The sequence below is a fragment of the Ananas comosus genome, linkage group 18, assembly GCF_001540865.1.
Source record: "Ananas comosus cultivar F153 linkage group 18, ASM154086v1, whole genome shotgun sequence".
NCBI lineage: Eukaryota > Viridiplantae > Streptophyta > Magnoliopsida > Poales > Bromeliaceae > Ananas > Ananas comosus.
The window spans coordinates 3,026,428-3,098,516 of record NC_033638.1 but is presented as its reverse complement, the minus strand read 5'-3'; the positions used below and the strand labels follow the sequence as shown (position 1 = coordinate 3,098,516).

Sequence of the window (72,089 nt, the reverse complement as noted above, 5' to 3'; positions counted from 1 at the left end):
TGAGAGTGAGGGTGAGAATGAGAGAGATGAGAAGGCTCAGCCCCTCTATACCCCTCAACTTATGGCATTTTGCATAAAAGCCCCTCTACTTTACTTCTCTAAACCTGCCCTGCCTGGGCAATTTTCACGCGGAGGGACCAGTCCCTCAACGGGAGGACCGGTCCCGAGAGCAATTCCCCGTAACACGCGTACGGGAACCGGTCCTTACTCGAGAGACAGGTTGCATCGGGCGCCTGCCGCAACCCTCAGCTACGAGAACCGATCCCTCCTACCAGGGACCGGACCCCGACAGCAGTTTTGTGCAGACCTCCCCTCTGCCATAATTCCTGCTTACGGGAACCGGTCCCCGCCGCCAGGGACCGGTCCCCAAGGGCAGAATCTGCCAAGTGCAGATTTTGCATCATTTGCTCCCGCGGACTCGACTCCAAAGCACTTTTTGTGTTTTGGATATCTTTAGCTCCTCCGAAGCCTACCCACTCGACAATTAGTCGATCTTGGATGAAGTCCAACTCTCGAATTTCGAGAATTCACTTCCTTACATCCTCCCCTTCTTAAAAGGAGTTTCGTCCTCGAAACTCATTCAACTTAATTTAAACTCAGTTTCTATACCTTATTCCTCAAACAAGTGAAGATAATGCTTTCTCATCAGATCCTCGAGTTCCCAGGTGGCCTCGCGATCATCATAATTGTTCCACCGGATTTTCACGTAGGGAATCTCGCGATTTTGCAGCTTTCGCACTTCTCGGGCGATAACCATCACCGGAAACTCCTCGTAGCTCAAGTCTTCTTGGAGCTCTGGCGGCTCATATAGCATCGCGTGCTCGGGGTCATAAATGTACTTGCAAAGGTTGGAGACATGGAACACATTGTATACATCCGCGAGCTTCGGCGGCAAGGCAAGTCGATAGGCCACCGTGCTAACTCGCTCCAATATCTCATATGGTCCAATGTACCGGGAACTTAACTTTCTCCGCACTCCAAACCGCTTCACACCCCGCATTGGCGAAACTTTTAAGAATACACAGTCACCCACCGCAAATTCTATGTCTCAACGGCGCCTATCAGCATAGCTTTTCTGTCTCGACTGCGCCATGAGCAATCGCTTACGAGCAAGGCGGACTTTCTCCTCCGCTTCTCGCAACACGTCTGGGCCGAACTCTGCACGCTCACCCACATCGCTCCAGTGTATAGGAGACCGACACTTTTGCCCGTAGAGGGCCTCAAACGGTGCCATCTCTATACTTACATGATAACTGTTATTGTAGGCGAACTCGGCCATCGGCAAATGATCACACCAACTCCCCTTATAGTCGATGATACACGCCCGCAGCATATCCTCCAGAGTTTGAATGGTCCTTTTTATTTGCCCATCTGTCTGAGGATGGAATGTTGTACTAAATTGAGCCGTGTGACAAGGGCTTCCTGCAGGCTCTTCCAGAAGTGTGAGGCAAACCAGGGGTCGCGATCTGACACGACCGATTTCGGCACCACGTGTAACCTAACTATCTCGTCAAGGTATACCTGTGCCAACTTGTCACCTGCCCACGTGATGTGGATCGGCAAAAAGTGAGCCGACTTCGTCAATCGGTCCACAATTACCCAAATTGCATCATGGCCGTCAATTGAGCGAGGCAAACCTACCACGAAGTCCATCAATATATCCTCCAATTTCTAAACAGGGATTGGTAGGCTTTGTAGTTTTCTCGCTCGAAATTGACGCTCCGTCTTCACTTGTTGGCACACTAAACATTTCGCCACGAAGCATCCAACATCACCCTTCATTCCAGGCCACCAATAGTGCGTTTTCAATCCTTGATATATTTTGGTGCCGCCCGGGTGATCACAATAAGGCGACCAATGTGCCTCTTGCAAGATTAACCTTCGAATCTCCTTATTGTTCAGCACACACCATCGATTTCGGAATCGAAGTGCACCATCGGCGTCTATCGTGAAATCGCCGCCATGACCCTTCTCAGTGTCGCGCCGCACCTTTTGGAGTTCTGGGTCCGCGGGTTGCAGATTCTTGATCCTCTCCAACAAGGTCGGTTGGACAACGAGTGCCATCATCTGAGCCAGAATCTCGGAAGTAACCACCTCAAGGTTCATTCGCTCCATGTCCAGCCATAGGGGTGTTTGATTTGTAACCCACATAGCGAGGTTTTTTGCGGACTTTCTGCTCAGTGCATCCGCGACCACATTCGCTTTTCCCGGGTGGTAAAGGATATCCACATCGTAATCCTTTAGCAGTTCTAACCACCGTCGCTGTCACATGTTGAGCTCTTTCTGTGTAAACAGATATTTTAAGCTCTTGTGGTCGGTATAAATCTCACAATGGGCACCGTACAGGTAGTGCCTCCACAGCTTCAAGTCAAAGATTACCACCGCTAGCTCCAAGTCGTGAATGGGATAGTTCTTTTCATAGTTCTTCAGCTGACGGGACGCATAAGCAATTACTTTTCCACCCTGCATCAAAATACACCCCAATCCTAGATAGGAAGTGTCGCTATAGACCACGAAATCTTCGCCCTGCACTGGTAAAGCGAGTACTGGAGTCGAAGTTAGCCTTTCCTTTAACTCTTTAAAACTCCGGTCGCACTCCTCGCTCCAAACGAATTTAGTGCCTTTCTGAGTCAGACGGGTTAGTGAAATTACTATCTTTGAAAAGCCTTCCACTAACCGCCTATAGTAGCCAGCCAAACCCACGAAGATTCTAACTTCCGTGACGTTCGTTGGGCGTAGCCAATCCTTGATTGCCTCAACTTTCCTCGGGTCTACTGAAACTCCACCAGCAGAAATCACATGCCCTAGAAATGCGACCTCTTGGAGCCAGAAGTCACACTTCGTTAACTTAGCATATAACTTCTCCTCCTGAAGGACTTGAAGCACAATCCTCAAATGCTCGGCATGTTCCTCGTCACTGCGAGAATAGACCAATATGTCGTCTATGAAGACCACGACAAATCGGTCCAGGAACTCTCTGAAGACATAGTTCATCAAGTCCATGAACGCCGCTAGAGCTTTCGTGAGTCCAAATGGCATGACCGTGAATTCATAGTGCCCGTATCGCGTATAGAACGCAGTTTTCTGCACATCCACCGGCTTGATCTTTAACTGGTGATAGTCGGACTGCAAATCTATTTTCGAGTACACACGACCCCTGCAACTGGTCGAACAAATCATCGATTCGGGGGAGTGGGTACTTATTCTTGATCATGACTTTGTTCAACTCTCGATAATCTACGCAGAGTCGTAACGATCCGTCCTTCTTCCGCGCAAATAACACCGGGGCTCCCCACGGTGATACACTTGGTCGGATGAATTGCTTGTCGAGAAGGTCCTGTAACTGACTCCTGAACTCTTTCAGTTCTGCCGGCGCCATTCGGTATGGAGCGTTCGAGATCGACGCAGTGCCGGGAATCAAGTCTATGACGAACTAGATCTTCCGATCCGGCGGTATCCCCGGTAACTCCGCGGGAAACACATCCAGGAACTCCCGCACCACTGATAACACCTCCAGAGTCGGAGTTACTCGATCCACTTCTACAACAGTTGCCAAGAACGCTACGCAACCGCTGTTGACCAACTTTCTTGCTCTCGTCGCCGACACCGTCGCGGCGAAGCACAAGCTCTGACAAGCCCGATAAGTGAACTCCTTCTGTCCTAGCTCACGAAATGTAATCACTCTGCTCTTGCAGTCGATCGTTGCGTGATACTTCGAGAGCGAGTCTATGCCCAGTATGACATCGAACTCTTTAAGATTCTTGAGCTCTAGTATCCTAATGGGCATTATCCAGTCGCCTACTTGTACTAGACACGATGAGCATTCCGTGTAGGTATTAAATGTCGACCCAGGGCCCTCAACTCGCCACTTGTCACTTGCCTCTATGAGTATGTCATGCATGTGTGCGAATGATCTACTGATGAACGAATGTGTGGCACCAGTATCAAACATAGCCCTGGAGCGAACTCCGTTAATCAAAACCATACCTGCCACAAGGCGATGCTCCTCCGCCACCGCGGGCTCCTTGGCTTGAACCTGAGCGGCAAATACACGTCCGCTCGGGGCCGATCGCGCTATCTCGGGCTGGCGCAACATCATCGCACGTCCCGCCGACACGGCCGTCGGTGGAACTCTTCTATAGTGGGCCGGAATCGCCGGCGCCGATGCAGTGGATGGGGCAGGTGAGGCTCCTCCTCCCGGGCAATTCCGTATAAAGTGCCCCAGTTGCCCGCACTTGTAGCACTTGCCTTGGCGCTGCTCACAACGCGACACCGGGTGGTTTCCACCACATATGACGCACCGTCGCACTCCACTGCCCTTTGGCTGAGTCCGCGGATACTTCGGGAGCTTCTTGGAACGTGCTTGTCCCCCTAAACCGCCGCCTTGATGCTTCTTGCCTTTGTCCTTGGACTCGGCCAACATATAGTGCTTCTCCAGAACATGGGTGTCACCGTGCTCCGCCCAGAGTGCTCGGTCGAAGACCTCCGCGAAGGTCGTGAGTTTAAGTATCTGCACGGCCTTGTAGATCGCCGGCCGAAGTTCTCGTAAGAACCAGTCGGCCCTATCTCGATCATCTCGTATCATACTCCGCTACTGAGCGGTCTCCTTGCTCCATCTTGCGGAACTTCTCCTGGAGCTTCCGCTTCAATCTGTCGGGGAAATAATTGGCGAACATCGCCCTCTTGAACTCCTCCCACAGCATCGGCGGAAGGCCGGGAAGTCGATCACGTTTGACGTGCTTCCACCAGACCTTCGCCGCTTTCTCCAAGCAGTGGGTGGCGAGATACACACTATCTCTCTCCAAAGTACGCAAATCGAGTCGATCCAAGACTCGACCATCGCCGGCTCCACCTTCTCCCCCTCGAAGATGGGCGGGTTGAACTTCTTGAACTTGATAAGAGCCACCAACGCGCGCTCTCCTTCCACGTCTTCGTCCGTCACATCGGGTGTCGCCGATCCCGACGCCGCCTGAGGAATAATTGCCGGCGGTGGACGTGCCGTCACCGGGACCACCGCTATACCCTCACCCTCTGTCGCTTCGGGTATACGAGTCGAGGGTGCGGGCGGGCCACCGCCTTCAGTCACCGTTGCAGCCGCTGCCGCAACCTGCCGTTCCAAGAGCTCCTAGAGCGGCTCGAATCGGGTTTCCTGGCGCTGCACCACATTGGTCAATGCGGTCACTTGTGCCTGCAACCGATCCATCACACTCGGTTCAGCTTGCTCGGGCATCTCAGGAGGCGGTGCCGGAGTAGATCTCGTACTCGGGCGTCCCCTTGGTGCCATTTGCTCCCGAAACGCAATTACTTGGTTAATTATCTTAATCCGTTCGCTTCGTCGCAATTACGACACATAACGACCCAACAACAAAAATCGGGCGAAAGCACACAAGTGTCTTCATTCTAGACTCTTGCCGTCATGTCGTCGGCCGCCGGCATAACCACCTCAAGTCAAGAACTAATACCACTTGAACCCATCTCTAGTAACTACTAGAGATATGTCAACAACTTTGACCCAATCGAACTAATCCCACCACCGTTATAGGTTCACGTTCCACTCACGCACCTATAGCCTTAGGGTTTACCAACCTAGGATCTCCTAGGTCATCCTAGACTTTCTTTCTTTACTTGCTCTTATTGCTCTGATACCACAGTTGTCACGCCCCCGCCCCAAACCCCTACCAATTTGGTACGGTTCGGGCGCGGCGAACGGACGCCGAACGGGCAGCAACTCCCCTGCCCGCCCAAGGCTCACAATCTGATCATGTATAAGAATTTATCCAGAAAAATTAAATTCATACATACACGATCAACGGGGCACAAATAGTGCCAACAACGAAGAGCAAGTAATCAACAAGATACACAAGTGAAATAAAGAGAGAACTAAATAGTATCAAGGGCTTGCTACTATTGATAATGTAATAGCCGAACTCTATATATGTAATAGGCTGAAATTGGATTACAAGCTAATTGTGATCAAAGTGATCACAATAATGCTAAAATGGAAATTAAGTGTTTCTAAACTTAATTAGTAGCTTGAGAACAGCAATTGACATGTTTTGGAAGTGTGTGAGTGGACTCGAAATGAATTGGATGTGCCAAAGACCTCCAATTGCCATTGCTACTCTTATGCTGAAATTTTAGTTAACTTGGTCAAAAATGATCAAGTTAATGCAAATTTGAGAATTAAATGTTATCAAATTAATTTGGTAGCTTGGGAGTTCATTTGGCATGCTTTGGAAGTGCTCGAAGTGAATTGGAAGTGACAGAAACCTCCAATCACTGCTGCTATCAAGTAATGCTGAAATTTCTAGTTAATGTTGATCAAAATGATCAACATGATGCCAAATTGGAAATTAATTGCTTCCAAATTAATTTGACAACTTGTAGAGGTATATTAGTGTAATTTGGAAGTGCTTGAGTGGACTTGAAGTGAGTTGGATGGGCAAAATAAGCTTCAAAGTGCTGCTGCAGCTAGTTGTTTAGTGCAGGGACTGAATTGTAAGCTTCAGGGACTGAAATGTAAATCTGAAGATTGCAATGCACTTTTGCAATTTTCAGGGGTTAAACTGCAATTTCTCATCCTTATCACTTAACCCCAGCTGGCTGGAGTATGGAGACACGTATGAAAACTTCTCTCTTTCCTCCCTTCATCTCTCTTCTTCTACTCTCTCTCTAGGCTAAGGAAAGCTTGAGGAAATTGGGGTTGGCAGCCTTGAGGATTGCGGTTCAGGTGGAGGAGTTGATCCGAACTGAAGAAGGGTTGATGAGACTGATGCGTTGAGTGATTTCCTTGCTGGTCCGAGCTAAGAGGAACTTCCTAGCAGGGAATTCCTGCTGCTGAACAACTGGTACAGTATCTAACTAAGGTAAATTGGTTAGTGTTTATTCTTAGATAGGTTAGTTACTTTTGAGAGAACATTTATATGAGTTTCTTGCAACTGGCAGCTAAGAGCTTGGGCTTAATGGATGCTATAGAGCAGGGAGTTCAGTGGAGAGAGCTTGGAATTGGGGCAAGCAAATTGCTTTTCAGCTGAGATCATAGTAAGTGCTTTAAAGAAGCCTCTAAAGGATTTCTTATTGCTGAATTTCAGACTTGAGACTTGGGGCTTTGGGTTAGTTAATGCTGAAAGAAATTTAGAGGAGTCTCAAATTAGGGTAAGCTAATTCTATAGCTGAATTAAGTTGAATTACTTACCTTAGAGATGACTTCTAGAAGGCTTTCTTGCTGCTGAAATGGGCAGACCTGGATTTCAGGTTGATTGAAGTTGCTGAATTAGAAATCAGCAAAGGTGCTGACTTGGAAATCAGCATAAGGAATTTTGAAACTAAGGTAAATGGCTAACTTCTCATCTAGGATCATAGAATATGCATAAAAAAAGCCTCTAAATGGTTTAATTAAGGTGTGTGTATGCTGAAATTTCAGCATTAGTGCAAAATTTAATGTTGAGCTGAATTAAAGGCTTGTTAGAGCTGCCGAATTGAAAATTTAGCTGAAAAGGAGCTCTAGTGAGCTGTGAGCAACTTAGAAAACTTCTAATCCAGATATACATAGTACCTAGTACCATACCTGAATTGGGTAGGGATGAGTAATACTCCCGAGTTGAGAAGCATATGCAGAAATTCAAGAAACTGAATTTCAGCATTGAACTCTATTAACTATTGGAGTTGGAACTAGCTACGGAGTAATAGATCTAGTAAATTTCAGATTAGAAATGATTAGAGCAAAGTTGAATTTGATTTGCTCTAATTTCTAAATGAAATTGATGCTAATCCCTGCTTAGAATGAGGGATTAATTATGAGTTGTTTAACTTCTGAGACTTTAACATGCTGAAATTTTAAGTAGTATATGAAGCTGAAATTAATAGTCGAAGCTATGCAAGATATAAACATGCGAGTAAATAGGTCTATGTGTAGACTATTGTAAATAAAATCTGAAGTAACCTGGCTTTGATTTTGAATAAAATAGTATTAGTAGCTGCATGAAAAGCATTGAGACTATGTAAATATATATATATGTGGATAGTTGTGAGATATCGAAATTCGATGATATTTGCTAACTTTGGCCAAATGGGCCAAAGTGGGCGATTGAACGGTTTGGACAAGTTCCATTCGGCATTACAACAAGTTTGGAAGAGCAAAAATGAGTTCCAAAGGTGTTGGAATGGTTTTGACATCGATCGGGCGAAGTGGAGCCGAAACAGAGTGAAAACGGCATTCTGGAGCTGTTGTACCGGTACAAACCCATCGAAACCGAGGGAACTGAGCGCTCGGGTACGCTCGGGTTGCGCTCCTCGGCTCGGGTGCGCTCGGGTTCGGCTCCTCGGCTCGGGTGCGCTCGGGTTCAGCTGTCACCCAGACCTTGTACCGGTGCAAGAACCCGTGTACCGGTACAAGGAGCCCGAACAGTAGGGGCTGTTTTGGGAAAATAGAAAAAATGGAGGGGCTCTTTGGGTTTTGTTACCATAGAGGACTTAAACCCCCTCTCTCAGCTGCTCCCTTTCACTCACTTAACCTCTCTCTCTCTCCCTCTCAAAGCTCCCCCTCTCTCTCTAACCGCAAGAAGAAGGAGAAGAAGAAAGAAGGAGAGAAAGAAAGAGAAGAAGAAGGAGAAAGGAAAGAGAAGGTCAAGGAGAAGAAAAGGAAGCTCTTCTCCCTCTCTTCCTCAAGCTAGGGCGTGCTTTGGAGCAAACCCTAGAGGTAAGCCTTAACCCTAACATTGAATTTCTAGGGTTTGAGGGTTTTTGGTTGGTTTTGATGGTTCAAATAGAACCTAATGAACTTAGAGAATATGGATTTAGCTCACAATGAAGCTAGAAACCATTGCTTCCTATGGGTGCCAAACCTAGGGCTTGATTTTGGAATTTTTGAAGATATGAGGGATTGATCTATTTTGATGGGTCAAAAACCTAATTGCTATGCTCTTAAACGCGTAGGCGAAGACGGTTCGTCGATCCGACGAGTGAGCGCGAAGATATCGCCGTTTTGAGTGCTCTAGGGTTTGGGTTGGCCCGAGGATTTGAAGCGACAAAAAAGATCGCGAAAGAACACATTTCTTAGCTCTACAGTACTACCACGAGGTGGGTGGTGACCATCCCGAAGCAATCGGGCTACCTTCTATGTCTAAGTCTAATATTGATCAAATTGCATCTTGTGCATATACATATAGGGTTAGAAGATAATTGTTGTTGCTTATATTTGCATGCTAGTAGCCATATATCTTGTTGGTTGATCCATGATCTAGTATGCATGAAAACTATATGTTGAGAATCTAGATCCTATATGAGATGATTAATGCTTATGTTGCTAAAGAACTAGTATGATGTGACTAGTGTTGATGATGAGTCTAAATGACGAGTGGCATCTAGTTAGAAAACTATGATGAGTGGCATTTGATTGTTGATGACCTTGATATGAGAACATTAGTGTAGTTGAGACACTATGAAATTGGGTACAAGTAAACCTTGCTTCCATGATGAGATTACCCTTAGAGGGTAGGTTGCTGCTATTCGTGAGTTGATCATGCTCACATAGCCTGTCTGCGCTTGGAGGGGTCGCTCCCTACAAGCTGTGCACTCCGGAGGTTGGTCACTCGAGAGACAGTCAGTGTGCTGTCTGGACGGTCAGTGTGCTGTCCGCAGGCGGTCTCAAGGAGTAGTTCAGTGCGACTTTCCCTATGAGATTTACACGTGAGTTATGCTTGTGAACCACGAGTTCACCTTGAGATTTGGTTACCTATTGAGTCATACTCATTATTGTTGTTCATGGTAGTTAGCTTCATAGTTGCTTACTTACCCAGCTTTATTTATTGTTCATGCATCCATAATATCAGATTGAGGCATAGCTTGATATACCTGTTTCACATACCTGCTTCAGTTCAGTTTAGCTTTATATATATATATATATATATATATATATATATATGCCTGCTTAAGACCTAGTGGGTAGATCGGCGGAGTCGGCGGCTGAACCCACTGAGAACTATTCGTAGTTCTCACACCCTTGTTGCAGGTGCTAGTTCGAGTGTCCCGACCGAGCGGGAGGATCGCGGCAAGGGCTTAGCGCCCTAGCGTATTGGTTGATAGCTTACTTCCTACTTGCATTAGTTCACCCTGCTTTTACCTTCTGAGAGTAGATGATGTATAGGGTGAGGTTTTGGAGAGGATTTGATGTATTTACATTTTGGAAAAAATGAATGCAAGTTGTATCAAATGATTAAAGTTAATTGATATCAAGAGGTTGAATGTTTCAAGTATGTCTCTAATAGTTAAGTTTCTCTCTTTTGAATACTTGTATACTGTTTACTTATATCGCTTGCTCTTGTTGGTCTTTATAGCACTGTTTGTGCTCTCGATTATCGTTGTTTGATTGTGTATGAATTCAAGTTGTATTCCTGGGGACTTGTTGTACACAATCTGGTTGGTTAGCCTTGGACGGACAGGGAGACTCTGTCCGTTCGGCATCACGCCGCCGCCCTCGAAAGGGGCTAAATTGGTACCGTTTTCGGGTAGTGCGGTCGGGGGCGTGACAATAGTATATACATATACATGGATACTTGGAGTTGAAAGGCTAATTTGTAAAATATGAGAAATGACTCAAGTTTGATTTCTTTTATACTTGTTTGAATGAAAGTTAAACATGCTCGAAAGTTTAAATTGACTTTCCGACAGGTCGGCGACGCGCTAATTACGGTAGAGACCGTTCTAGTTCTATTTACACTGAGTCGCGAGAGCTAGTTGTCGACGCATTTCGAGACGTGGATTCTAGTTGTTGACACCACTACAGGTGGGTGGTGCTATCCGAAATCTTTGAATCACTCTTTATGTCTATATTGTTCATTGAGCATATTTATATTTGTAGTCATGCATTATAGGGTATTGGCATCGTACAAGTGATCATTGAATATCTGAATTCTTATCAATTGTGAGAACATATGAACATTAGAATGTGGACATAGAACCCTAATAATGCATGGACTATAACAATAGTGAACTTGGTGACATTCTAACTAGAGATTTGGTTAGCATCGAGAAATGAAATTGTGAAACTAGCATAAAGAGCTAGTTAGAGTTAAAGTGTGACATCGTCTATTGTTGAATCCTCTAAAGGAGGATCAGATCATACTCACATTCGTTTGGTTCAAGGTAGGTCGCTCCTCCTTGAACGATGAGCTCCGGAGTAGTCATCTTTACTGGACCAGGAGGTGCGTCTCCCCCAGTTGACAGTCCCGTCGGGTGCAGGTTGCGTATCCCCGATATTTGGGATAGTGTCAGTGAGTTATTGTTAACCAGAGGGTTAACCAAAAGATTGGGTAAATTCAGTAAAAGTATGCATGCATACTTACAATTTTCAGCTATTGCTTTCTTTCAGCTTTGTACAGGCATTGTAGTAGTTACATGTTATAGTTGGTTACTATCTATTTACTTCTTTTGCCTACATATGCCTGAATAGACCTAATGAGTGAGTCGGCGAGGTCGGCGGCCGAACCCACTAGGAACTTTCAGTAGTTCTCATACCACTAACCATACAGGTTCCAGTGCGAGCGGTGTGGCCGAGGATCGTGGCAAGAGCCCCGCAGCTTAGCTAGCTGACACCAGAGTATAGTAGTTTACCATTTTGTGTTCATGTGAGACATTTTGATGTACAGAGATATGTAAATGAATGTATTATAAAGTATGTAAATAACTAAATGTTTTAGTTATTCAGTTATGTAAAGTTCAGTTTAAAAATTTTAAATTACAGTAAATTTTCATATATAGCTAGCTTACTATCACTTGTGGTTGTTGCTTGCCCTCGTGCAAGCCATGTATATTGAAATGTTATTCTGAAAATTGTTTATTTCTTTATACATGTACTCGTTTTTATTGAGCCTTGGGCGGACAGAGGAGGTTCTGTCCGTTCGGCGTCTGTGTACGGGCCCGGATCGACCAAATTGGCGATAGCGGGACGTGACAATATATATATATATATATATATATATATATATATATATATATACTAGTTGAATGTACATGCAAATACACGTAACAATTATTATAATTTATTTCAAATCAATATAAATTTGTACATTATATATATCCAAAATTTTACAATAAAAATTATATTTATAAATTAATGTGTTATATTTTATTAGAAAATATTTATAATATCCTACCGTGTTCTTTTATTTATATAAATCGAACATTTTTATATACTTTTTGATTTTTGATGAATCAAATTTAAATATGTGTTTTAAACTAAAAGCACAAAATTTAATTCACATTTAATTTAAAATTTAAAATTTAATTTTGATCCACTGTAATAAAAAAATTAATTATTAATTCAAATTTGATATCTAAAAACTAAATTTAATTTATAATTTAAACTCAAATTTTAATTTTAATGTAAAATAGATTAATAGAAATGTTATTTTTTAACAAATTGATCATAACCGTTTGTTTTAATTTTAGATATTTTTTAACAAATTGATTACAATCGTTCATATGATTGAATTTATAGATGCATGCAAATGCTATTTTTTAATAGATTGATTATAACTGTTCTTATTTGAGATATTTTTTTAACAAATTGATTATAATCATTTATAGGGAATAAATTTTTATATGTAGTAGAAATTTAATAGATTGATTATAATCATTCGTTTTTATTTAATATATTTTTAATAAATTAATCATAATCATTCGTAGAAAATATTATTTTATATTTAATAGATTGATCATAACCGTTAATTTTTATTTGAGATATTTTTAACAAATTAATCATAATCATTCGTAGGGAATATTATTTTATTCTTTTTTGAATTCCGTCTGTCATTGTCGGAATTCCTATACGCTTATATATATATATATATATATATATATATATATATACTATTAATATATTATAAATAAATAATATTTACTATTAATTTTTTAGTTTTAGGATGAATATTGCTTCAGCTATCACCACTAAATCCTTGACATCTTGGGACTAAAAATTACATAATAATACTATTTTTTTAGTATGTATTACATGAATCATTTGTAATGAAACACGAGAAAACGATCTAACGGAGAACCCTCAAGACACGTTCCGCAGTACTCCTTGAATAAGGAGCTTCTAACTATTATGGTGTCCATAGATTAATTTAAGACCACTTAGAAAACAAAAAGGGAAAAAAAGTAAGTTAAAAAATGTAACACTGAACCACCGTTGTTATAACGAACCACATGACAGTGAAAAGAAGACGTCTAATGAGTTGAGCCAAGACACCATGTCTTTATAGTCCGATGACACGTTTTAAGTAGACCAGGAAGAAGAGTCCTAAACGTCTTGTCAACGTTAAGCATTCATTTTAAAGAAAATAGCTCACAAGATTAACCTATTAAATATAAATTAAAAAGTGAACAATAGTTACAAACCGGATAGGTAAACCAAGTCGTACAATGAAATATTTTAATTACATCTCGTACAGAAGAACGACGTATATAAATACACTTATATATGCAACGACTATAGGTGTGTTGATGGGAACATATATTTCAATAGACGAAAGGGGACGTATATCCACTGAAAGGTACATATCTCCTAGAATTCAATGAACCAAAGTACTCGGTTTTGACGAAACCCACGGGGCGCGGGAAAACCGGGACGAAGATGCAGAAAAAGACGAAAGTAGACGTCGGTGGAAGTCATCACGCCAACCGTTTGTCTTCTCAAAACTTCGAAGACGACTCCGTAATAACGATCTATAAATCAAACAAAAATAGTACTTTCAGATCTTCTACTTAACGAGTTATTAAAAAAAAACAACTAGATTATTTTAAATATAAAATCGATATGTCATCAACACTGTACATGTCATCAACACTGTGCACGAGACATCAACAATATAGTAGAATATTGAAGTGGGATCAGAAACCAAGAATCGATCTTGTTAAAAAAAGGAATAAATCCTCGAGTAATATAGATAATCGAAAAGTTGCTCAAAGATTAAGTTTACAATAAGACGAACGATAAATTAACAGTATAATGTACGTAACTAGAATTTCAACTAAGAGGTTGAGTACGTAAAAGTTTTAAACATACTATCCAAGTACCGTAGTCGAGCAGTTAATCGATTTCGTAACCTCCACGGTAACCATTTACTAAATCCCATGTGCTTTGCTATACAAGCGACGGAAGTCCATCTGGTGAGAAGATTCCGAAAAAGAAACTGTGTGTGTGTGCCTCTATATATACATATACATACATATATACATACATATAAATACATATAGAAATATATACATATATATATATATATAATAATTACAATATTATTAATACTAATATTATTATATAGAAGAAGAAGAAGAAGAAGATGAATTGAGGATCCACCTGGTGTAAATTGGGAACATCCTGACATACTAACTTCTTGCCTTTTCCACCAGGGATTATCATCACAACACCCCCCTTTTCGAACTTAATTTCCCTATCTATGAGGTTTTTCCTCATTCGGTAGTTTACACCTGATACCTGATACCGTTGTACCTGGTCGGTAGGGGACGGTAGGCGAAAGAGGGAAATATTAACCTTAACTATATCAAACTCCGTAAACGTCTCGTAAAAGTCGAGTAAAAGTTGTGTCAATAACACTTGACATCTTTTCTTTTGTAAGATTCTTCGTACCGTTCCTTCCTCTGTAACGAGACTGTCATTAAAGGATACCGGGGAAGAATCGCTAGTTACTACAGTTACCTAGACCAAACCAAACTCGCACACTCCGTCATTACACTTGACATCCGAATACAAATTATAATTGTTCGATCCCATTATCTGAACCAGGATGCTCGAGCAGAAAACATGATCCGAATCCGTACCGGATTGATTAAGGAACAGTGACTGTGGTCGGCCTCAGCGTTTTACCATCAAGACATTAACTTGACAACAACAGTTTGGCGTAACCCTAAACCCTAGGGTCACGGTTCCCTGTACCACCCAAAACCACTTAGAATTCCGAACACAAGGTTTGTCCTTCTAAGGTCCCCTCCCCATAGCCCCCGGTTCGAGGGCTAAGAGTCCCTTTTTTCTGTAAGTTAACAACAAGTGCCTAAACCTGTACTCTTTCCTTTAAAAATATGTTTTCAAATGAAAGATACCTGAAAAGTGATTCTGAGCCCTAACGCCTCTCTAAAACAATACACGTCACTTTTTAATGCTATCCTTTTTTCGGAACAAACAAAGGAATACATTATACTACAACCCGTATATCGTTCAGCCAATGCTCTATAAAAGGCACCAGGGTAGGCTTTTACCGCTTCGTATAGAGATATACAAAAGCGGAGTTGAGTTAAAACGGATTATCGCAATCTACTGGGAGTTTATGGTTTGCCCGGGATTTATCAAATCATTATATTCGATTACTTTGAGTCTTGGGATAACGAAGACAACCCTTTGGACTGTTCAAAAATGTTCCATTGAACTGTATAGAGTTAGAAGATTTACCCATACTAACGAACGTATTTTCATAAACCGATCGGTAATGTTCAACGTCCCAAAAAAGGAACTTTCAGCGGTGAACTATCTTTACCGCTTCCGATCCTGAGAAAGACTTGTGACGAAGCGTCCCCAGATGAAACTACTGGTAATCAACTATTACCGGAAGTGTTCATACATTAACATTTATCATGTTAAATACGCACTAAAATACCACATTCTTGAATAGGTATACATAAGTCGATTTACATAAAAGAAAAGAGAGAGGGTTAGTACAAAGACGATGATAAACGTATGACCTAAGAGAGTGCCTCATACTTCAGTGTGATAAAGGACCAATTAGTCCTTAGTACTCCAAACTATAAGATTTTAACGTCTATCGTCTCCACCATTTGTCATACTTCCTGGACTAACTAATGTCGGCTGTTTGATCCTGGCCTGGATACCCATACGACAAGGACTAAGAAAATGGGAAAAAAAAAACTAAGTTGTTGTCATTCGATGTGGTATACGTTAGGACATGAAGAATTTAATAAAAGAGAATGAACATACCTTACACGACCATTAATAATGTTGGTAAGGGACACATACGGACCTGAAACCCTAAACCAATTTGGAGTTTTCTGTTGGTTGTCACAACAAATGACCATGTCTGTGTACATTAGCATCGTAAACAATCAACCGACCTTGACTCATCACGCACTTTACTTGAATTTACCAAAGAACATATTTTATAAAGACGTCATGGATTTATCCGTGTATATAACGAGACATAGATTAAAACCCACTTTATGACCTCGCGGGGGAATTGTTCATAAACGTTTAAAGTGTAACAGGACTTACCAGTGGAAGGAAAGTGGGGGGAGTGGGATATTAGATCACTATTCCAAAGTACATTTCTTGTGAGGACCTTTATACTTTTCATTGCTTTTGAATATCAAATTCTCCTTCCCCCCAACCCCCCTACGTTACATATAAAAGAAAGGAACCGAAATCCTTATTTAGATAATTTATAACGAAGTCGATCTAACAACAAGTATTAACTGGTCTGAAATTGTATAGATAAATACTAAAGACAACAAGTCTATCGGAGTAGTTAAAGGGAGCTTCCTTAAGATGAAGTAGTCCCTAATTAGGAGTCGTTCGGGTTGTTGGGCTCCTCGGAGTTAGACAATGGGTTTAGGGGTGAGAGTTACGAGGTTTGGGTCGAGTAAGTTGTTCACGCGTCCAAGGAGGACGATCGTTACCACGATGTTCATGTTTACGTTGATTGGGTCAGTTAACACGTAGTAGCTGGCGATGTGGAGGTGGGTGGTGACAACCCCAGGAGGTTTTAAGCTAGTTAAGATCTGTTCTTTTAGTCTAGTTGTCATACTTAGCCGGGATGGGATCACCCTTGTTACGAGTCTAAGGTCGTGGGTATAGAAGATGAAGTAACCGAAGAGGTGTCGGTTTGGGTTGAAGGAGAAAAGGATGGCGGGTTCAAGGTAGTCGTAGTTTATCGTTATATTACGGGAGCGGAGCATCACGTCTGTACAGCTGCTACGTCGGCGGTGGCTGCGTCGGAGCTCTTCGACTAGGTTTGCTAAGTGTCTCAAGCCAGGTCGTTTAAGAGGTCCTCAATTACTACAGCTGCGTTAGTTTACCTCAGTCGTCAAACCCCTTACTATACTTTTCTTACTTGCCCTAATGCGGTCCTTACTTACCGCCTTATAGGTGGCACCCTTTACACCAAGGTTTATTAAAACCTTACCCATTACACCCCAAACCAAGGCACCCGCCCTAACCAGGAAGTGGCTGTCGACCACCCAATTCTCGCCGCTACCGGTTATTACGATACCGGTACTTGCCTGCCCATCCTAACTTAGTGTAAAGAGTCCTGGGCTAGGTTTACTCGGTAGTCGGCGTTGTCCTTTACCCTTCGGCCGAAAACTCGCCCGAATCTTGTCGTTTATCAAAGTTATTAGAGCGAATACTGACCTTTGGGAGAGGGATCTTCACTCAAGGGCAATGGTCTTCTTTATAACGTTCTCTTTTACCTCGCCGTATTTTCCATTTCGGGTCACTGACTGTTACATTCAAGATCAAGTATTGGAGTAGACAGCTTTCGGAACAGCATGATGATTAACGAGCTTTTCCTGTGTATGTACTATCGACGACGAAAGTGTGTTTTTGTTACACACGATATGAATCGAAAACAAACAAACCTACCAATAGACACATAATAGTACGTCAGTTCCGTAGCCACAACGGATATCATACAATCCCTACTCTTTATCTTACATTCATGGTGCCCGTGCCCCTTATCTCGTGGCTTAGGAGCACACGTCACGAACCACACCAAAGAGGCGTTAAATCCTCCCTTATCTAAGAAACCACAAGATACTTCCTTACTATACGTAGAGTAAAGAAGGTTCGACAATAGTTAGAATATTAAAAGAAGAGAAAAACGACCTTACTTCGAATCGACGGCTAAAGAAAAGAGCCGGGCCCCGAACGAAAGACAACGTACATAACTTGTGGGTGTGACGGAGGGAAAGGGAAGAAAAACGTACACTCTCAACTAAGATATACTGTCATCTTCGAGAATTATCGAGACGTAGCTAGCGCAACAGTGGAAAGTAATCGAGTTGGTACATGATATAAAGTAACATTAATGTTAAAATAGTTGTAAAAGTGTGAAACAACCGAGAATTAAAACGGCAGCTTGATATTGTACGTACACCACCAAAAAAAAAAAAAAAAAAAATTGAATTAAGTGAAAACAACCACAAAACTCAAGACGACACAACGTTACTCCTCGGTTTCATTTTGTCACTACTATAACCCTACGTCGTAGACTTGTTACATAATAAACCAGACCGTAATTGTCAAGGCTTTTTCTTGTCAAAGCCCAAAAGGCTTGTCGTACACACGCTTTTAATCAATAAGCATACCACACAAACTACAAGAACCTAATCACAATCCGGGACAAAGATGGTTGAGTTAGATTGAACAAAAAGTAAGATACAGCTGCCGGCGTTATAAGCCGTTTTAGGGGAAGTGTACGTTCTCATACGAATGTCTTTTTCTCGTATATCTGTATTTAGAGTACTCAATGTTAGGGGACTAACAAAAACTTGCTATATTTGTACCAGAGTTTATATGTTAGTGGTAATTTTGTGGGTGACCTCGTAAGTGTAAAGGTACATGAACAGATACTATGGTCTGTTCCACGAGAAACCGTGTCGGGGATAGTGTGAGAGAAAGAAGAGGGGCAAGAACTTGTAGTCCTGACAGCCCTACGAGGCCTACGGCATCAACCTACGCTACAACCCCGTCAGCAGCCACAACTGGAACGTCGTGTGCTAGAAGGGGCGCATCAGGAACCGGTCGAGCAGCTAGTGCCCCCGCTAGTAGGACGTGCCCGGCGTGGTGCCCCGGGTCTTGAGCTGGTCCTGGCCTAAAAGCGTTGGCTAGTGGTTCGACAAGGTCAAGCGCAGCAAACGGTGGTTTTGACGCTTTTACGTACGGCTTACGCTACTGTCAAAACATATATACCTTCTCTAAGACCTCTGACTACGTCCAATACTCGTGTAAATGACATCATCCCCCTTTGAACCCGACGTTGAACTCACTTAAACTAACAGATGACTCTTAGTTGTTAGGATCGACTAATTTAGAGATGACGTTTTACACATAGAATCCTTGGTTTCTACACGATAGTTTTTTCGAATCAGATAGAAGTGGAGTTAAGAGAAAAATAATAGGTAAGGTGATTAAAAAAAAAGCAATTTAGTCGCTGTTTCAATTTTAATTTCCCATGATTTTACTTATAAGCTATTTGGATCCATTCCATAGATTTCAAAAAACATTTATTAAATTATTTTATAATTGCCTTCTCGACCGCTTTTTTCTTTTTACTTTGGTATACCATGATTGAATTTGTGAAATTTGGTGTACCATGATTTCTCTTTTTCACGCTTTGATGTTCCCACCATAAACTTCGAATGGGATAAATTATAACTTGTGAGTTGGGGTGTATAACCATATCTACGGCTCATTTCAGGTTGTGTTTAGAAATTTTTCACTTTATTTACCCCGTTTTAATTCACGTTAATTTCCAGGCTTTTATACACTTAAGTTTTAAAGGAGGACGAGACAATGATGCATTTTGTTAACAAGTCTTTTTCTATACGTTTTCTCACCCACTGCTTCCCAATGGAAGTAGATGTTGTAAGAATCGAACTGTTTGTTGGACCCAAGCTGCCGGCAACGACGGCGGCTGGCTTTAGCGAGAGGAACTGGGCCTTTAGCATTCGTTTAACACGAAGAGAAAAACTCCCTTACCGAAAACGGGTACATTATCGGATTGAGACGAACATCGACGTCGACACCTCCGTTGTTACCACGATTGGACCTTCGACGTTCGGAGATTTCGGTAAAGGGTGAACAAAACGAGGAAAAAGAAACCAAGAGGAAAAGGGGAGATGGGTCAACCTATTATAACTTCCCTAACTCTCCCCCTCCTATCTTACCTCACCCTAAAAACCCACTTATTAAATTGAAGTCTTTATTTTTTTCTTTTTTTTTTTTCCTTACTAAAATTCACTTATTGTAACCTATAAGAATCGTTACATTCCACGAACAATCGAAGAACACCATACACCAACTCTAAACATCGAGTGAACCTGGTGGTTGAAGAGAAGAAGTACCAAAATGATGAAGAAAACACGTGGTCGTGGACGATGTCCCTAACCACGTCCAACCGAGTGATAGACCCGGGACTAGTTTTACGTACAACCGAGGAGGTCTTAGGTCTAGTTCTGGTTTGGGTGTGTAACGGTGTTTTATCTTAGGTTTATGATCTCATAAGCCTGAGAGGCTATTCGTGTAGGTATATGAAGAGTGAATGCATAAAATTAGGAGCTTGAAAGAGTACGTATTAGCTAACATAACTAGCTATCCCTAGATTAATGTGTTTTTACAACCTAAACCTAACTTAGCTACGCTAATCGAGGATCTCATTAATTATATGAATATGTTCGGTAACTCGGTTAAACAAGACATTAGCATTTATACAGCTCCCAATTTTTCGTACTTTTGATACTAAAACAGAATAGAAGCAGCATAAAATGTGATTTATTTATATATTACTTTTCTCAAAACCTAAATCAATACCTTTAGTTGATAACAAAGTAATAATAATATCTTATTAATTATTTTATACATAAAACCGAGTTTTTTTTGATATCTTACCACTACATCTAGTAGTAGGGGACAACATTTTCAACAATTTGTAAACAAATACAATTTGTAAATAAACTTTTTGTTACACAATTTGTAAATATTCGGGTTAATTACACCCTGTGTTCATTTCATAATAGGATCATATCAGAGTATACATGTTTGTAACGAGAATCAATTATACCAGCACTAGTTAATTAAAGTGGTAATTAATTAAAGAATAAATTAAAGTAGCATTCATGTATAAACCACTGATCTTTTCAATAAAATCTTCAAAAAAAAAAAGAAAAAACTCTCTATCCATTGTACGATGGACGACTTTTACACTTAGTTGATCCTAAACTTGAACCCTGGAGCACATAGTTAGTGATTCGGGAAACGGTGAACGCGATCGTTGCCAGCCAACAATTACAATAAAATCTTCAACCAATGTAATAGTCACTTGTTTTCGTTATTTCGATATACATAAACCACACACGTGTTACGTACCTGATAACTCATAAATTGCTTAAAACATATAAAAAAATTCATATCGTTCCTGGATATACATAAGTGGGTGAACAAAATAATAATAAAAAAATGAAATAATTTTTAATTTTTTTTTTATTTAAAACTTTAAATATCATATTTTACTTATGGGTTAGATCTTCATTCAAATATATACTGTCTGGGTGGTGTAATAAATATCAGTCGATTAATATATAGAAAAAAAAAAATTCTTATTATTATGTTATTTTTGTAAAATTTTTTTTAATACCATTCTACCTATATAAAATTTACGTGTTAAATTAACTGATTTTTATAGTATAGTTGTTACATTTATAGTATAAGATTTGAAAAAAAAAAAAAAAAAAAAAAAAATAGGGACATCCTTACAGTTGGCCAGACTAAATCCCGTCTAAAAGTTTTTAGGCTTGGGCTTAGGCTAATGGGTTAGGTTTTAAGCTTAAGCTTAAGCTTAGGCTTGGACTTGGATCACCTAAAATTTTTAAGTATAAGTTTGGGTATAGGCTGGTTTTTAAGTTTTGGGTTTAGGCTCGGGCTTGGGCTTTTAATCTTAGGTAAATAGAAATGTTATAAAGTTTTATATAATATAATTTAGATTTAAAAATTTTATGTTTAAATTTATATTATAAAATATATATATATATATATAATATATTACATTTTATTAAAACTTAAATTCAGCCTAAGGCCAAGCCTAGCATATGTTAGTTTTAAGTATTGACATAAGTTTAGGCAGTATAAAAATAAAAATTATAAATATAAATTTTGATATAAATGAATCGTAACTTATTTTAATGAGACAAGCTTAAGTATAAGCCTATTTTAAATTTAAAACTCATAGACACAGGTCACTTTAAGGATTTAGGTCATCACATACCTAACAAAAAAAGAGGCGAGAAACAGGGCGAGAGAGTCGAACTGAATTGGGTAGCTTGCTTCTCTCTCTCTCTCTCTCTCTCTCTCTCTCTCATTGCCCTTTCCCAGCTCCGCTAGGGAACATAGGGTGGCATCTTTGGTTCCTGGTTACCTCTCCTCTCCTCCTCTCCTCGCTGCTCTGCTCCTCTCGGTGGGGGCAGGGGCGCGGGTGCCGCCGCCGCCGCCGCCGCCGCCTCCTACCGGCTGCCACCTGCCCGGCAACCCCGAGCGCCGCCTCCTCAGCCGCCTCGTGCGCGCGTCGAAGAAGGACACCCCCAAGCGTGAGGAGGGGAAGGAAACCCGGCAGTTAACGGAGATGAAAACCGGGCAAGAGGCGAGGGGTGGGAGGAGGAGGGGGAGGAGGAAGCGGGGGTAAGCGGGGACACTCAGATTTAGGGGAGAAAAAACCTCAAGGAGTAGCTAGAGAGTGAAACAACGACAAAAAGCTTCCTAAAAACCAACAAAAAACTCCTTAAAACTCTAATTAACACACTGCAAACTCTTTAAAACGCCGCTTAAACACTGGCGGCTAGCTAAAAACGAGTTAATCCCAAAAATAAATCACCGCAAAATCGAAACTCATTATTTCCTGTTTTTTCTTCTTCTAAACTGACCTAACAAAATTAAACGGTAGATCAAAATCTAGAACGGTACTTATCACATAAAAAATTATATTAAAATGATGGAAAGGAATTAGAAATACTAACGAACAAGAAATACACATCCAATTTCACCCTCATTAAACTCCTCATTTATCACACAACTCTAGGAGTTTAAACTCCTATTTAAAACCAAGTATGAATTGTCACAATGACTAACGACTAAATACTCTTATCTTACACCTAAAACTGAGAAATTAGTAGTAGTTATTGGAATGGAATACGACACGCACGCGGAGAAGACACGCATTTAAGGTACTTTGTTAACTTACGATTTAGAAAACCACCGTGGCTACTTTATCTTTTGACAGTCCTCCGTAAACTTTATAGCTAAGAATTGTGAGGCCCTTACAAAATGGATAGAAAAGCTCTGGCATTCTAACAGTGTAAACGTTGAACCTAGCCCTGAGCCCTGTGCCTTCCAAAATTTCCCGAAGAATCCTTCACTACATTTGTAACAGCTAAGGACTGGTCGTCCGTAGACTACAATGGTACACCAACCCTCAAAATAGCGAGGGCGTCGACTATCCTTACCCTGTAGACGCCCTTTAACGGCAACCGATAATTTTTCCTTGGTCTGATTGACCACTAGTACGAATGTAAGAGAGTTACGATGCTATTAGATCTCGCGAATGGCTTACAGAATCCGAACCTACCCTCACACATCTTCTAACCAAACTGTATAAACCTCAAACAAGGAAAATAACTTGAAGAACGTCGATAACTACTATAATCTTAGAAGTCACTATTGTCGAAAAAGGTAGTTAGGACAGCATTGTAACTGGACACAAATATGAGTAAAAGAGGGCTAAACTCCATGTAGGAGGAAAGTGAAGACAGTTCAGATCGCAGAATACGGTTACTATATATATAAGAAAGGTGTGACCGTAACAAAAACAATTTATCATTGACTTATACGTATCAAATCTCGCGTAAGTTTCAAGAGTCTACGACTTCATAGATAAAAAGTTGGTAAAAAGACGCTGACCTTATGGCCTAACAATTACTTTGCAACCCCTTTGTGTTTTTCTTTCTTTTAATTAATGATAACTACACTAGAGCCTTAATAAATCTCTGATAACCCAAGATGACGTAAGAGATAACTACTATAAGAAAAAGATGATTGGTAAAGGAGCAAAAGATGAAGTATTAGGTGAAAAATGTAGTTAAGACTTGATTCTTTAAACAAGTCTACAGCACGCTAGCCGTTAGCCGAAACGCTAGAAGCACCACGAAGAGAGAAGCACCCGCAACTGCAAACGATAGCCCCCGCTCGCAGATAAGCCGGGCCACACCTTATTAGAGCAGTACATGTTACAACGCCTATTCAATCCCGAATGACCAACCTACATTTTTCAACTCTTTACTCTTTAAACCCACTTAGGGAATAGTTGTAACATTGGAAGTTCACAACGTTATAGTTATCGTAAGAAGAAACGAACCACATTGATAAAGAAAAAAACCGTGAAACACCACTGAATCTAACTTACTTAAGTAATTACTTAGAGGTTTGACAACTCGTGAAACAATATAATATCTATTTACTAACCCAAATTAAAACACACGTTTCGTCTAATACCCGTTACGAATAAATTTCTCATCGAAAATCAAATTCTTCACATTTGTACATAGTCAAACAATATACGAACACTGTTTGAAGTATCACTTTCCAAATTTAGACCCTTTTACTTTGAGGCACCACGTACTTCCATCTTTAACGGGAGATTAGAAAAACAGTCTTCTTGTGTGTTTTTTTTTCCGTAAACTTAAATCTAAAAAAAAGGGGGAGTTTTATGTGACTTTACATTAAACTTACTTTTAGATTACTAAAAACGGTATAAAAGATTCTACAATTAAGTTGAAACCTCCCAGGTAATTTTTATTTCTATTCACGTGTTTTTATCCTTGGAATCGGAAATTATGCTATTGAAAAAATTAATCGACTAGATTCTAAAATAGTTTATCACATGAACTAAAAATGAGAAGTTCGCTTAATAATTAATTTATAAGTTAAACTAGTTTATTGACTTGTATTAAAATTTTTATAAATCTTGTTTTTTTTTCTTCTTTTTGATGTGTCATGTGTCGATGGAAAAGGAAAAAAATAGTATATCCTATTTTTATTTTTTAAATTTTAAGTGTATCAGTAGTCCACTGAAGTCTATTAGCCCGGTTGTGCCTGGCTATAATGCTGGGCGTGGGTTTGAAGCGCTGAGCTCAGGTTTGAAACCTAAGGTTGCTCTGCGTTTGGACGGCCTAGCTCCGCGAACGCTAAAGCGGAAGAGATGAAAGCAAGAGGAAGCGGCGAAGGAGAGCTCAGAGCTGTGCCGTTTTCGATGAGGAGAGTTGGTTTTTGGGAAGCGCCGCTACCCAAGGAGGAGCACGCTCTCGGGGGTTTTGGGATCGCTTCTCTCGGCGCCGCGGTGGTGGCGATGAGGGATGAAGCTGTAAATACCGGGGCTGCACTCAGAGAGAGAGAGAGAGAGAGAGAGAGAGAGAGAGAGAGCTAAGAGAAGAATACTCCAAAGATATGCTCGTAGTTCAAAGGGGAAAAGGAAAGGAAAAAACTAGATTTATAGCTATCAAAGATAGCAGCAGTGTTAAATTTCCGCACGCCCTCATCAAATGTACAACTCTTAGTCTAAAAAAAAAAAAAAAAAAAAAAAAAAAAAAAAAAAAAAAAAAACCTTAATCGACGAGTCTCGTACATGACGTTATCCTATAATCCCTCTGTACTATAACAAACTGCTATCCACTAACACCCTAATTCAATACGTCTGATTCTAAAATCCTTAATCTTACGTATTAGCTGTAACAAAAATATACAAACTACCACAAAACGAATCGAAAGCAACTAGAAAAATGATTGACATATGTTAATCAAGTCTTATTGTGATAACGTATGAAAGTTATACGAAGTAATGAAATAATTACAACAAAAAACCTTAAATTTGCAACATAGGTTGTACTAACTCACAACATACAACTAGATACCGACGAACCATACACAGAACAGATTTAATTAAAATTTCACCTTTGTTTTTATATCAAAAACTGTACACATAGCATGACAAACTACTACTACGTACTTTGTATTTGATATACGACGTATCAATAACGGGACATACGGCTTATTTTCTCCCATGGTCCAAATGCTACCGCAGCTATTATCTTCTTAAAAATCACCACCTAATGGAGTAAAAAAAAAGGGAGAATACCTTTACTAAAGAGAAATTGAATAAAATAAGAATTACTTATAATAAACGTACAATCACTAACTTATAATTACGATAAGTAACTAAGGTTGAAACAAAACACTAAAATTGAAGACTCACGTCAAAAGAACTATTGACAGAAGTAAGAAAACCGAGACTATATAACGAAAGTCCGTTTCCGACTAGAATAAAAATTCTGAGGCCGAGGACCGAGTTGTAATCTAAATGTCCAAAGAAGATATTAAAACTAAAACTCGCTGAAATGGAAAATGTTGCCATAAAACTACGAAGGAACGTGAAACCTCGTCCTATAAGTTCCTGAACAGTGGACCCAATAACCACTACCAGAGAACGGTAGAACCCAGAAACAGTTTCATACTAGACAGACAGGAAGAAAACATATTCAAAGTTTACACGATAATTGACATACTACAAGACCGTAAAACAACAACATAAAACATCACTTGAAAGTTCTTGTACGCTGGGATCTTGTAGATGCATTGGGTAGATCATCAATATGTAAGATAAAACATAAAATTTTCCTGAACATATTTGTTGTATACAATGTTGGGACTAGATACTTGTTCCTTGTGAAACATAACTGTACTAGTTATTACAACCTCCTTGTCGACCACTAGCGGTCATCAAGCTTGTACCAAAAAGGTTAAATAGTACTAAAAGGGTTTTAAAGTCCTCATTAAACAAATTTTGACTTTATAGTGAATTGACTATAATCATATATTCATGGAAAAGTAATACTTTTTGTGCTTAACTGTTAGGATTTTCGAAACGGTAATAAAGTCATACTGTTCTGTTTCGAACCATAGTATAACTTTAACAAGAGAAAACGTGTTAGGAAGAATCAATCACTTACGATTGAGAAAAAATTTATACAACTATGTAAGGTTAAAAAATGTTAATCAAACGTTAGAATTGAAGAAGTAACGAGCACTTGCAAACCAACTAACAACCTTATTGTAACAAGTAAGACGTTTCCAGGAATATACCTGCGATTAATGAACAGATACTAGAAGTCTTGTTCGGTGAATATGCCTTTCAGTAGGATGAGATACAAGGTCCTAACCTACGTCGTAATATGTACAGTAGGAGGTCGTAAGAAAGACCAGATTTTCTTACAACACCATAGGGTTTCGGTCAAAGTCGAAACTCCAGACAATAGTCAAGACACTTTACGGTAATATCACAACACTATAAAGTTAGGGATATTCTATCTACGAAAGATATCACCGTGAAATCCATCATGTTGTAAAAATGGAGACGACAGATGACTATACAAAAAAAAAAGTATACTATGGTCAACACACAGTCTACTTTACGTTTGATAACTGCGTGAGGATTGTACGTTTCACTTTGCTTTCGCACTCGGTTAACTAAACCGTTGGTCTCGTGGGTTTGTTTGAAAACTCGTTCCAATCACTCGTACCTGAACGAAGGATAACCTACCTTCTAGCGTACAAATTTGTCATTAATGATGATAAAATAGTAAACACAGAAGACTATTTTCCTTATAGATGGAGTGATTACTACACACGAAGACCAATGTCCTTTTGGTAGCTCAAATGTCTTAAATTTCCTAGAAGGTAAAGGACAATGTATGATATGTGAAAGTTTTTTCCTCGATCTCCTATTACCCATAGAAAAGTTACACGGTCCAAAGTAAAATCTAACGATAAAAGAAATAGTAAAATAGGACTGAAAAAAAAAGTCAAAAATTGCGAACGGCAAAATAAGTCTATAACAGAGGTGACAAGGGCGAGGATGACCACGAAGTAAAATACTGTAAGAACGTGAACTAACACTCTACCATTCCTACGTTCATAATTGAATATATATGATTTTTACTTACTACGGATGAACTTTGTAAAACTATAAAGGAACAAACCCCTGCAAGTTGCGGTTGTACCAACTGATTAGTTCTCGGACTTATTAATTGAACCAGTTGTTACCCGTAACATAAGTAATTCAAACAAAACGAATTTAATCATAATGGATACTTGAGTCGTGTTTGTTGATCACGGACTTCAATCTAAAGAGTGTTATCGCTGATCTTCGAACATCGTGGTACGTCTAACACAAGTTCACGTCAACTGCACACTATGGTTTCATGACATAACGACCAGAAAGACAATTAAAACTACTTCGACTTTTATGACACTGAGTTTCACTTACATGAAAAAAAAAAGAAAAAAAATATTAATAAGAGACTATTGTTACAAGTAAAAATTAAAATGATCACGCACTGACGTCGACCCAAACTTGAATGTTCCCACTGTAATCAATTATAACGTCCTCTCCATTTATAGAAGCAAGAGGAAAAAAGTACTTCTTTTATATGTTTCAACAAAGAACCTTATGTAATTAACCATCGTCCCTAAACGCATATTATAAGTTTTATACCAATAAAATAAACTGGATTATACCAAAGAATAACGTCCACCACGACCTACTTGATCAATTCGGAACGTTACGATAGTAACTGATGTTATGTTCCAAATATATTCACTGAGACGGTAAAAAAAAAGAAAACTGATGTAAATATTATTAATACACACTTGAATGCCTGTTTATAGATAATGACTTTCAAGTTCATACCATTAGTTCAGATGAACGGTTATACGTATGAATTATAAGTCTCACTCTCTCATAACCGAGAATTAGTATTATAAAGTGTGGGAACAGTAATATGAACACTAGTACGTGAGTCAACAAAGTAAACAAACTAAGAACCTATCCTGAACTATATGTAAATACATTACTTCAATTGGGAGACCCATGATGTCCAAGTCACCTTAGTGACGACTTTACGATTTACTACACTGTTGTTGGGAGTTCCTGTAAGTCCACGATTACCAGATCGAAGAAGGAGAGAACATCAGAAATAACATGTGAGGTAAATTACCATAAAGAATGAAACATAAGAAATCCTACTTAAAGAAGTCGATCAGGTGTTTCTTTGCTAAGAACAACCAGTAAGAGATCTTTTACTGGAAGATCGTGATTTCTACAGAGTACTAAACCATTAGCTGTGACGACAAAATATGTTCGTGGTAGCGCCGAGCGTCATGTTCCACCGAAATGCACAGGATCGATCCTCTAAAGATAGAGTCCTTTAGGTTTCAAGACCTGTACCCGTACTGTCATAACTTCTACGTTCTCGACGGTACCTCGAACGTGAAAATTTCTAATTCGTACCATTCCGTACACGATTATAAACTCGGTAACTTCAACCTGGTCCAAACTTAAAGGAGAAGTATCCAAGTTAACATTGGTTGAGTTTAAAATCAGGAACTTTTGACAAGACGCATTGTTGTTACAGGAAAGAGATTAAATAGAAGATTCTTTCTTGGTACATTCGTGGTAGTAATTTGATAGGAAACAATTTTAACTTTGAGTCTCCTACTTCAACTTTTACTCCAGGTCAAAACGTCGGTTTTAACTTTAGTGCAAGTTTGAAGTCCCTGATTTAACTTTGAGAATTCGAACTTTTACTTTAACTCCGATCTTAAGTCCCTGATTCAAAAAACATTAATTTTGAGACCCCTACTTTAACCTTGGGTCCAGTTTGAGTTTGAAGTCAATGACTTAAACATCAACTGTTAAAAACATTAATATCAAACGTCATAGGATCTTTAGAACCAACCTTCTATAAAACGGAAGATACTATCTATTGAACCCCAATCTAAAGATACGACATTGTACTGACTCTATAAAATATTAATAGATCATATTTACTAAAAACACCGTGGTCCTGGTCTAAAACCGAGTGGAGGAAGTAAGTACGCCTCTTTCGACCAAAGTCAAAACTTGGTTTCACCGTTTTGGACGTGAGAGTAACTACTATGCAAACATCATTTCTCTATAAGGCTACTTAGTACGTTAAGTTAAAGTCACAAAAGTCTATTACTCCGAGAGAGATCTCAATATTTCCTCCAATCGAAAGGTCATTGAAGTAGTATATTACTCAATGACTAAAAAAAAAAAAATTGAAACCAACGAAGTTATGTTCAAAATAAAAATGACATCCATTTCTTACTTTTCCAATCGAAATAAACCTCGTCCAAAAGGCCTAACTAGAGAACGGAATCCTGTGTTTGCGCACTAAGTCTCTCCAACTTTATAGCACAACGCCTCCACTAGAGTGACGCGTGTACACTATTCTCTTTCCGGTTCTTTTCTCGTTTCGTACTATTACATACGGGGCTTAACTTCTTATAAAATTGGCTGTAACTACGATTTTAAGCTCCTCACATATTAAGTAACGGACTATTACGCTACGAATAACAGAGGTGACCAGTACCTCTATGCGGAGATCAAGTTTCCATGTTTCGATACGGCATGTAGATCTTCGTAAAAATGTAAATATAAGACAAATAGATTTAACTGTAGCAAAGGAGAAGAATAAAAAAGGTTAATAACGACAACAAGAGATTTAAGAAATAAAAAACCAAAGAAACTGAATTCATCCACTAACAGTACTAAAAGATAATGTTCAATATTCTATACGTTTAACTGGACCCAGAAAAACCCATGACTCTTCACCAACGCAACGATGTGCACGTACTTTAACCGAAGAGAGAGAGAGAGAGAGAGAGAGAGAGAGAGAGAGAGAGAGAGAGAGAGAGAGGGGCACACACACACTCTTCGACTGATAAAGAAGTACCAAAATGATTGGGGAAGGAAACACTAACCAAAAGAAGAAACAACGAAGGAACCTACTAACACGAATAACCACTTCTAATTCCTTTTACGAGTTTCTTTTGTCACGCTACCCTCAGTCGGCACTTTTATAGCAAGTTCGAAACCTTCTCGAAGTTCGGGTTCGTCTTCAACCAAACACAAAACGTACGCAGTTTGTAATCCCATACGAATGAAAAGAAGCAGGAAGAATAGAAAGGAAAAGGATCTGAATAAGTTCGTTACTTAAAGATTGTTATTTGAAAACAACGGACGATAAAGAGTTCAGAACGAGTATCCATGGTCGCTTAAGGTAAGGCTAAGACGTCATGGATCTCCTTGAGCGTCTGCTTATAAGGTCCGGACCGCTGCTCGCTTAAGCCGCAGTTTAACGGTGGAGTCTAAAACCCTCAAGTTTGGTTTCGGCGCGTTATAAAAAGTTAACGTACGTCTTCTTTTGGATGTAATTGTAAATAAATTAAACTGAAAAAAAAAGTTACTTGTGCTTTACTATTTTAGCCCACCGAATGTTCCATTGGATTCTCACATGTTTAATGTTTTTTGTGGAGTATTGACGTCGAGGTATCAGTTTAAAACATTAAAAAAAAAGACCCTCGATCAATGAAGTTTGAATACAAACAATAAATTAATCAACTACTACCTTAGTACTTTACTCGGTTAGAAACGAACTGGGAATCGTAAAGACGCTTGTTATACAATGACACATGATATAATACGTAAAGAACACGACGCATTCGTTCGATCATAGATGTGCAAAATAGTTTATGATTAAAATACTACTATGCAAAACTGATATTAGTCAAGACTTACTGAACAAGTTTTTAATTAACACCAAACAGTTAAACCTCATTCTAGAACCTGAAAAAAAATCATGCAAAATACCAGAGTACAAGTAAATAATGATTGGCTTGATTTATACGACAACTTTTTGGGTAAGCTTGGTGAACCAAATTTTATTCTGTTATATATAAAACAACGTTTACACTATCAGAGAAGTATCGCTTCCTCAGTTTTGGACAACAAAGTTAGAATGAAAGGAATTACCGGTATAAACCTGGCCTATTAGTCCGATAGTCCCAGCTAACTATAGCGATAGCGATGACTTAGGTGTAGGCAATAAGTAATTGTTTTCGTCAAGGACTTTGGCAGCGGTGGCGCTTTCGTGTGACTTTGGTAGTAATCCCAAAGAACAGGTTGGGTTTTTAATCCTCATCGATTCGACAGTGTTAGAAAATGATAGAATTCGGTTACGATGTATTGATATTCAGTTGTTTCTATTGTTGTATTAGAAATAAAATCGACATTTAATACGCAAACACAGCGCTCCTCTGTATACATTCATTAATAGAGGAATATAACCAAATAGAAAGTAAGACTCGGTCGGTATTAACTGAGAGTTGTGCAGTAGTCCATATATATGTATACATATGAAATAGCAATCCAACGTCAATCTTTAATTTGTACCACAACATGTTAGTGTTCCTTAGCTGAAAATATCCGAGATTGTTTACTTCACCTCCCTACCATAAGTTCACCTTTCATTTTACACTGGAATATTGAAACAGATTTTGATATAAATTCTACACCGATTTTGAAAAACCGAATATAATAACTTAAAACCACGCATTTAAGAAATGCCGTTACGTGAGGTCCGAACAAAGAAAACGAACCAAAGAACGCAATTGTAAACTCGTCTCGATAATCTTCTCGTGGTTTTTTCTTTGTTTTTCGTTTTTTTACTCTTTATCGGAATTAAACAAGATGTTGTTCTCGCATTGAAATTTTTAACTTTAAAGATTTACTCTTTATCGGAAAAAAAAAAGAAAAAAAGAAAAAAATAAAAAACCGGAAAACCGAAAAAGCTAAAAAGCGGAAAGAGCTCCAGGACGACGGAGTGGGTACATCGAATTAAGTAGCAGACTAACTTACTTCGCCCATCGCACGATGGATAAAGAGTTTTTTTTTAACTTTAAAGATAAATTAAAACTTCGAATATAATAATCAGACACAGAGTATATGAGTAAAATTGATAAACGATGTCATCTTTTAGCTTCAGGAAGACAAGCGTCTTAAGAGGTGAACTTCACTTACGTTGAACCTCAATCGCGTTTATACCGATCCAATTCAATTAATTGCGGAATTTGGGTGTGCCCCCTGATAAACCTACAGTGATTAAAAGAACATTTGGCCATTTTTGAATTTTTCTAGTTTAATTCACGATCGAAATTCTTTAATTTATTTTACCCAAATCTGTAATAGACTTTGCGAACTCTTGTTTAACTAATTAATTAATGATTAAACAGCTTTTTTTTTTACATCCGATCGGTTTTTTGGTTGGTCACTGGGATGTTTGATTTACTTCGCAACTAAGGTACGAAAAGTCACATATATTAGAGAATAATCTTTACGCTAATAAAAGATAAAGGTTATGATTTTGGTATCTTATAAGTCTTATATATAATATCCACTTATATTAATTAACTTATTGTATAAAATTACACCTTGTTTGAGATTTAACTAAATCTACCGGCAACTCATACAACGAAATCTATCACAATCCCAGTCCACGTACAACCCTTATCTATCCCTCCACATAAATACCAAGTTGAGCTCTAACAATGAACAACGAAAGTTTCCACAAAAGTGCAGGTTATTAAATGTTCGAATCCCCAAAAGGAAAAACTAGAATTCCTTTAATTATTGGTACAATCCTTTGATCAATTAAGTTCCGAAATGTGCCTTGGGAAGATTAATTCCCGAGGGCGTAAACCACTTTCGATGAAGTTTGGAAAGGGTGGAGTAAGGTAATACATCAACATATATATATATATATATATATAAACGTACACCCCTCCTATTCATACTTGACAATTAACAAATCGAAGATTACCTGATGTATTGATTAAACAAACATCAACATTTTATCCTTACCGCGGTTGCATTTAATTCTACAATAAACAAACACACAGTATGTAGCCCTATTTTAATTATTGTCTGGTAAAACCAAATTCTAATCAGCCTAATTAATCACAATTTCGATTACTTAAGTGGAGGAAAAGTTGGTACTCTAACACCTGAGGTAATCGTCACGAATTACTGACGTCGAAAATCTCAGCAATTATATTAAATTGCTTTATTAAGCTTCTTCTATTGCTTCCTTTTTGTTTCAACCCAATAATTAAAGTTTTACTAGAGGTTTGAAAAAGTGGCCTGTGCTATATTATTATGGAGAAAGTACCCAGAGTTGTTGCCATCAAACTTATGCCTAAGTCTAGGTCCCGTGTGCTCTCTTCTTTGAAAAGCTCATGAATACTCGTGAACTACTACGGGTAGGTTGTAATTATTCTAGAGTACGCCTCGATTACGCTAAGTTTGCTGAGAAAGCTCGGGCTACGTGCGATACTACACTCTCCGGATAATGCCGATGATCAGGGCATCCCATTGCTCCTGGATTGAGCATGTTTCAAATTCTTTTGGTTTTCTCGGTGTGCTTACTTATCAAGGACATGATAGGGTTGTCATAAAATTTATTCAATCAGTACATGTGAACTGTATTCGATAAACGTACGTAATATGAAATCAAAGACTAGTGAGAAACAATCTACTCGGAGCTTTAAACTAGTAGTTCCAACTAAAACGCGAGGACTAAACGGTTGTCTAAACTCCACACTGTTTTATAATACTTTTTTTTTTAATACTTACGTTTTACTTACGAACGGGCTATTACTTCTATTGGTAATTCTTAGAAGAAGGTAAAAAAAATTGGGATCTCCGCCATATCTCTGAACCTGACATTTTTGTAACATAAAGGAAAAAATATCATTTCGAAAGAGAAGAAAGCGAGCATTAAAAAAATTAATAAAAAGGATGTTTTCCGAAAAAGTGCATTTAAGAAGACTAGAGAAAAAATGATGGAAAACAAGATAAAATGAAAGCGGTAAAAAGTTAAAAAAAACCACGCGAGCAGCATTGTCAAAATAAATGTTACTGATACAGTACGGAAAAGAAAGCTTTACGGAACGAATAAAACAGTGTCTTGAGACTGATTAATTACAATCGCGCATCGCGTCCTAGCTTGACACTATGTACAGTTTCAAGTCTTAGTATTATAAGCTCACTTTTCCATATACCCGACAGTGCTATGACTCTAACATGCACGTACCTGATCTAACAAATTAATTGGTTTGGTCCTTAATCAACCGTAACAGGATTGAGCTTGTTGTATGATGGAATTAACTTTAGGGTATGTTATATATCTCACATGAAAACTTGCTGGAAAAATTCTAAACCAGTCCTCTTCCGCATATATGCTCGTAAAAAGGATCACCCCCCCCAAACTAGGTGGTAGTTTGAAAATTTCCTCTTTATTTACACCCTCCAACATCACGTAACAAGGTATTGATCCAGTGTAAGGAGTAAACCCTGCACGAAACCCATAACGAACACCCGTAAGGAGTAAGGATTGTTTTAAAGTTGGCGCTCAAAAAGTTACGCCCGCGCTCAGCACCTTTATATGAATGTTAAACTGGCGAGTGTAGACGGGAAGAGTAACTTCTCAAGCTAGGTACCAGTGTTATTTTACGAGAAGAGAGCAATGACGACTACACGATCAACTTAATATGACGTGTTCAGTTAAAAGGCATACCGTGTACGTGATTGGAACCACAAGAAACATAATAATTAATTAAACTCGGCTAACTAAACGTTTTAAATATACCTCAAACCCAACGGGATGAATTAAAGGAGCGCTAGGGAGTGGATTAGAGATAAATATTGATCTCCGAATTTTTTGGTACGGATGTGACGGACATCTACTGCGTCTTTGATATATACTTAATCTCTTCTCTTTTTTCACCTTTCCATGAATTAATTTGGTCTCTCAAACAACCAAAACTACGTGTATATCACTACGCTCTTATCTATATTTTCGGGTGGTGTTTAGTATGAAACGTGCTTATCAATTTAAAATGAAGGTAACTATACATAGCATTCCTTATTAATAACAATATTAATCAGGAATTTACAAATTATTCGGAAAAAGAGTTGAACTTAGAATGCTAACATATACACAATTTATTCAAATATTTACTAATAATATTAATCAGGAATTTATAAATTATTCGGAAAAAGAAGAGTTGAACTTAGAATGCTAACACACAACTTATTCAAATATTTAGTTTGGGTAAACAATGTCTAACCATAAAATCATAGGTTTCAAACCCATGAAAATTGTACATCCACCAGGAGCGTAATATCAAATTAAGTAGAACGTTGAAGGAACACAGACGTCGATTTTTAATTACCTAAATTGTTCATGTTAGTTATTTAGTGTCTGTGTATTAATCTTTAAATCTAAAAAAATCTTTATAAAATTTTAAATCTTTAACTCTACAGGTTCTTTTAATATTCATTAAGCTAGGCGACTGATAAAATTGGTCATGTAAAAACAATATGTTCCCGGTCCGAGAGCTAAGACTATTTTTACTTATTCGGTTTTTTTTTTCGAGATTGATAACGTCTTGAAACTAGGCCGGAAAAGACCCTTTTTTTTCTTCATTTTCTATTAATCAAGTTACAATACGGTTAAAACTTCACATTGTGTTTTTTATTACATTATCTCTATAATGGTACTATAACATGATTTATTATTTTATGGGTGGGTTGAACCACAAATTAACAGATTGGTTGCAGTTTTAAAAGTGCGGTGAGCACGTAGACGGGCTAATCGGCGGGTACGTATGCATGCACGGGATAAGATAGTAACTTAGACCGCAAAGAGAAAGTATATATATATATATATATATATATATATATATATATATTTCTCTCTCTCTCTCTCTTTATCCGATGATATAATAATTATCATAGTTCGTGAACTACGATAATCTAAAAGATGGTAACTTACTTAATCTCTACACGTTAATCTTACTATCACCAGGAGATCTCAACTCACTCAACAACCAACTTATTATAATAGATTGCCAATTTTCCCATCTAGATTGCCGCTTTTTGAAATATCGTGATTCGCGAACCATGATAGCTATCATATTATCGAGAGAGAAAGAGAGAGAGAGAGAGATATATATTATATCCTCAACTCGAGGACAATAAAATTTTCGTGTCTTCAAGTTGTACGAACGCTAAAAAATAGGGAGTTTAGCAGAGTTATAAGTACATTGTGATCATTTATTTTGAATTACCCTGTGTGATAATTATTATGCTAGACTATCTATTTTTTAGCGTTCGTGTTTATTAAACTACGAAAATTTCCGTATATATCCTCAAATTGAGATATTTCTCTATTATAAAAANCTTAAACACATGGCCCAGCCCCGCCCGCGTGGCGCTGACGTGGTGGGACCAGGGCCATTTTTGCAAATAAATTTTTGATAGGGCCAATTTAAAAAAAAAAATTAGTCAGGGGCTATTTGCAAAAAAAGCCCATATACTAATTAATGATATCTGAGCTCTACACCATCTCTCTTTCTCTCTCTCTCTCTCCCCCTTTCCTTTTTCTTTTTTTTTTTTCAAATCGGAGCGTCTCCACGCACCGCGAGCTTCGAGCTCTCTCTCGATCGCTCTCCCTTTCCTTTTTTTGTTTTTTTCAAATCGAAGCTTCTAGATCTCCACCACGAGCTCGAGCCGCTTCAAGAGATTGGGATTTTTGGAGATTTCGCACTCAATCGCCTTCTCCGGGCGATTTCTCACTTGGATCTACACACGATTCCACGATCGGGAGAGGTGAGCTATTGATTTTTCTTTCATTTTTGGCTTGGATCTCGCTGTGTTAGTGTAATTTGATCTCGAATAGCTTCTTAATTAAGCCGAAGTGTTCGTAATCGGGTGTTATAGGAGTTAATTTTTGGATGCGCTTGCGATNTATATTATTGGATATGTTTCAGTTTCTATAAAGTGCATTTTATTCTTGTAATGATGAACACCAATTTGTCCTTTCATTGGTGTTTTAAATTTTATTTTAAAAAAATACATAATTAGGATTTATTAAAATTACTAAAGTAGATTACAATTTTGTATTTTGGATAACTTGAATACTATATTTTTTTGAGTTAAATTGTTCATGCCTTTTCTTTGCTCGTACAAATATCCAATGCAACCAAATGTTGGCTTAAGTAAAAATTTGACAAAAGTATGTTGCTTAACTTCTCATAATGTTTTTAGTGTTTTTTGTAATAATTCCAATGCAACTAAATGAATATGCAAGAGCTATTCTTGACCAAAAAATAAAAAAGTAATAAACTTGTTTGAATTAAAGTTAGAGTCCTTTAGTTTGTATGGCAATATGTTGAATAATGCAACTTTTGATTGTGTGTGGAATGGAGATTTTTTATTAGGAGATTTGAATACTATGATTCCTTTCTAATGCAATCTTCTTCTTACACTCGGCATCAAATCAGATTGCATGAATTGCTAGATATTAGTAGATTAATTAGTACTTCAACATGCATGAATAAATTTGTTGGATCAAAAGATATGATTGTATGGAAAACTAAGGAAAGGAAAGATTCTGCTTTAAACAAGTAAAATTGTTGATTTTGTAATTTATAAGCATTTTTTCGCTAAGTTTGCACCATTAGTGAGTAATTGTTGAGACCCATGAATGATATTTTGCCCTTTTTGAAAGTTCTGGAAGCTTGATCAAGTTTCTTAAGCTAGCGTTACGCGTTATTTGGAGACACTACAACAAATAAGGTTTGTTCCAGCAGTTATTTAGCCAGCAGTTAAGCTAACTGCTGCTAAAACTATATTATACCAGCATTTTTTATTTTTTCTGTAACATTTAGTAAACCACTGATATAGTGGTAATAATTTTTAATTGTATAAATAATAATGGGTCCTATTTTATTAGCTTATTTTATAAATTGGGCCAACAATTGGGTTTGAAAAGCCATGGACCTCTATATGAATATACTAATTAATGATATCTGATCTCTACTCTATCTCTCTTTCTCTCTCTCTCTCTCTCTCCCCCCCTTTCCTTTTTTTTTTTTTTTTTTCAAATCGGAGCTTCTCCACGCACCGCGAGCTTCGAGCTCTCTCTCTCGATCTCTCTCCCTTTCCTTTTTTTTTTTTTTTTTTTTCAAATCGAAGCTTCTAGATCTCCACCACGAGCTCGAGCTGCTTCAAGAGATTGGGATTTTCGGAGATTTCGCACTCAATCGCCTTCTCCGGGCGATTTCTCACTTGGATCTACACACGATTCCACGATCAGGAGAGGTGAGCTATTGATTTTTCTTTCATTTTTGGCTTTGATCTCGCAGTGTTAGTGTAATTTGATCTCGAATAGCTTCTCAATTAAGCCGAAGTGTTCGTAATCGGGGGTTTTAGGAGTTAATTTTTGGATGCGCTTGCGATTTGTGGGAGATATTATCCAGTTTTCTGACAATGTTCGATCATCTACATGCTCATCTCTTTTAAATTTGTTTCGAAACCGAAATTTAGGCCTCTTTTGTGCTTCATTAACACTGATTGATTAAGTTGTGCGAGATTATTTAGGTTTCAAGAACGTTTTTACTTGTGAATCTCCATTGCTCTGATGACATTTACCTTTCTATAGGGAAGTGTACTAAATCTCCATTGCTCTGATGACATGTTTGCTCTGATTATGTTTTAGGTCCTTTGGATTTTCTATGGATTCCAACATGCTATCAATAATTATATTCCTTGTGATTAAAAATATTTTTGAAGTTGAGAGGGTTTCCTAATTAGCTTTGCTTGTGGTGTACATGGTTTGTGGAGTCCTTGTTTAAGCTGTTGTGCCAGTAGAGCTCTTACATGAACTGTTATTTTGTGTTTGTTGTCCAATGAATTGTCTTGTGGACAATATATATGATATTAGACCTAGCATCGACAGTAAAAAAAAAAGAAGAGTAAATAAATAAATAAATAAATAAATAAATATATATATATATATATATATATATATATATTATATTATATATATATTATATTAAGAATTAGGCTACTATACTATCTATAGTATAGACATATTATGCAAGTCACAGAGAATCCTTTGCATATAGAGGTTAGATAAACTGTCAACAACACCCTCGCCCAACAACAGAGACTAAAGTTTAAAATTTAAGTGTGCACGTGCATTTTTTTTTTTTTTTACATATTTTTTATGCTTTAGATGATGAATGGCAAGCCCCTGGAATAAAGATGTATACATGGTTTACAAATGCCTATGAGCTATTCATGTTCAAGCATAAGAATCAAAACGCAATTATATATTTCATGTTCAAGCATAAGAAGGATTTACATCCTGGTTCCAAAGAAGAGAGAATGGAAATGAAATATGAAAGCTACTACATTTGGCTTACCTTGAACTTAAAAAGTTTTCCTCTTTTAGCAATCTCCAAACCTAGTTTTCACAGATTGTTATTAAAAAACATTGCGTCGGCTAGCAAGAATGAATTGTTATTTTTCCTTGATTTTTTTTGTTTTATGACTGGACAGAAAGAAAAACTAAAGTATAGTCATTACTGATAATGTTCTTATGAGTAACCAAAAGGCCCCAGGTATGAAAGGTGCACAAAGCGACCAAACCTGATCAATATTAGCATTGGGTTCCCCATCAGAACATTAGTTCCCTTGTGATTATGAAAATCTCAACCGAACCTCAATTTGTGTTACATAAGTAGGTGATATCAAACCCTGACCTGTACTACACAAATCTAAATCAAACCCAACAACAACCGACCTAAAATGATAAATTAATAATCTAAAAGCTAAGCAACATACATTCTATATATACACCACATACAATCGTATATATTAGAATAACCTTTTAGACGGCGATGATACTAGAGAAGGATATGATATTCTATTCCACTCTTTTTCATCCTGGTTCTAGAGAATGACTGAACCCTTGCATTTCAAATCATCTCCCTATAAAATTTTTAATTTGGAACCCAAGAAATTGAAATAATTTGGCCCGACCAGAACCAACCTGGTTTTGACCCTAGTTTAGTGCAATCCAAAAGATTTTTTTGTTAGGATCAAAGCACAACCCGAGGTAGCATTTGGTTAGATAGAGTTGTCACTTAGCCTTCAACTCGACTCAACCCGTTCAAGTTGCACCTTACACAGGATTATTCTTCCTTATGTTGGTCATGCAATCTAACAAAATATATGGACTGTAATCTCTATTAGAAGACAGAAGCTTAATATCCTATCTCATTTTTCACAAGCCTTTTAGTGTAAAATCTATTCGAGTTTGATTTCTCCTCTTAAGATATCACCCAGGCTCCAAACACCAAACATCAAAACAAACTTCCATATTTTCAGTCTTGATGAAAACAACATCATTAACTTACCTCAAATGTAGAAATGCATACACCCTCATTATCCGAGAATATCTGTTGGATAAAGTAGACTATACATGGAGAGGCTTCGCCATTCACATTTGTCTAGGAAGAAACATGAGAAAGAATTCTTCATCTTTACAGTACTTGAACATTCACATTTGTCTAGGCAGCTGATTCCAAATTCTCTATGTAATCTTCAGATTATGAGGTTGAAGCTAGTACTTTTACAGTCACCACATATATTTCCAGCTGTTTTTTCAATCACTTGTGCATGCTGTTCCCTTAACCAGCAGAGACCCCCTAAAAGTTAGCAAATTGCAGATGTTTAACAAATGGGGTATGTGATATATATATCTTACATCTGAATCTCTTTAATTCCTACAATTTTTATCAAGTGCTATGTCCTTTGCCCTGTCGTCGTTAATTTTCTACTTCAGAAAATAGAGGAAACCATTAAATGTCATGCTCGACTTATGTTATCATAGACTTAACATATCTTTTTAGCATCCAGCTTTACTCTTCTTATTTATCTGCTAAAATTTTTGTTTGTATATATTTTGGCGCCCTTGTGATTGAATCCCGGCTTGGTCGCTGCCGATGGCTATATTTAGCAAGTTTAAAGAACAGTGGAAATGATTCGAATTACACAACTCAATCTTAAGAGAAGCTTCTTAAGACATGATAACCAAATTCAAGAATCACCCATGGCTATATTTCTCCACCACTTCCTGCCACCCTCTCCCTCCATCACTTTTCCCTCATTTCCAAATCCAACAGCAAGTCAATGACCTTCTCAGCAGCCTCTGTAAGCAGAAGCGTTTTCATGAAGCTCTTCGAGCATTCAACTCCCTTCAAACCCAAGGATCCACCTTCCGTCTCCTCCCCAGCACCTACGCCCATCTCTTCCTTGCCTGCTCCCAGCTCAAATCCATTCACCATGGCCGCCTTGTTCACCGCCACCTCTCTGCCTCTAGTATGCGTCCTGATATTGTCCTGAGCAACCACATCCTCAACATGTATGGCAAATGCGGCTTCATGGAAGAAGCCCGCAAACTGTTCGAAGAAATGCCTGAGATAAATATTGTGTCTTGGACATCCATGATTTCTGGGTTCTCCCAAAACTGTAGGGAGAACGAGGCTGTGGACTTGTATATTCGAATGCTAAGATCGGGATTAGCTCCCGACCAATTTGCATTGGGGAGTGTGGTGAGAACCTGCGCGGGCCTATTGAATTTTCTGCTGGGGAGGCAGCTCCATGGCCATGCAGTGAAATCAGGTTACGGGTCTGACCGTATTGTTCAAAATGCACTAGTGACAATGTACTCCAGGGCTGATAGCATTGATGATGCTTCTCTTATATTCCAAAGGATTTCAGATAAGGATTTAATCTCTTGGGGCTCGATGATAGCGGGTTTTGCTCAGCAGGGTTGTGAATTGAATTCTTTGTACCTCTTTAAGGAAATGATCAATAGCGGCGGTTGCTCTCCAAATGAGTTCCATTTTGGTAGCGCATTCAGTGCTTGTGGCAATATAAACCAATTGGAGTTTGGTCAGCAGTTGCATGGTCTCTGTTTTAAGCTTAGGCTTGATACTGAGGCATTTGCTGGATGTTCCTTGAGTGACATGTATGCGAGATGTAGAAATTTGTATTCTGCAAAGAAAGCATTTTATCAGATTGATATGCCAGATTTAGTCTCGTGGAATTCCATAATAGGTGCTTATTCTAATGCAGGTCTTGTTGACGAAGCAATTGTATTGTTTTTGGAGATGAGATGGCTAGGCTTGAAGCCTGATGATATTACTGTTCGGTGCTTGCTGTGTGCATGTTCAGACTACTCTTCTTTGTATCAGGGTCAGTTGGTCCACTCTTACCTTCTAAAGGTGGGCTTGGATGCAGATGTTTCCGTCTGCAACGCTCTACTTTCCATGTATACGAGGTGTTCTGATATTTTTACTGCACTGAATCTCTTCGAAGAAATAAAAGCTCATGATCTTATTTCTTGGAATAGTATTCTAACAGCATGTGTACAGCACCGACAATTAGAAGAGGCTTTTCAGTTGTTCAAATGTATGCGCAGCTCCATGAAGGATTTGGACCACATCACCTTAAATACAATATTGAGTGCTTGTGCTGACTTAGCCTCCTTCGACATAGGGAAACATATTCATGCATATTCATTTAAAGTTGGATTAGAGACAGACATAATGGTGAGGAACGGTTTAATCGATGCTTATGCAAAATGCGGAAGCTTAGATGATGCCAGAAAACTGTTTGAAATGATGGGCAATAACCGTGATGTATTTTCGTGGAGCAGTTTGATTGTTGGATATGCTCAATTTGGCTATGTAAAGGAATCTCTTGAGTTGTTTGCACTTATGCGAAGCTTGGGCATTAACCCTAATCATGTAACCTTAGTTGGGGTTCTCACAGCTTGTAGCCGTGTTGGATTTGTAAATGAAGGCCTTTATTACTACAATATTATGGAACATGAATATGGTATTGTTCCTACAAAAGAGCATTCTTCATGTGTTATTGATTTGCTTGCCCGTGCTGGGAGGTTGGATGAGGCTGCAAAATTCATTGATCAAATGCCATTTGAACCTGATATTGTTATGTGGAAAACTCTGTTAGCTGCATGCAGGGTGCGTAATAATGTTGAGATTGGAAAGAGAGCAGCAGAAGCCATTTTAAAAATAGACCCTTCCGATTCAGCAGCTTATGTCTTGTTGTGCAGTATTTATGCTTCCTCTGGCCATTGGGATGAATTTGCGATGCTAAAAAAACTGATGAAAAGTAGCGGTGTGAGGAAGTTTCCTGGAAAAAGCTGGATTAAGGTAAATGGAGAGCTTAGGGTTTTTATAGTAGAAGACAGATCACAACCAGAATCTGAGAATGTATATACTATGCTGGAATTATTAGGGATAGGAATGACTGAAGTTGGCTATGTTCCGAAACTATCATATTGCAAAGAAAGTATCAAATCTTCCTGTCAATGAATTAGTAATGACTAGATTTTAGCCGAATATGGTTAAGTTTGCTGCACGAACCAAGTCTTGTTGAATGGCTGTTCTAATACTATGTTGAAGATACTAACTAGAGAAAATACTGGGTGCCTTTCAGTGTTTCTGGCCATCTATTGACATCTTATTGTGAAGTGGAGGTTTTCGACTGAAGTTGGTTCAAGAGAATTAACATATTATTTGCATTCTTAGGAGATATTTACCTTGACCGGTACCTCCTGAAGTGCACATGATCCACTGGTGCATTCGTGAGAAGGTTAACATTGCTACTGATGCTCTTCATTTCCTTCTTACTTTATTATCTGATGTTATTTTATTCTCTGATGTTCAAGTGCCTGACTTTCTGTACTTTATTTAATACAAGATGTATAGATTGACAGAAAGTAGCTGATCATAAATACTAAAGTCATTTACTTTCCATCTTTATCTTCTATCTTTTTCATATAGGTTCAAATATTACTTTAGTAAAGATTTGACAAAATGAAATTGCTATCTTATTTTCCAACAAATAGTCCTTAGAGATTTCTTTTTTTAAGCCATAGGTTAATTTGAAATTACTTTCTTTTTTTTTTTCTTGTAATGCTTAGTGGTATTCGTAGCTTATGCAAGGTGTTTATCTTTGAGAGAGAATTTTCTTTTGCTTCTTGGTTTGGGGTTGATGCATGACTTTGACGTCCAACTATTGATTGTGCAGCTTAGCAAGGGGTAATCCAGTGCATGAGACTCGCCCCATTGCTGCAAATTCCACTTCCTTCTATTCAGCAGATAGACCTAATAGTTCCATTTTTCTTAAACAGGAAATTGTCGTCTGCAGCAGTCCCAAGAATTATGTGACAGCTTGAGAGACAATCCATTAAGTCCTTTTCAGCCCTCACTTTGTTTCTTTCTTAAGATCAAGCCCCCGTTATTCTCAAAAAAAAAAAAGATCAAGCCCCCGTTGATTCACATTCCAAAAACAGCCTCTGTGCTGTAGAGAGGCTAAAGTATTTGTATACAGATCAATTTTAATTATTTTGCATTTTGCAGATAACATATCATAGATGACAACAAAAATTATTGCCTGGGTAAGTTATTCATTTGTATGTACCAAAATCAAGTCTATGATGTTAAAGCCACATAACATCACCGCTATAATTAAAGAAACTAGATTACTCACATAACTCGCCAAAGTATTGTACATAAGTTGTAGAAGTGAAGATCTGTATTGTCCATTTGTTGTAGAGTGAATGCTCATCAGTTTTTGCAAAGCAATCTTCTTCCTGAAATAAATTATGGAACACTATGAGAGGTAGAATCTCAAGATCGGGAAAAGACTCGCCATATGGAACTACAGTCAATATATTTACTCTTTCTTCTAATCTATTTCTTTCTAAAATTGCAGACCAAAAAGAATGACAATGCCTTTAGAAGTTTACTCATCATCAACATCCAAATTGTGGCATTCAATAGAATTGTCAACTATAGCACATTGAACTTCGGCAACTTGCGGGTTGCAACGAGAGAAATAGTATTTTATATTATTCTAAGAGCTTGGACTGGGTTTGGTGAGCGTCGTAGCGTCTTCGGAGCTTAATTAGTGCGAAAATAGACTTCGGAGGCCAAAATTTGCAAAAATCGCATATCTGTCTATTGTGTACCGGTACCGAGTTTGGGTATCAAAACCCTGTTGCGTATTGGTTAAGAGTGTGTATTGTATATGTATGTATATATATAGGGTAAATTGCATTGTTACCCCATGAACTTTTGACGAAGTTTCACTTTATCCCTCGAACTCCTAAAATGGACATCTGACACTCTAATCTGTCACGCCCCGGATTACACGTTCCCCGGGCGCGCCGACAAATCCGCCGTATACAAAGGAATTTTCCCTGTATACGAAGCGATAACTGTACCTGTAAATCATACAATACTACAAACAGTAGTATAGAGCTGCTAGAAGAAACAGAAGAAAACCAAACCGAGTTCCATGTACATATACCAAAATCCAAGATACAAAAATTACTCGCACTGGCGAGTTAAAGGTAGGTAAGTACATGAACTCAAACAAACTACTACCTGCAGTAGGGCACCTCTAGCTCGGCTCGTAGGGTAGGGCTCTAACTCGCGACGCCCTTGCCTCGATCCTGATCAGCAGTAGCAGCAGCCGAAGACGATGGCTCTGCAAAAGATAAAGTAACAACAGGGCGTGAGAACTACTGTAAAAACAAGTAGTCCTCAGTGGGTACCGCCCAAAACAACATCGGTCCACCCACTAAGTCTACAGAAGGGAGCAAGAATAGTAGAAAATGCGGAAATAAAGTCTACCGCTATCAAACACTACACTATCGTGCTCTACACTAACCAACTGTAGGAAAAGTCCAATCTGACCCAATCCAATCGGGACTGTAAGCATACCCGTCCCCGGGACTGTGAATACACCCGTCCCTGCCCCGTTGCGACTATCGTGCTCTATCCACACTAACTGGTCCGTGGAGAGCAAGTCCAACTGGCATGAGCGACACCAACGCGAAAGCACAACGCCTGACTCCGGAGTGGCACTCGTGGGCGCTACCCAATCGAGTATGCAGCGTGTCTCTGTCGAGCTCAAACAGGCTCCAACTAGCCAAAGTCAAGTGAACAGGGTCAAAACAGGTCTACAACCAAACCCACGTGCCCTCGGCACAATCTGTGACCAAAACAAGAATCTGGGTCCACCGCTAACCCAAACGGCACCCAACGACCCGAAACAGCCTAAACTCTGCTGAAAAATAAACTCGGCATCCCAGCACGAGTATAAATGCCTACTAAACTACCCCAGGTATCCATCGCACTGACACTGCAACGATACAATCGATTCACGGCTCCTAGAGCTAAATCTGGTAGTTTAAGCATATGACGGGTCAAAACGCAGGTTTTCTCCTAAGTCAAATTTTCAGTCCAACATGTATAATATAACCATTCATTTCAGCATGCTTTCATATTCATATTACATCCAAAATGCTAATCGATGAATTAAAGCATGATATACAAAATCGAACTATACACGTCGACTAAACATGCACTTAGGAGCAAAACCGATGATACACCCACCTCTAATGCAATTCCTGGTAGCAAGATGGTCTCGGATCTCTAGTAACACTGCTGGAAACACCTCCAAACCAGCAATCAAGCTCCTCAAGATCTGGACATCACAATTCACCCAAAAATCCAACAAAACTATCAATTAGCCAAAATTTCAGCACTTAAGCTAATTCATCTCAACTCCAATGTCAAAACTCACCTAATGATCTCCAAATCAGGTGAGGACAGTTTCAAATCCAGCAAATACTGAGGGGTGATCAATCTCAGGTCTAAAATCCCACTGCCTACAAAGTTAGCATCAAGAAAAGCTCAAAAATCCAATTTTCAGCTCAATGTCAACAGCAGTCCAGAAAAACCTCAGTTCGACCAAGCTAACCTCAACCAAAATCTGCAATTCAGGACTTCGTGGATTCCTCTGGAAGTCTAGAATCCAGCAAACCAAGTTTCGTCGAAATCCGACCTTCCTACGTCGCGCACGAGCCAAAACACTGGAGGTCGACGTTGAAGAACTGCAGAATCAGCACTCCATCAAGCTGGATCAATGGAAATTTGATGCAATTTGAGGCAAATCCGAGGTTTGAGATGCTAAAAGGAGTTTCTCTGTGAAGAAGGGAAGAAAAGAGTAGCAAAGGGGCGTTCACCAGGTATTTATAGGCTGCTGGAGGGATAAAATAAGCCCTAAGAGAAACTGCTGCAATCCAGTGTCCCTGCAGAAACGGGCATTTCTGGGCGCCCGGAAACATGTTCTGGGCGACCAGAACATCCAGACTGCACAAAACGGGCTCCTCGGACTCTCCGCTCGCGGTGTGCTGTGCCTGTAAATGGCACCGGCGGAACTCACCTACCGCCCTGCCACGCGTCGAAGCAAGCGATATTCACGAGGTGAAATTTCCGGACCCACAACTGGGCGCCCGAAACATGGGATCCGAATTGGCTTCCAGTTTCAGTTAAATTCAACACTCGTTTCTGGGTGACCCTAAAAATGTTCTGGGTGCCCGAATCTGGCAAAACTCCAGTTTTGCTTATTTGAGTGCGTCGAGTCCAATTCTGCATCCAATTTGTGCAGAATTGACTCCGACTCAGTCCGACCCTCTCCAAAGATGTCGACCAGTCACTAATACTGAAGCCAATCCTATCCAAAGCTCAGGAACACTACATCTAAACTCTAATATTTCGTTCATGTTACCCCTTCCGTCAGTTTTCCGTCAAGTTCCATTAACCGGAAACTGACGGAAAGGGCAAAACGAATGAAATATTAGAGTTTAGGGTGTTAGATGTCTATTTTAGGAGTTTGGGGGGTTAAGTGAAACTCGCCAAAAGTTCAGGAGGTAACAATACAATTTTCCCCAACTATAAATTATTTTATTATAATATGTTACTTATGAATTTACTACTAAACCTCAAGTTAGTGATCATTCTTGATTTTGAATTTATATATATTTTTTATCCTAAAATAAATCATACCATAATTTATCATACTTTCTTATTTTAGGCAACAATAAAATTACATTGCATAATTTTATAGGAAATAAGTGTATTTTTTAGAATAATACTTCTAAAAATAAAAGGGACAAACGAGTACTACAGAAAATTAGCTGAGAATTAAAATCTCTATATTCGAGTGAGGACACCTATTGTAAATCAACCATATTAACGAGTACACCAGGACAGTAGAATGTTCGAGTATCGTACGTAGTTAGTATCGCACTTTTCTTATCTTTAAGCCACTCTAATTCATTTCTTTCGATTTTATTTTATTACAATAAAATGTAGAATAAATTATGGTATAATTTATTTTAGGATAAAAAATATATATAAATTCAAAATCAAGTATGATCACTAACTTGAGGGTCAGTAGTCAATCCATAAGTAACATATTATAATAAAATAATTTATAGTCAAGAGTCCTATGGGGTAAATTGCACTACTACCTCTTGAATTTTTGGCGAGTTTCACTTAACTCCCCAAACTCCTAAAATAGATATTTAACACCCTTAAATCTAATATTCCATTCGTTTTGCCCCTTCCGTCAGTTTCCGGTTAACGGAGCTTGACAGAAAACTAACGAAAGGGGTAACATAAACGAAATATTAGAGTTTAGGGTGTTAGATGTCCATTTTAGAAGTTTGGTGAGTAAAGTGAAACTTCACGAAAAGTTCAGGGGGTAACAATGCAATTTACCCTATATATATATATATATATATATATATATATATAAGAAGTTACTACTATGCTATCGGAAGCACGCAGCCTTCCGTGCTTCCAGCTGCGTTTCGATGTTGCGACTTTCGAATCGTCGATCGGCTCGGTTAAATTTGATCTAGATATTTGAAGTATCTAGAAAATAAATTTAATGATTTTACGATATCATTGCCTAGTGAACGAAGGCTCAAAATCAACGGTTAAAATAAAAATCTACAAAATATAATAATATGACATATAAAATTTTAAATCAAAGATATGATCTTGTTTTATATAGTATAAAGAATTTTCTATCAAAATTTCACGTGATTTGGATATTTCTACACTGTTAAACTTGCAAACGGTTCACTACGGCCATTGAAATTTATTGATTTTGAGCTCATTCGATCACTAGGCAAATAATATCGAAAAATAATAAAATTTATTTTCTAGGTACTCCAAATACTCTAGATCAAGTTTAACGGAGCCGATCGACGATTCGAAAGTCGCAACATCGAAAACGAGCTGGAAGCACGGAAGGCTCTGTGCTTCCGATAGCATAGTAGCCTCACTCTATATATATATATATATATATACAAGATTTTCACTGGAAAAAAATTTATGTTGTCTAATCTTGTATTTATGGCCTTGCGTAGGTTTTCATTCTTGAAGGAAATATATCTGCATTAACTATAGCTTTTTGTGCATTTAATTTGTAGAGCCATTATTAATTAAGGCCTTCTATGAGATATTTTTTCTTTGGAGAGACAGAGATTTTTAACCTGAGAGAACTAGAGAGAGTGTTAAATTTGGTTTGATTTGTAGTTACCTAAATTGGAGTTAAATCATAATTTAATTGGGATTGGATATAATTTAGATTTAATTTGGAAAGGTACTCTGGACTATATTCATTCTGATCTTTGAGGGCCCTCTCGTACTCCTACTCATGGGTGGTGCTAGATATATGTTGACTTTTATTGACGACTATTCTCGTAAAGTGTGGGCGTTTTTTCTAAAAAGTAAGGATGAGGTGTTCAATTATTTCAAGCAGTGGAAGGTCATGATTGAGAAGCAAACTGAAAAGAATATCAAGAGATTAAGGACCGACAATGGTTTGGAATTCTGTTCATCAGAGTTTGAAGAATTCTGCAAGAAGGAATCGATCGTTAGACATAAAACCGTTAGGCATACTCCATAACAGAACGGGGTGGCCGAACGGATAAATAGAACTTTTTTGGAGAGGGTCCGTTGTATGCTCTCTAATGCTGGCTTAGCGAAGAGTTTCTCGGCAGAGGCGATCTCTACGGCATGCTATTTGGTAAATCGATTTCCACATTCAGCACTTGATTGCAAAACTTTGGAGGAAGTATGGTCTGGTAGCCCTTCTGATTATTTTAATTTGCGAATATTTGGTTGTCATGCTTATGTTCATATCAATGAAGGCAAGTTAGAACCTAGGGCTAAAAAGTGCATTTTCATTAGTTATGCATCGGGGGTTAAGGGATATAGATTGTGGTGTCCTGAATCGTCTAAATTAATTATTAGTATGGATGTCACATTTGATGAATCTGCTATGTTATATCCTAACCGTAATTCTTTTGATGAGACCCCGAGTGCTAGCAAAAAGGTGGAGCGAGAGACCGATGGTATAGTTCAGTCGCAGGATTCTTCTCAGTCAGAACAAGTTCAGTCGGCAGACACAAGTTGAGAGGCAGAGCATTGTTACAGGCAAAGTAAGGGAACAGATCAAACCACCGCAGAGATACGATTATGAAGAAATAGTTGCTTACGCTCTTTCAGTGGCACAAGATACAAAAGAAGAAGGTAAACCTTCCACATATAATCAGGCTATTTCTGGTGCCAGTTCTGTAGAGTGGTTGATGGCGATGAATGAGGAGATGGAGTCGCTCCATAAGAATCACACATGGGAGTTGGTAAAACCGCCTACAGGTAAGAAAATTGTTGGCTGCAAGTGAGTCTTCAAGAAAAAGGACAGAATCTCCGGCGTAAAAGATACAAGGTATAAAACTCGTTTAGCTGCTAGGGGCTATAGTCAGGTAGAAGGTGTTGACTTTAATGATATTTTCTCACCCGTTGTGAAGCATACTTTTATTCGTGTTCTTTTATCGTTAGTAGCCATGAATGACTTGTATCTTGAGCAGCTTGATGTTAAGACAGCTTTTCTGCATGGAGAACTTGAGGAGCAAATTTATATGAAATAGTCGGAGAGATTCATTGTTGAAGGGAAGGAGGACCAGGTTTGTCTGTTAAAGAAATCGCTTTATGGCTTAAGACAGTCTCTTCGACAATGGTACAAGCGGTTCGACTCCTTCATGACAGGTCATGGATATTCCAGAAGCAAACGTGACAGTTGCGTGTACTTCAGAAAGCTTGATAAGGGATCTTTCATATATTTGTTGCTTTATGTCGATGATATGTTAATTGCTTCCAGTAACATAGTGGAGATAAATAAATTGAAGGCTTTACTTAAGGGTGAGTTTGAGATGAAAGATCTAGGTGCTGCTAAGAAAATTCTTGATATGAAAATTAAAAGGGACAACAAGTCAGGACTACTGTATTTTACACAGGAGAAATATATAGAGAAGATTTTAAAGCGTTTCGGAATGACAGACGCAAAATCTATGAGCACTTATTTTGCGGCGCATTTCAGACTTTCCGCCGAGCTATCACCGCAGTCCGATGATGAGCGGGAGTACATGTCACATGTTGTCACACCCCAATAATCTCACATCGGATAGGAATAGGGATGTGATTGGGTATATAAGAGACTTAGACACTAGTAATAATAACTGAGCTTAAGCATTTTGGGCCGATGGTTGGGCCCAATGAGTTTTTGTTGCTAGTGGGCTGGGTCGTTACATTTGGTATCAGAGCTAGTTCACCAGCCGGAAATGTGTAACGAGTCTCGGCTGAGCCAAGGTCTAAAAGACAAGGTGATAGGCTATGCCGGAGTCTGTATGACCCGATGACCGGCTATGCCAAGGTCTGGATGACAAGGCTAGTGAGACGAGTCTCATATCGCCTGGTGATCTTGGGCTGTGTGTGTGATTGGACTGACGTGGACGTCAGGGCCTTAACGGGGGGAGTCTGTCACACCCCAATAATCCCACATCGGATAGGAATAGGGATTGTAATTGGGTATATAAGAGACTTAGACACTAGTAATAATAACTGAGCTTAAGCATTTTGGGCCGATGGTTGGGCCCAACGAGTTATTGTTGCTAGTGGACTGGGTCGTTACACATGTTCCCTATTCTAGTGCTGTCGGGAGCATCATGTACGCCATAGTTTGCACACGGTCGGACATCTCTTACGCAGTGAGCATGGTTAGCAGATATATGACCAATCCTGGTAAGGCTCATTGGCAGGCTATTAAGTGGATTCTGAAATACTTACGAGGTAACACTAGCACTTGTTTGGAGTTTGGGAGGTGTAAGGATGGTGTGGTTGGATTTGTTGATTCGGATTTTGTAGGTGATTTGGACAGGAGGAGATCACTTTCAGGTTATGTATTCTCTATTGATGGATGTGCAGTTAGTTGGAAAGCTTCACTACAACCTATTGTCGCCTTGTCTACGACGGAAGTGGAATATATTGCTATTACAGAGGGTGTAAAGGAAGCTATGTGGCTAAGAGGCTTATTTGGAGAGCTTACTTCTTGTTGGGATCCAATGATTGTCTATTCAGACAATCAAAGTGCTATTCATTTGTCGAAAGATCAAAAGTTTCATGAGAGGATAAAGCACATCGATATAAAGTTTCACTTTGTTCGGAATGTGATTGGGAAACGCATGATGATTGTTAAGAAAATTAGTACTGAGGACAATCCGGCGGATATGTTTACTAAGTCTCTTACTATTGCCAAGTTCAAGCATTCTTTGGACTTAGTAGCAATTGGCAGCACTTGAGGCCCTATAGGGCATTTGGAGAAGACGGAACACGGAACGTTAAGGAGCATTAAGGCAAATTAAATTCAAGGTGGAGTTTTGTGGCGACCTCGACAAAGCAGCGGCTAAACTACAAATTAAACCAAGGTGGAGATTGTTAAATTTGGTTTGATTTGTAGTTACCTAAATTGGAGTTAAATCCTAATCTAATTCGGATTGGATATAATTTAGATTTAATTTGGCATATATGGATTATGAGTCGGAATCTAATTCAAAATTTAATTAGATTAGATTTGTGTTTAGAAATCCAATTAGAGTAGAGTTCCAATTAGACTCTAATTTGAAGCCACATCCTATATATATGCTGGTCATGTTAATGAAGCCGCAAGTGACCAAAATTAGATGCCATGTGCTAATTATTTCTACTTGCTTGTTGGTCCGTACGGTTAGGAGCTGCGACTAATTAGAAGCCATGCTCTAATTAAGCCAAGCTATGCATGTTCCGTACGCCAAGCTATGCATGTTCCGTACGGTGAACAATCCGCGCGGCGACTCTAATTTAGCCATACGTCCGTACAAGTGAGAGACTTCGTCATGTAGAGAGACTCCAATTTAAGCCAAAGCCCTGCAGCGGTCTTTCCATCCAAAACCTCGCGCAATACCTCATCGGATAAACATAATTGTATTGCCATAAGAGCTTTGTCATCAATCTCCTCCTTCTGCTCCGCCGTCAAAGAATCGGGCATCTTTTCTTTTCCCAACAGTGCCTTCTGCAATCCATGCTGCGTCAATATATAGCACGCTTTTTGACTTGTCATAATGCGAAACTATTGGTCCTGTCAAATTTTTGAATCTCGAACTTCGTCATCATCTTAATCCTCAAAGGGAATAGAAAGGCTCTGATACCAGTTTGTTAGAACTAAAACCGAGAAGATCTAGTTCGTCCGGTGAGAAAATACCAAAAGAGATCCGAGAAAGAGAGAAGAAAAATAAAGCACACAATATTTATGTGGTTCGGCCATCGGCGAAGACGGAGTGGAGATCTTCATTATAATCAAAGTGGTGTACAAAATATGCCTCTCTCACAAAATCCTAATCCTAAAAATACATCCATATTCTCTCTCTCATCTTCCGCACTAAACCAATGGAATAAAGAATATATTTATAATAATGGCTAAATCTTAATACAACTAGGAATACAAACCAACTAAGATTAGGAATATCTCAATAAAATTAGGCATAATCTAAACTTAACTTAATGGGATAATCAAAACAGAATAGGATTAGAAAACCTTGCGGTACTAGAATTCGAGACATATGTAATAGAGAGAAAGAGAGATTTTCTATCTACAGCAGGGTCAGGAAATGAATAGTGAATACATGAGATTCCAAGGAAATCTCTCATTGATTCCTACTACGAGACCCCATAAAAAGGCTTCAAGCTCTCATTATTCGGTACCAACTCCAAGAGATGCAACTCATTGCCGTGTCTATTAGATAATGCAGTGGTGCATTGGTGCTTTAATTAATTTCCTATGATCTATTCAGAATTACCTTTCTATGTGCCTAGATAATGCAGTGAGTCATTGATAGGTGCTCTACATGTAGTTCTACATGAGATTGTTTAAATCTGTTAGTTTTGTTATCATTTTGATCAAGTTTGTTTTCATATATTTTTCTCTTCCTTCTGTGCTTTGGTCCTTCATGTTTTTGTTAATTTTGCCTGCTAGTTTTTTTCTTGCATATTTGTTCTGTGTAGTTAATTAGTTAGTAAGATAAGCTGGTTTGTATTTGAAATTAGTACTTGTCATTGCGGGTGGATTTCACCATTCGTTGTTAAACACTTAAACTGTAGTGTGATTTATCTAATTCTTAAAGAAAATGACTTACAAAGGCCAGATATGATATGTTGAACAAACTTCTAAATAAAATTCTAATTCTAAATATTTGATTCCACTCTTCATCTATCAAATAAACTGAACAAGAGAAATAGTATTTCTTTCCTTTAATTAAGTTTTGCAATCTTCCTCTCAAAAAAAAAGTTTTGCATTTGGTTTTTAACTTTGTGAGCTTAAGAAAAACTGAAAAACTAGACTAGATTTACAACATCACTCCTTGCTGGAGGAACTTCCAAGTGCTCCATAAGTGTTATAACTATATATTTTTTTGTTGCTTTTATAGGTTATTTATATATATTCAAAGTTATAATTCTTAATGACAGAGTAGTTATTTAAGTGAAAGTCTTCAACTTGTAACCATCTTGAAAGTATGGTTTGTTTTACTTCTTCTATTGTAACCAACTAACTACCGATCGAGGAGCATTACATATGCTTAGTTTCAAAACTAAGCATATGTAATGCTCGAGGAGCATTACTTATATCGATCAATCTTCTTTTTGCATGCAGAGACTATATCTGTTATTACAAATGATGGGCATAATATTGTGGTAAGTTTTTTACTTTTTTTGTGAACTCTCAACAACACATACCCTTGGAAAAATCAACTAAGTGTAACAAATTTTCCTCACATTTTTTCTGCTTAGGTCAATGATTATTACATTTCACTTCCATTAAGCACTGTTCTTTTATTATGTTATTGTATCCCTTGTTTCTCATCCTCATGATTATATCTTAGAAAGTTTTTACTTTTCTAATTTCTATTATAATCCCCGGGACATAAAATTCTATGATTTAGTTCTATTTGGAGTGGCAATTTCCATTCAGATAAGAAAATTTGACCTGATTGAACAATGTTTGGCTCACCATTTTACCTTTATGTACTGGTTTGTTTCAGCAGGCTTCAACCTGCAAATTTTTGGCTGTAAGCATGCCCCTCATTTAAAATGGTTAATGGTAGTTATCCATATATTGGTTCAAGAAACTGGTCATAATTTTTACAATGCACCCTTTTATTAGCCAACTACTATAGCTTGTAGATTGCATAATGATATTACTTTGTTTGCAATATGCAGCCAACCATGGTGGAACCATCTCCAAACACCACAACAAGCATATACATTCCTAAACCATAGTGTATCATTGCCCACAATCAAGCATGTTTTAGAAATCAACTAATGATTCACCACATTTTCACTACAAACTTGCATTGCAACTCAACTGCTGGGGTAGTGTTTCTGTAATGGAGTCTTTATTCCATTGACTAATAGTTTTAATTTTTTTCTCAAAATTGAACTTATATTCTGAGTTGGCAACTTTGATGGATTATTATTTTATTTTTTTATTTTCATTAATATTGTTGGAGAAACTAATGTATGATATTATTTTGAGCTGATTTATTACGTTGGAGTTTGATTTTAATGTTATTTTGTTTGTGATTTTTGTTATCTTGCTATTGTATATTTGTGTATAAACATTTAGTGGCAATAAATAATACTATCAGATGTGAATATAATTTGTCGCCACCAAATGCCACATTTAGTGGTGATATAAATATTTGCCACCAATTGTCATATTTAGTAGCGATAAATATTTGCCACCAAATATTACATTCATTGGCGACATGTATTTGCCACCAAATGAACACATTTCATGAAAGCACTTGCCATCAAATAAAACACATTTAGTGGCGATAAATATTTGCTATTGAATGATGTATTTAGTGGCGACAAATATTTGCCATTAATTGTCACCTTTAGTGGCAACAAATATTTGTCACCAACGTTGGTGACAAAAATTAGTTGCTATCAAATCCTGACAATTGGTGGCAACAAGGTGTTGCCACCAAATGAAAGTTATATTTAAAGTGGCAAAATTCATATCTCATCACTGATTCATTCGTCGGCGGGATCTATTGGGACAGCATGTGGCGATAAATTTTGTTATCTTGTAGTGATCATCATAATATTTTCAAATTAGTCTCGTCAAATGGCTAAAAAAATTTAATTACACTTACTTTTGAATGCACCGGTAGCATTTCTCTTTTTCAAATGTCAATTAGAATATAAAAGAGATCTATTGAACAAAAGATTATTTTACATACAAATTTAGGGGTTAATTACACTAATGGTCCCTAACTTTTACACCGTTTTCTAATTTGGTCCCCCACTTTTTTTTTTTTACAATCAAGTCCCTTTTTTAATTTCATTTCAATTAAGTCTCTGCCGTTAGATAACTGTTAAAATTGACGAGAAATGCCACGTCAGCGCCACGGAGGTGCCATGTCAGCGCCACGATGGTGCTGTGTCAGCGGATTGCAAAAAAAAAAAAGATTGGGGACCAAATTGAAAAACGGTGTAAAGGTTGAGGACCAATGGTGTAATTAATCTATTAAATTTATAAATTCAAAAAAAAAAATAATTTAATATTTAAATTTTAAATTTAAATTTTGATTTTGGATTCAAATTTAAATTGGAATTCAAATTCTGATTTTGTATTTAATTTTAAAATTTTAATTTTAAATTCAAATTCACATTTGGAATTCTAAATTCTAATTTAATTTCAAACTTCGATTTGAAATTTCAAATTCAAAATGTGAATTTGAATTCGAAGTTTAAATTCAAATTTAAAATTGAAATCAAATCTTAAATTCAAATTTAAATTTTGAATTCAAATTTAAAATTTAAAATCAAAATTTTGAATATGATTGTAAATTTAAATTCAGATTTAAATTTAAATTTCGATTTCAAAACTTTCATTTTAAATATAAATTGAAATATCAAAATCAAAATCAAAATTTTAAGTTTGAATTCAAAATTTAGATTCAATTAAAAAATTAAATTTAAAATTTGAATTTCAATTCAAAATTTTAATTAGACTTTAAATTCAAATTCAAAATTCTAATTTCTCGTTAGTTTAAAATTTTAAATATTATTTTTGAATTTAAATTTAAATTTAAAATTTTGAATTTTTATTTTTAAGAACTAAAATGAAAAATGTGCAAAGTTTAGGGATCTAAATTGAAATGTAAAAGGTTGCCAAATAGATGCTGACATGGCAATTCCGTTAATTTTAATAGTTTTTTTAACGGTTGGGACGTAACTGTAATAAAATCAAGAGGTTAGGGACTCAATTACAAAAAAAAAAAAAGTTGGGGACTTAAGGTACCGTTTGGATTGGGTATAAGAGGGGGATAAGAGGGTTATCCCCCTCTTGTACCAAAACGAAAATTTGGGGGTGGAACAATTTGTTCCACCCCAACCCGGTACGGACGTAATTGTAATAAAATCAAGAGGCTAGGGACTCAATTATAAAAAAAAAAGGTTGGGAACTTAGGTACCGTTTGGATTGGGTACAAGAGGGGGGATAACCCCCTTATCGTTATCCCCCCTCTTGTACCCAAACGAAAATTTGGGGGGTGGAACAACCTAGGGTGGAATAAGGGGTGGAACAACTTGTTCCACCCCTCCCGGGTAGAGTTTAATTTAAATTTAAATTTCTAAAATTTATAATTTAGTTTTTCAAAATTTAAATTTATAATTTTAAATTATAAATTTTAATGTTTAAATTATAAATTTGATATTTTTAATTTTTAAATTTTAAATTTAATTTTTTTAGATTTTAAATTTAAAATTTGATATTTTATATCTTTCAAATTTAAATTTGATCTTAAATTTAAAATTTGATATTTAAAATTTAAATTTTGAAAATTAAAAGTTTTAATTTTAATTTCAAATTTTAAAATTTAAAATTTAAAAATTTTAATTTAAAATTATAAGTTTTAATTTTAATTTCAAATTTTAAAGGTAAAATCATTATTTTCTATCTATAACTACCAACTATTCCACCTTATACTCACATTTTTATCCAAATATAATTTTTCTAATTCCAGCTTATACCCACATTTTCATCCAAACAAAAAAATATCCTTATTCCTACGAAAATTCATACTTATACCTATTTCCGGTATAACTAGTTCTTGCTTTGTCACGCCCTGGGGTCCTTTTTAGGTTAAAACACAACGAAATTTTTTTTTTTTTTCTTTTGAAAACCTGACCCCAGGGTACGCCAGATCCACCACAAATACTGAGAATCCACTGTTCATACGGACAGAGTCTCCCCTGTATTTGCACGGCGTCGCATAAGTACAAGAGTGTAACCAGGATACAACCACCATAATGAATAAACAACAATCAACATTCATTCACCATTCACCACAGATTTACCATTTAAAGTTCAATTTATAAATCCACGACTATTAGTTTAAAACGTTTTCTACCCGGAAACTTATTTTGAAACACCAAGAGCTGAAAAGCTAATAAAACCTTTTTAAAACCATTTCCTACACGAAAGCCTTTTCTTTTTAAAGTACGCTACCACGAGGGGTAGAAAATCATTTCTTGTCCTTCACATGAAAACCACGAGTGTTTTAATTAATTTCACAAAACCATGTGTATACATATATCCAAGTAAACAAAATCAACTGAACCATATGTCTAAGATATGTCAACAGAAAAAGAAGGTAATAGCTGAACTGAACAAACCGGGTCGAAAGCTCTAGCGATCACTACGAACGTGTCTCACGTCTCGCCTCAACCCTCACCGCCCGCAATACCTGAAAAATGGTGGGGGAGGTGAGAACATGTAAACATGTCTCCCCTCCCAGTGGGTACCGCAAGCCGACGAAGGCGAGAAGTACTCACCGGATCAGGAAGAGATAAACAACAGTATGGGTAAGTGAAATACAGTAGCAACGATAATGAACGAATGAGATATATATATATATATATATATAAATATATATATATATATGCACAACTACCACTACTGTAAGGAAGAATTGAATGCATACATGGATATCAACTATAGTAGCAAGACAACTGTAAAAAAAGAACTGTAAGTATGCAAGCAACAATCGCTACTATAGTCATATGCGTCAACCAGACGACAACTCCAAAAATACCCAATCTGAAAACTGCCCTATTGGTCCACAGACCTCAGGCCCTTGCCCACTGCCACTCTACCTGTATATAACCCAGTTCTGACTGCTGGGCACCCAGTTCTGATCGCTGGGCTCATAGGCTGCATATAACCCAGTCCTGACCGCTGGGCCCACGGGCTGGCACATTCAACCACCTTTTCGGAAAAGAACACCCTTTTGCGGTGGATCAGACCGGTAGTGATCGTGAAATGCGAACGAGTCTCGGGCGATCAATGCTGATATGCTCAATGGCCAACCGTCGGCAACCAGCCGACAATCACTGCCCCTCGGGGCTAACCGACCAATAGGTCATCAAACTGTAATGAAGCACAAGAATAGACCACTCAGGTCAACTAGGATGGAACAACTCGACATCCTCTCAAATGTATGCAAGTACTGTTCGATGTCAACTAACAGTATACTCAATAACCGACCAATAGGTCACACGAATGTCACATCATGTATCACTGAAATCTGGAACTACCGTCAGCCACTAGCCGACAATCCAACCCCTCAGGGTACACCGACCTCAACGGTCATCGAACGACAAAAATCAAGGAACCGACCGAATAGGTCACAGATACGAGATACAAGAACCGACCAACTAGGTCACCAATCTCACATGAAATCACAAAATCGCTCTACTCTAAACATAATACAGAATATGCAAAACAGCTAAGTAGAGCAATAAGGAAACATGATATAACTACTCTACTCCTACTTATGATACTAGATATGAAAAACAGCCGAGTAGAGTATAACCAAAACAATATGGGTGCTAGGCTCAACACTATATATAAAAATATATATGCTAGATAACAACGAGAGAGCAAGGGTAAGAAACCATCACCGAGCGTGCACCACTGTACCGACTTCGGATCGAAGTACCCACCTGTACGAATGTCGCGCCTGTATCCTGACTGCGAAAGAAAGTCACCCGGACCTAAGAAGGTCTACCGGGTTAGAGTCTAACCCACACATAGCAACCACTAAAATCACAACCTCACAACTAATCCCACGGAGATCGGTTTCCCAAAACCGACTACCGTAACTCGCCGGAAGTCCCGAAACCGCACCGGGACTCCGTCGGGACCCACGAACTGTCCCGAAACGCACTGACTCATGCTACAAGTCACCCACTGCCACTCAAACACTAATATTTGTGTGTCCTGCAGGAAACACAAAATCTCACCTCCAAACAATTATCGTCGGATAATCGTTCGGATCCGGGTTCCCGAAAGAGTCTATTTCGACACCGAAACCCACCGTCGCTCACCCGTCATTTCTGAACCCTCGAAATGACACGAGTGACAAGCCAACAAGGCTCAGCGACAAAGCAAATCATCACAAAGCACCGTCGGACGAATTCCGAATTGAACCCGCGTTCCGTCGGCGGATTTTGTCGACAAACGCATCGAAAATCAATTTTCGATCTTCGCAAAGTCTTGGGGCCTTGGACAACTAGTCCAAAGGTTACCCACTACTCACACGTGCTGCCAACAGCAGCAGACCAAAAAGCATAAAAGCCTTTACCGATACATAAAATCACAGCATTTTATGTGATTTCAGGGCTTTTATGGTTCGTACACGTAAACCAGGGATTGATTAGTCACATCGTCATACTCGCTGATAGGTTTCAGCGTGCCGGAGGCCGTGCTCACCTTTCGGAGCACTGCTGGCCACTGTGGAGAGTGCGGGAGCGACACGAAAGTCTGCGAACAGCGCGCACAGCATGATAAACATGCTTATCTCGCTAACCAGGGGCTCGCTGACCCTAAATGAGGTGAGCATTGAAACAGCCTCGGGTCGCCGGAACAATGATCCCAAATCGAAACAGTGCGCAGAACAGCAAAAACTTTGCTTACCGGCCAGGGGAGAGCTAGGGCTGGCTGGCGGCGGCCGGAAGGCGGGCGCTCCGGCCGGGGACGAGCGCGGAAGGTCGGAGGGGTCCGGGGCAGGTGCTGGTCGGCGGCGAAAGGCGGCCGGTGGCGCGGCGGCACAGATCAACCCGAGACTTGCTCTCGGGTTCATGGGTTCCGCAGCGGTCCGGCGGCGGCCAGAGGAGCTCCGGGAGGCGACGATCTGTCGCCGGAGGTCGAGGAGGAGGTGGTGCGCCCCGCTGTGGGCGGCGGCGACGCGCGGAAGTCGAGCGGACTCGACCTCGGCCCGCACGGGTCTCGGCGGCTGCAGGAGGTCCTAGCGGCGGCCGGCGACGTGCGGGGACGGCGGGGGAAGCACGCCGGAGGTCACCGGAGTTGACTGGAGGGCGGCGCTGCTGATGGGAAGCGATGGCCGCACGCGAACCCCAAGCTTGAGCCCGCTCGGTCTGGGCTGACCCGAGCTGGCCGCAGCTCGCACAGCTGGCTCCGGCGGTGCACGGGGTGGCCGGGGCCGGCTATGGCGGTGCCGGAGATGTGTCTCGACCTGGGGATAAAGAAGCTCGGGCTTGGGTGGCTTCCTGAACCCGCAACCCCAATGCGGTGGAGTGGGTGGCCGAGAGGGAGGGAGAGGATGGTGCTGCGGGGATTTCCGGCGGCCGGAGTTGCTCACCGGCGGTCAGGGCGTGCACACGGGCAGGGCAGGGATGCAGGTGGGGTGGCTAGGGTTAGCTGGGTGGACTTGGGCAGCCAAAAGGACCATGGAAACCCTAGCTGCCACTTATATACTAGGTGTCACTTTGCAAGAAACCCCTTCAAAGTCTAGTATTTTCAGTTAGGTCCCTTGCCAGCACGTGCACATTGCACTCAAGTCCCTCAACGTTCGAAATCGCACAAAACGGCGCATAAAATATTGGACCTTTCGCGATTTTTCCGTTTTGCCACTTTCAACCCCTCAATGAACATTTCACGATTCCCGAAGATCCGTCCGTCGGATTTTCGATCGGATTATGCCAGCGCGTTCAGCACGACTGGGCATTGAATCTAGCATCGCTTAATCTGATTCGGTCGCCGATTTGCGACGAAGTCAACCCTCATTACATTCCACCGTATAACCACATATATACATGTAAATCAATCAAACCCCTTTTTCTCGACAATCGCACATCAGAACCCAATTCCGTCAGTGCCATTGGGTCCAGAATAGTCGAGCCGTTTGAAACGAGCTATTGGAGTCCTATGTTTGGAGTCCAATACGCACCGGAACCCTCCTCTACTCACTGGCTCATCCGAAAAGGCGGATTACTATTCACTTTAAGTCATCGGTTCTGGTCGCGTAACTTCTCCATCTTAGCTCATTTTCTTCTAAAATTTGATGAATATTTATGTAATTAAATTACACACAAAAATATTATTAACAGAGAGTTTAGTTGTACTGTCAAAATTTCAGTCCTTACATGCTTATATCCGAATCAAACGAAGCCTTAATAAGTGAAAATTGGTGCGAAGGTTGGGACTACCGGTATAATTAGCCCTAAATTTAATAAAGACACTCGCAAAAAAAGTACCCATATTCAGTATCGGGGTAGATAGAATCATGCCCATGCGCGATCTACAGATATTTTAAATGAAAAAAAAATCAAATCTTTTAAAAGGTATATTATTAGTACCTGCATTCATGGTTATTAGTATGTGCACCAAAGAGAAGAAAATCTTTATACAGATCGCCGATCATTAGGAGCGGAAGATTAATCCTGATTAAGTACATGGGGATTAAGTACAAACGAAAGAAAAAAAAAAAAAAAATTACTAATGCAGTTACGAACGTGTAAAGCTTCTCCTGATTTTATTCATTGATTGAAGAAACACTTACGTCTTATGTTTTCTTTTTCTTTCTTTCTTTTCATTCTCTTCATCTTCGTTGTTTCTCCGGGATGGCGAAGTATCTGGAGCATCTCTGGCAGGGTACTGTGGCGGTCACGCGGTCGCCATTCACGGCCACGCGCACGCTTCCGGAGCCGCAATACGGGCAGGTCAATGCGATTTCAACGACCCTCGCGGGAATTTTGCTGTCATCATCCGCTGCGGTGGCAGTGGGGGCGGCAGTCGAAGTGCTGCCAGAAGAATCTGAAGCCGAAGTCGATGGCTGTGGTCTGCTGCCGGTAGGGAAGGAAGAAAAACCCGAAAAATTAGGGCCCGGTCGGCGACCGGAGAAAGAAGAAGAAGCAGAAGCCGAAGTGCCGGGTCTGCTGCCGGTGGGGTAAGAATGAAAACCTGAAACCCCAGGTCCTGACTGTTCTCCAGCCGCGCCTCGTTGTCTACTGCCGGTGGTAGCAGGCGGTGCGCGCGCGAAAGCGGCCGAGACGTTCTCGTAAGCCTCCACGACGAGCTTGAAAGCGCCGTCGGCCGCGGCGGAGGCATTCTTGTCGGGGTGGGTGAGCAGGCACAGGCGTTTGAACTGCCGCTTGACAGCGTCGGCCGCCGCGTTGCGCGGGACGTCGAGGACGGCGTGCCAGTCGACGGCGCCGGTCGGGAGGCGTCTCGTGGCGGCGGAGAAGTGGACTTGGTACGCCGCGAGGGCCGGGGCGAGGCCGGGGAGGCCGGGGAAGAGGGACTTGGCGTCGAGGGCGGCCGCTCGCGCCCCCGCCACGTCCCTCCGCCGGAACTTCTCTTCAGCCCGCGCTTTCGCCTGCTCGGCCCTCGCTTTAGAAGAAGAGCTCATGGTGGTGGTGCATAGATTGGCGATCGAAGAGGAGGAGTATTTATTCATTCAGTAATTAATTCTTGATTTTAGGGTTCAAGATAGAGGTATAATATTTATACAAATATAAATATATACACTTAGTCCTATCAGATGATGTACGCAAGAATATTATCAGGGTACGGATTACGAATCCTAGTCGGATTCAACGGACCAAAAATTTCCATATAACGTCACATGAGTTCGTTATTATATATAGGGCTTTTTTGGTTGAAACGAAATCAAAATAACAACCGTAATCGAAATAAGTTGAAATTGAAGTCGATTGAAATCAAAATAATTTATTATTTAATTCTGTTTGACTCGCCACCTAAATCGGAATCAAAATAAATTATTCTTATTATCGGTGTTTAGTTCAGGTAGATATAAAGAACGTAATCAAATTAATATACTAACTTTATTTTTATAATATATTAATTTAAATTTAAATTTAAAATTAAATATTTACATCAAAATTTTGAAATAATGTCAAAATTTTAAATCTTTTTTTTGAAAATTAAATTTTGAAGTTGAGTGGATAATTCAAAATATAAAACTAAATTTTGATATATTCAAATTCAAACTTAAACTTACAATTTAAATTTTAATTTGAATCCATAAATTTAATTTAAATTTTAAATAAAATTTGAATAAAACTTTATATAAATTAAATTTAAATTTAAATTCAAATTCATAAGTTAGATTCGAAATACTTGATTAAATTTTAATTTTTAATTCAATTTCAAATTAAAATTATAAATTATAAATTTAATTTCTAGATTTAAACTCATATTTTAATTAAAAAAAAGTTGAAAAAATAAATTTAAGCCGAATGAATATCTATTCCGTTCGGATTCAACTTTCAATCCGGCCTCCTAGGCGGGATTGGAAAAAGAGATGATTGGGGGATTCCCATTCCACTCAGGAATCAGAATCGGAATGGGACTCCCGCATATCAAACGCCCACAAAAAGATTCGTCCATTCCGATTCTGATTCTAGGGTAAAAAAGAAGTGAACCAAACAAGCCCATAGAGTTGGGCTGGAATACTATTGATAGTATTTGGCATATTTTGCTATCAAGTTGAGTGATCCCTAGGATTGAGTAGTCCCTACTAGGTTATAATATTTAATTCAATAATTAAAAATGATCAAAGGAATTGATCCAAATACTAAAACCTTGATAGCAAAAAAAGGACAAATACTATTAATAGTATTCTAACCCAACTCATAAACATATATATAGAGAGAGAGAGAGAGAAAGAGAGTGCGCTAGATTTCTATGCTTTTGAAAGTATGGAAACCTCCGTGCTGGTAAGTTATTCTCGATGATGGGATATTCGATTCGGCAATTGATTTTAATAGACAAGATCTATGCTATTAGAATTATTTAGAAACCAAATTTCATAATTTTTTGACTTAATTTGCCTAGTGAACGAATAGCCTCAAAATAGACGGCTAAAAATAAAATTCTTATAAAAAATAGTGATAAAAAACTCAAATTTAATTAAATGTGACGTACATGGATCGCACGTGTAATGCACGTCATATTTAATTAAATTAAATTTATATTTATATTTTAAATTTAAATTATTATTGGTGGTATGTGTCTATTTATTATTTGTTTTTTTTAACTTTAATTTATATCCAAATAAATTTTATATATTTTCAATTTACTTGTACTGTAAATATTTTTCATTTCATAACTTACAAATTTTCTTTGAATTTGAACCCGATTTAAAATTTGAATTAATTTTAAATTAATAAATTCATATTTAAATTTATGAATAAAATTCAAAATTTGAAGTTTATACTGAATCCATAATTTGAATATTAGTAGTTATTGGAGATAAAGATCTATTTATCAACCAATCTATCTTTTAAACTTAATTTATTTTTAAATTAGTTAATTATTTTCATTGTAATCTATTAATAGTCTCAAAATTTAAATTTTTAAATTTAAACCACCGGGAGTGGTTCTTTGAGCATATTTTCATTATACCACCTTATAGCTCCGAAAAATCTAAAATATTTACTATTTTTCAACTTTTTCGGCTATTTAATCAATTCCCATGTGGTAGCTTCACACACTTACCGGACGATCGGGGTGGTAGCTTTTTCCTATATGTGGTAGCAGTTTTCACACTCCTTTTGGATGTAACTCTTTTCACATCTTTTAAACATAGGAGCATTTTTTTTTTCTCCTTTTCTTTTGTATCAATTTCTCACATTATTTAATATAAACTCCCCCTAAATTAGACAATCTTGCATTTGAAAGAAAATTTAATAATTTTTAGTCCATTAGTGAATAACCATTCATCATATTCAACACGCATTACCGAGATAGTTTAATTGCCAAGAGATCAAATTTGATTACATAAATTTGATGAATCTATGTGTTAAGAAATCGTATAATAAATTATCATCAGAATAATAAAAGCGGAGTAAAATCGATAATTGATATGAACTTAACTTAAAATAAATGACTGAGAAGATTAAGATGTTTAAGGCACTTTTCAAGTTTATTTCTCCAAAGCAATGATTTCAAAACATCACCTTTCTTGAAAAATTTTCAAATTTAATTTCTAATGAAAAATTTCAAGTTTAATTCACCAATCACTCTTCTCGAAAAAGATTTCAAAACAAATTCCAAACAACAAGAATCATCTAAACATGTAATACAATGAATAAAATATGCAATAAGCACCAATCAAAACATTACAAAATAATCAAAACAAATTAAGGCTCATGACAAGGAAAGATATCACCTTTCCGAATCCAAACTTGTCGGATGGTTGGTTGTCTTGATTTGTTGACGTTATGCACCGCTTGATTTGTGTTTCGATCAACTTTTGGTCTTCCTGTTGCATTTGGTTTTGATTGAGCTTTTTGTTGTGGCTTTGACCTCCGATTGATTTGAGGTACTCGACTCGATTGTTGCTTTTGAACCTGTGGGGGTGTTCGAGTATTTGTAGATGCCTATAGATGTTTAGACGATGCCGGTTGATGTTTCTTTTCTTTTCTAGAGCATGTCTTCTTAATGTGTCTGTAGTGTTCCGGAGGTTTGGATAGGATTGGCTACAGTATTAGTGACTGGTCCGACACTCTATATCGAATCAATTAAACGATCAAATTAATAAAATATACAAGGGGCAATTGTCTATATACCCCTGAAAAGTTTTCGGTTTTATTATTTACCCTTCTTAGAAGGCTAATATTGAAAATACCCTTCTTATATTATAAGTTCTTTCTAATATACCCTTGAAGTTAAATTTCGTTAGTGAGCTGTTAACAGTTGCCGTTATCTCTGAAAAATTACCATTTTGCACATTCCAATATACCCTTGTACCATAACTAACTTTTTTATATACCCTTCATATAGCAAATACTTTTCTTATTTGCCCTTAAATATCAAATTCGTTTCCTATTTACCCTCCAACGGCCATTTCAACGGTAACCTTCTTTTCTAACATTACAAAAGCACATCCATGGCTCAAAAACAAGTCAAGCTTACTTCTCCATCTATTAGCTTTTTTTTTTTTTCTCTTATTTGCCTCACTTCTAGCCATAGATGAGCCATCTAAGTGAGAGATCTGCATCAACTCCTAGCGCACAAATTCCTGTGTGCGACTGCGGAAGATCTTGTAGAATATAGGTATCGAAGCAGCCCAAGCCAAGGACGTCGATTCTACCGTTGCCCAAATTGGGGGGGTAAGATAAGCTATTGTATATTCTAACTGCATGGTTGTGGTTTTAGTTTGCACATTATTTTTTTTTCTTTATCTTATGAATAATATATAAGAAATTTTTTTTTCTCTTTGCAGGTTGAACGAGTTGGACATTGCAATTATTTTTTATGGACTGACGATGTGCAGCACAGCACTTCAGATCTAAAATATCAGTTAAAAGCAAGTAGAGAAGCCACTGAGCAAAAAATTCAAAGGATGGAAGTGAAAGTTCTGTTTTGGCTTAAATTACTTTTTTGTATTGTAATCCTTGATATACTGATAAGGGGAGTATTTTAGATATGATGGAGTATTATATAATACAGGATGTGATGGAGTATTATATAATTTCCATGTAATTGGATTGGTTTACAGGATGCCTTAGTATTTTAAACATGCAATTACAACACTGTATCTCTGTTAAAGAAGTATTTATATAGGATGTCTTATTTAAGCTCTATATATATTCGCAATTACTTGGATTACATCATAGCAGAGACAACTGCTCATATACCAACAAGTCCATCATCATCCAAAAATATAAGTCCTCATGAATAATAATTATATTATGAATAACAATAATATCCTTCAAGTTCCAAAATATAAGTCACCACATCCAAAATATAACAGGGTCATCATCATCCAAATAATTACAGGCCATCATCATCCATCATCATCCAAAAAATAATAGGGTCATCATCATCCAAAAAATAACAGAGCATTCTTTACATGAACTGACTCTCAACCTAGCAATCTACTTGCATCAATGCTAAAAATGGTTGAACCCTGTTGTGAATAGAGAATTGCCTCATTTTGTGTGTTTGCTGCTGTTGATGTTGTATCATGAAATACTCCTTGCTGTTGTGATGTTTCTGCTGAAACTTGAGAATCTAACTCCCGCTGCCCTTGCCCTTCCACACCCTTAAATAGGGCAACTCCAACCTTCCATACTGCTCTTTAAGTCTTCTAGACAATTCACTCACAGGTATATCACCTTCATTTTTTAGCCAATTAATGATTCTTTCTGCAATCCATCCTTTTGTAGCATTCTTGTTTCCACACCTATTGACAACTTCACACGTATGCTCTGATTGGAGAGTTTTGATCTGTCGATATAATAGATTGAAAGAAATAATTAGAGTAAAGAAATATTAGACATAGTAGCAATGACAATTTACTTATTTACCTGAAAGGTAGCTTCTCCTCGAATCCTTGCTGCATGTATTCTCCATCCACAACCTTCTGTCATACATCTTGCAGTCACTCTAGATTGATCACTTTTTATAACCTTGTATTGGAATTGATTTTGGATAGCGAATTAAGGAAGAGCACTTCTAAATGAATTGACATCAGGATACTTCACACCATAGTCCACAATTGGATTCTCATTGTCATAAACTAACTCATCCTTACCTGAGTCAGTTTCAGTGGAACTAAAGTCTCAATTCTTTTCAAAATTTTCAGTAGAGGATTTATCCGATTCATCTACTCCATCAGCTACACCTTCATCTCCAACACCTTTATCTACAGCATCATAATCAGCCTCTAGATGAGCTCCACCTTCATCTTCAACACCATATTCTTCCTCAGCTACACCTTTATCTCCAACAGCATAGTCTACACCATCATAATCATCATCTTCATCTCCAACAGCATAGTCTACACCATCATAATCAGCATCTTCATCTCCAACATTATCTTCTTCCACAGCTACATTCTCAATTCTAACATGATCTTCACCCTCAACTTCACCCTCAACTATACCCTCAACTCCATTATCAGCTTTATCCTTTTTTCCACCATCAACACCAGTAGGATCAGTAGCACCACCACCAACTTCTTCCTCAGCTTTATCAATAGTACCACTACCAGTAGGATCAGTAGCACCATCATGCTGAACATTGAAATTAAAAGGGATGCCATCAGAACTAATAGTAACAAATATTTCTATTTCTGTACCATCTGTGAATTGGTCTAACATATCTAGAAAATCACTTTCACCTTTAATATCAATAAACTTTTGAGCTTCTCCTTTGGTCTTCTTTGATTTATAAGCCACTCGCACATATTCTGTTTCCCCCCAATCCCACATTTTTTTGATATTTTCAAAATTTTTTTTTAAAGTATGTGTATCACTAAGTACTGTGTAGCAAGTTTGCATTCCATACATATATTTTCTGCCTAATTTTGTCTTAACTGGTTTAAACACTCCCCCATACATAACTTTCAATCTATAATCTGGTGCCATGCTGCAATTGCAAATCAATAGCTAAATTTAAATAACACCAAATATAATGCAACATTTCGATGCATGCAAAAGATATTAAAGATCAAATCACAAAAAATTAATTCATAGAATAAAATGAGAAGAAGTTAATTTATAGAATGTTTCAGAAAACATTATATAGACCTTGAATTAATATTTTAGTTTGCTGATTAACAAAACCTAGATGTAAAAAATTACAAAATTTCATGAATCTTACCTCTTTTTCTTTACGTAGAAAGTTGTAAGAACACAATGTAGACCATGAACTCCTTCTAACAGAGCACAATATTCGTGTAGTATCCCTGGTGTACAGGATTTGAGGCTTGTCAACATGTCGTGAGGGTGTCGGGACAAGCCCGAGTCGCGTTGGCGCGAAATAGACGCAAAACGGACTCAGTGGGGACGCGAGAGCAGGAGTTAGCATTGGAATCTGCAAATTGCAGATTTTCTACTTGTTGTACAGGTACAACATCGGAAGTGTATCGGTACACTTTCTGTACCAGTACAACATCGGGGGTGTACCGGTACACTTCGCCTGTTTCCGCACAGATTGCTCTCGGGTTGCCATTTGTACCGGTACAACTGCTCGTGTACCGGTTCACTAGGTGAGAGGGCATTTTGGTTTTTCCATGCCTCGTACGTGTCACCCTTCTTCCCCGCTGCTATATACAGGTGTAGAGAGGCTGAGAGAGAATACTTTGGTGCTTCTTCTCCTCTTTTTCTCTAGACTCGGCCGCACACAGGGAGGAGCTCGGGTGGAGTTGGAGTTTCGTCGACGTCGCGCCACAGTGTCGTTCGAGCGCGCGTTCATCGTCGTAGCGTCGCGAGGAGACCGGGCGAGGGTGCGATTCCGCCGTTCTCAACGTCGCGCCGGATTGGGATTAGCTTTGGAGGTGGGTTAATCGTCGGTTTGTCTTCTAAGTATATAGAGATAGTCGGCATGTGTCGTTGTAGTTGTTTTTGCATATTCTTTTTGCTCGATTCATGGATTTTGTGTTTCTTTTACAAAAATCTGAATTGGAGCCTAGTGTTACTAAATCTACTTGCACATGTTGGACTTGGATATGACTTAGGAGAAAACCTGCGATTTGAATTTGTCACATGCTTAAACTACCTGATTTAGCTCTAGAAGTCGTTGTAATTTTGTATCGCTGCAGTTTCAACGTGGTGGATACCCGAGGTAGTTTAGATAGCTATTACGCTCGTGCTGGGATGCCTAGCGTATTTTTACAATAGCGTTCAGACTGTTCCGGACTGTTGAGTGCCGTCGGAATTGACGGTGGACCCATATCGCTGTTTTGGTGTCAGATTGTGCCGAGGGCACGTGACCTATTGGTTATTAGATCAGTTAGATTCGGTTACTTGACTTTGTCTTGTGAGAGCCTGATTGAGCTCGACAGAGATACGCTGCATACTC

At 38.5% G+C, this 72,089-nt stretch overlaps 2 protein-coding genes and 1 long non-coding RNA gene across 14 annotated transcripts; 2 read left to right on the top strand and 1 right to left on the bottom strand.

The window, feature by feature from the left end:
* Nucleotides 6,609-11,642, top strand: LOC109723697. Of its 3 annotated transcripts, XR_002219725.1 has the most exons (5): nucleotides 6,609-6,866; nucleotides 6,946-7,041; nucleotides 7,255-7,330; nucleotides 10,669-10,783; nucleotides 11,529-11,642. It is a non-coding gene; the product is annotated as an uncharacterized LOC109723697 (long non-coding RNA). The 3 variants fall into 3 exon arrangements; XR_002219726.1 differs by lacking the exon at nucleotides 7,255-7,330 and having other exon boundaries at nucleotides 6,610-6,848; XR_002219724.1 differs by lacking the exon at nucleotides 7,255-7,330 and having other exon boundaries at nucleotides 6,610-6,866.
* Nucleotides 37,204-56,507, top strand: LOC109724517 (pentatricopeptide repeat-containing protein At3g53360, mitochondrial). Of its 10 annotated transcripts, none has more exons than XM_020253376.1 (5): nucleotides 37,204-37,433; nucleotides 41,632-43,855; nucleotides 44,142-44,297; nucleotides 55,596-55,636; nucleotides 56,162-56,507. In XM_020253376.1, exons 2-3 carry the CDS (start codon nucleotides 41,699-41,701, stop codon nucleotides 44,172-44,174), a joined length of 2,190 nt encoding a protein of 729 aa, XP_020108965.1. In that variant the 5' UTR covers nucleotides 37,204-37,433; nucleotides 41,632-41,698; the 3' UTR covers nucleotides 44,175-44,297; nucleotides 55,596-55,636; nucleotides 56,162-56,507. The 10 variants fall into 10 exon arrangements, with proteins under 10 accessions (XP_020108965.1, XP_020108964.1, XP_020108958.1 ...); XM_020253375.1 differs by having other exon boundaries at nucleotides 41,632-44,021; XM_020253369.1 differs by having other exon boundaries at nucleotides 37,204-37,432; nucleotides 41,602-44,297.
* LOC109724217 (chaperone protein DnaJ-like) lies at nucleotides 63,856-64,696 on the bottom strand. Its single transcript, XM_020252959.1, has one exon. The coding sequence runs from the start codon at nucleotides 64,663-64,665 to the stop codon at nucleotides 63,856-63,858; it is 810 nt and encodes a 269-aa protein (XP_020108548.1). The 5' UTR covers nucleotides 64,666-64,696.

What these genes read in the sequence shown, in the direction of transcription:
- LOC109724517 (XM_020253369.1), top strand. Translation starts at nt 41,699, where the DNA reads ATGATAACCAAATTCAAGAATCACCCATGGCTATATTTCTCCACCACT.
- LOC109724217 (XM_020252959.1), bottom strand. Translation starts at nt 64,665, where the DNA reads ATGAGCTCTTCTTCTAAAGCGAGGGCCGAGCAGGCGAAAGCGCGGGCT.